The following is a 72,089-nucleotide window of genomic DNA, read 5'->3' on the forward strand; positions in this document are numbered from 1 at the left end:
CAAATGCTTTCACAACAATCTTCAGTAACAGTTCCTACAAAGCCTTGTGACACGAAATTAGAAGACGTCTGAGGCCAATGGCAGCTTTAAAGTGATCTCCATCTCGATTTAAGCGAGCCCGCAATAGGTGTTCTACACACACACACACACACACACACTGTCTGAACGCCGTGGACCGACATGTTCACCCAGACTGAAATCAGGAGACGACGAGAGCGATATTGGTTTTGAATCTCATATCCTGTTTTATTGTACAAATATGGCAGAACAAGATATACAACACGGTACAGTAATCACACCCACGCGGTCAGACGTACACATGGAAAGACAAAGAAAAGAGACGCACACACACACACACCACACACACACACACACACACACACACACACACACACACACACACACACACACACACACACACACACACACACACACACACAGCCAATTTGTGTATTAAAGGGGATTTTAACGGGATTAAGGTTCCGGTGACAATAAAAGATCAAAACAGAAACGATCAAAGTCCACCGTGAGACAGAAGTCACCTGTTATTGACGTTTCAATGAGCCCAGAGCGATGGGACTTAAGTGGATTTCACAGGGATGAGGCCACATTTTCCAGCTCGCATCCGTTCGCACTAGAAGGAAATAAACCTCACGCGGCTGGAAATCTGAGCCGGTGAAGTGACTCTGTTTCTCAGGGATTTATTTTATAACACAATTTACATGAATTGTGTTTCATGGTGGACAATCTTTCACATTTAACTCAATAATCCAACTCTTTAGCCACAGATTTATATTTAGAGACTTTGACAAATCTCACAGCAAAGCTAGCCATCATCACCCAAACATTGGCTTAAAACAAAGCTATGTTATGCATTGTTGTCACCTTAAGCACTTACAGACAAATATATTTGTTTTTGTGACTTAAGGCCACTTTGAACAGAGGTGATTTGATTTAACTGCTCTTTAAAAAGTGAAATCAAAGACGATAAAAAAAAAGAAGCAAATCTATCAAATCATTGTGCTTTTGCCACCTTTGAATGCAAATGAAGCGCTTTTTCAAATTTTTCCTCAAATAAGATATATTTTCACATGAAATTCATTTCTTTACGAGGGACAGCAATGCATTATAAATAATAGTTAGAAAGGATAAAATAACAGAGTAAAACAAGCGATTTCATCACAGCTGGATCATCATCTATCTTAAAACAATTCAGATAATCCCCCTTAAATTCACACTGTACGCCTGTGTGTTTCTGAATGGATGTCATGAGCTCTGGGGTCAAATGCAGTTGAACAAAAACAAAAGGATGCAAAACACTGAAATCAAGAGCCGGAGGGCTTTCAGCTGACATCAGCAATATTCTGAGTTAACCTCCCCGACTTCAGCGCCCCCATCTGAAGAACTCGCTCGGCTGTAAATGCTCGTACATGTACAGTACTACAAAATAAAAGCTCCTCAGATCAGCATGAGTGAACACTGAGCCTCAAACAGCGAGGCTTCAGTCTGTCATCTGTGCATGTTGCTGCTGCCTCAAATTCATTTCACGGACCAAAAATGAAAATATAGTATGTAAACAAAAATCAACTTCATTTATAAATGACCAGGCAGGAAGGAGGAGTTATGGAAGTAATGCCTGTGTGTGCTAGTAGTAATAATAGCCTGTCAGATAGTTTTCATTGAGACAAGCATGCAGGTCATCGATGGAGGTTTTGGCATTAATGGAGTGAAAATGCTTTCATGGCAACTTGTAGTGTATTGTTGGAGTGTTATTTTATCATTAGCGTCAACAATGAAGTATCTCCAAGTCATTCTTCGTAAAGTTAGTGCTATTAGTGGAGATACGTTAAAGTGACAGAGGGATTGCAGTTTGTGGACCAACATCAAGTTTAAAAAAAAAAAAAAAAGTGAAGTCCCACAGAATTCATAACTGATCTCAAGTTGATGATTGTCTCAATGCTGCCCGGCAGGACACACTTTTAGGCTAATTAAACAATAATGTATAATAATTAAAGCACAGCTGAGGCCAGATCACTTTCTATAAACAGCGGAGGATAAAGACAAAGATGCAGCGTGGTTTGCAGTCAGACACCTTATGAAAAAAGTGAATGTAAATGCTGGAAGTTTAAAGGTTTCTGAAACTGAACTGAAGGGGCTTTAAACCCAGACTTGCCGCAAAATACGACAAAAACGGTCACAGACCAAGTCCAACATCTCATCCTGAAGTTTGAAGAATCCAGTCACAACACAGTCATACCAGCTCTCTTCACAAAGCCCATTCAACCAAAAAGATGAGCAGATGTGTAATCTTTTGTCAATCAAGACAGCACTGATTATTTTCACGAGAAACCGATGCAGAAGGAAAAGTTAAATATTTTCTTCCCCGTAACAATAAAGTTAAGGAAAGGTTTCTTTTTTTCTTTTTTAAGATGATCAGGTCCCATTTTAAGTGCAAGTGATGATAAAACCAAACAATCGACAAGGAATGATTCATCTTATTCTAAAAAGGGCAGTTTGTGAGTGGCAGGTCAAAGTGAACCCGACATGCGTGTCTCTGGACGAGTGCTTCACATGTTTTCTGGGTCTGATGTGCAAACGCAGACCGACAGCCGAGTGACGATCGAGGGGACAATGTCCTTGCTGTTAGATGTAGTGAGCTAACCAACAAGTCTTGGCTAGCTGGCTTGTTGGGATGTTTACCTGAACTCAAGCTACATTATCTATTTAAATAGCATCGTGTCAAGCTAGGTCAGTTGGGCAGGTAGCTAGCATGACTGGCTAGCCATTGTAGTTGGCTCGCTGGGTTAGCTAGTCAGCAAACTGGGCCGACTGGTTGGTTGGTTCAGGCTTTGAGCCCAGGGACTACTGATCCTTCTCCCTGTTCGGCCAGTACTGGCTGATGTTTTCTGGGCGGCTGGTTCGTCAGTCTCTGTACCTCAGTCCGATGATGTCACTTCCTGTTGTCTGTGTTGGCGTTAGCTGTAGTGTCCGTCTTTGTTGCAGTGTCCTCAGTGTTTCCTGGAGGCTGCGGTGCCGTGGCATTAGGCCCACCCCCATTCTGAAGAGTTTCTTGTTTGTACTGTTGCAAGGCGCGGTTGACGGCATCCTCGACCAATCGCCTGCTCACCCTCAGGAGCTCCGCCTCTTCGGGCTCAGACCGTCGACGCCCACCTGGGTTGAACAAGCACAATAGAAAATATATTTTCATAATCGTTCACAAGAACACATCATTCAACTGGACCCCTGATGAATAAAAGTCTACCTTTCAACATCTTTTAGCTCTGTGTTTGGTCACCACCACCAAATGGGCGATATATCCAGCTCTATAGCTGCTAAATGTTCCACTATGTTCACAAGCTAGTGGCTAACTTGATCCGTCTGCTGTCTGGTGCTGGACAGGTAGCGTACAGTTGGTTTATCTGAACTTTTCTACACCGTTGATGTGTTGAAGGCCACAAAACCAAAACAATGAGCTGCAAGACACTAAAACATTCAGTAGAGCGGAGTGGTGTTCTTTGTGGATTAATCACCACAAGCAACATCTTTCATACTACTCAATTTTCCATTAATAATATAAACATTGATGAATGTCGATTTATAATAAATCAAGTTCAATATTCCACTTGAAAAGAATTCCAAGAAATGAATATGTAAATATATATATATATTTGAGTCAACAGAGCAGAAACTCAATATCCAATAATATAAACAATAATGTAAAACTGGATTTCCCACCGTGTAAACGCCACTGAGGGTCTACTCCACTATATGTCATATATAAACTACAATTGACATTTAAAGCCATGAACTCCCCAATGAATGATTGTAACAGTAAGCCTCCCGTAGTGGGATGATTGTATTCTTATTCCAGTATGTTCAGAATGAAAATAACTATTAATCTGACAGTGATAAACGAGTCTACACTCACTCTCTCATAGACTGAATCCAGCAACAGCAGATTGATGTGACAAGTAGAGTTAATAATACCACCATTCAGCTCCTCTATATGCAGTTTGGGTTTAATCAACCACCTGGAGTGAAACTCTTTAACACAGACCAAATTAACACAGTGAGAAAGAAGAGGAGTCAGACAAACGTAAAGCCTCTTTGGAAAAAAGCAAGATAGCCAGAAAGTCAATGATCCATATAGAACAGGGGTGTCAAACTCAAATACAGTGGGCCAAAATAAAAAAAATTGTACAAGTCGAGGGCCGGACTGGTTCAATGTTCATTGCAAAAGTTATTGAAATTAACTTATTGCAGATATTGAACCTGGAACTAACAAAGCTTAAGTTATTGCCTATAAAAACAACATTAAACATTAAATAAATGAAAAATCTGTTACATTAATTTCTTATGGCTCTATCTGCAGCTTTTCCAGAGTAATTTCTAATGAAGACATTTTTCCACAGCCGAAACATAATTTCCTCCAAAGAAAAACCAAACATGGCCCGTGGTTCAAGAAAATAAGTGCAAAAAGGAAACATACACTAAAGCTCAGTTTGCTGCTCTGTGATGCTCACTAGTCTAAGCCAGATACTTGGCATCTCATCTTGTATGCAAGTTCAACAATGTTTGGGGTCAGACTCTGAGATGAAGAAATCCTCAGGATTGAGTCAGTAAGACGACGACTCCTGTGAGATGTTTTGTTTATCTTCATCAAGGAGAACAGTTTCGCAGTATTTTTTTTCGAGTAAACACATTGATTCATTGACGGCGGCGTCGTCAGCGAGCCGTGCATAGCCGTTACAACGGCAGGCAGCGAGATTTATTTTTCACAGCTCAACGCTGACAGGGCAGCAGTCGGAGCTACTTAAGTGTCATGATTATAAGTTTAGTCATGGTTATAACTTTAGTTGTGATTTTAACTTCATAACAACAATTGATAAGCCACAACTAACGCTCTTTAACAGGGTAAAACATCACGACGCAACACGTTGTGACACAAACAATTTGTAACACTAATAATTGTACATTTATAAAATGACACAGCCGGAACTGCTGGGTAAAGCTTGCACACAATAAACAGGAAGAGACAGACCGGAAGACACGCCAGACAAACAGCTGTTCACCAGCCAACTTCTTGCAACTGTCCCAGCATGCAGCATGCCTTTTCATAGCTTTAGCTTAAGGCGAAGCAGACGGAGCTACTTATGTGTCAGGGGTAAGCGCTTCAGTCAAGATTTCACATTTATAAATGTACATCGCCGAATTGCATGCTGGGGCGTCCCATCAAACTTCATGATAAGTGGGCGAGCTTTACCCAGCATGCAATTCAGCGATGTAATTTTATAAATGTGCAACCCTGACTAAAGCTTCTACCCTGTCATGTAAGTAGCGCCCGCTGCGTCCTGAGCTGTATCCTGTGAAAATTAAATGGTGCCGCCTCCCAAAGTGCTTGGCGTTGCGGCTGTGCACCACAGGTATGATGTGGGTGAAAACAAAAAAGTGCCCCCCCCTAAAGCAACGCAAGGCCCCCCTCAGTGCTTTGTGCTGGGCCTGCCGTAAGGATACCAGCGGGCCAGCTCTAATAGTAATTAGATATTGTCCTGCGGGCCAAAGATAATTCCTTGGCCTTGAGTTTGACATGTATGATATAGAAAGACAGTTTAGGCAGGCAGGCTTAAGATTGACAGCCTGCACTAAGCAGCCATTCCGAAAGAGAGCAATAAAGAATAACTCAACCATGCATTCTGCCTCACTCACACACTCACACCACTGCACCTCAACATTTGATTACCAAGGCCAAGAGCAACATCCCCCAAATGAAATGCACAAAATCTCACTGGCCTACAAGCTTGTTTCCATGTGAAAACAGTGTATTGCTCCAGTTGCTCAAGGAGACGGTTCATACAGTTGGAGTGAGACAGCGAATGAGGAGGATTTCCCTAAAGTGTAATACATATTTTTCTACATTGTGCAGTAGTTTTCTTACCAATCTAGTCACATAGCCTTTTTTTTCTAAATCAGTCTATTGTTATTATTCTTCATCCTTAAAGGTGCCCGGTTGAGTTTTTAAACCACTAGTAGCGCTATAAAGATTTAAAGGCCCAAACCAAAGAGATAAATGACACCACTCATTTGACGTGTGTGATTTGATTCTCCTGTGACGCACTGCAGGCATCAGATTAGAAAAGGCCAACACCACAGAACCAGCAGTATATATACAGCAGGAAAAGGTCACCATTTAGGCAACATTTCTGTATTTTACAGTGAAGCTTTTTTAGTTTATCATCACACGATCCGCTAGTTGGAAGCTGTATCCCTCTGTTGGGGTTCTTGGGACGACAAAAACCCTCTCCGAATGTACAACGGTGGTGTTGCAGAGTGAAGCTCGTCTCGTGTCATAAACCATCTTTGGCTGAGTTAAACACACCGTCCTGCAAACCGGCCAGCGGGTTACAAATGGAAATTACATTAAGTAGTGACAGCTGCTGCGAGGTTCGTCATTTTAAGCAATCAAATCAACAGTGGTAATATTATAAATTCAGAATATATTTCTTTAAATCAAATATATCGTCATCTGGGACACAACCCGTGGCTTTTTTTCTCCTTTCGCTCTCTCTAAACAGAGAGAGGTGTTCACGTGTTTGGCCTTTTAAGACAACTGATGCTTTCAGTTCATTTGCGCCTTTAGACACAAAGTGTCATTAACATTTATGGCAAATTGACTCTTAAAATCAGCGTACCCATAGTTATTAAATATGACAAGGTGCAGCTCAGCTTTGGTGTATTCTCTGTTTACTGTATGGAGTGGTGGTGGTGGAACCCACCTGCCAGCTGCTATACATGACACGTCCAACCAGAATGAATTGTATAACGGGTGCACATGCTCTGCCGTTAGCTGTGGATATTTTATTCATCACCCCATCGTCTCCTCCAGATTTTCTGCTCGGTCAATATACATTCCAGTCACTGTCACGGCAGAATTTGACCATTACTACCAGCTTACTATTGACACATGCATTATGCATCCATGGATTTGTGTTATTCAGGCCAAATATTCAGCCTGCGTACAGCATGCCAAACAGAAAGCAGGATTCATCACACCAGCCAGCATATGAACACTACTCATCCAATTATGGTCACTGTGGGCTCAAATCAGCTTCACTTTCTTATTCTCCTGCTGAATTGAACCCAACGTGGTGTTCTGTTGTCGTAAAACTACATCTAATTTATGGTTTATTGAGTTGTGCTTTTCTGAGAAGCACGGCTGCTAGCACTGAGATGCTTTTATATATCGCCTGCGGACTTCCCGTCAGTTTGAATGACTCACACCTCTGATTACTGTTTGATGAGGTAGTTTTGCCCTCAGGTCTGCACCCGACTGACTTTATTCTAAATCTGGCTTGCTTATCAACCCGCACACGCTAGTATGTGGACATCCACATGTTGACTATTTCCAATTAAGCCGAGTCAACTGAAACTGGTGCTTCAGGCACTATCGAACCATTTCAGAGACATTTAAATGATATACACCTGGGTGTTGTGGATTTGTGTTCCAGGGAAGCAATAAAAGGCATTTATTTTCACATTACTTTTTGCAACGGAAGGCTTGCGTTTTTTTCCGACACTTGTATTTCGCAGGAAGAGGCGGTGTGAGGTGACCTTGCAAAAGGCTGGACTTTTTGTGTGTGGTGACGCTGCACAGATTGGATTTACACCTGGCTGAGATCTGATCACAATGCAACCCAACCACATCCAAATGTGGTCCGGCCAATCTGATGGGCTTTGCATTAACGTGTGTTTCTCCTTATCGAGATAGGACATCTAGATACAGATTGCATGTTAATCACAAGGCGTACATGGAGTCTATGTGACCCCAACATATTTAGGGCCTTGTAGGGGTTTTGAAACCGGTCTTCCTGGTGTTGCACAAAAATTGTCAGTTGAGCAACTTGCAATCATCATTTATGATTGGTTTCTTGTATGAGTAACCAAACAGTTATTTTCTTTCATCTAGAGAAGCTAATTTTGTTGTTGATTCATCTGCTTTCTAGTGAGGGGGCAATTGGAAGATCCACTCTCTGCAATATTAAAAACATACATCAAGAGGTTTGCTGGTTAAACTGTGGTCTCCTTGTTCCATCTCTGTACGTGTAGCATAAACACACTGTGCTGAACCCAGAGCTTATTAATTAGACAGAACCAAAGAACGAGCTGCGGCTTTAAATGGTTTCATATTGCCATGCATAACAAAAGACTTTCTTATGAGGGAGTTGGCCCGGACCACAAAGTGTCTGAGTGCAATGGGAACTCCCATAAAGATGAGAGCACAGCAGTGTTTGCACATACTGAACTCCAGAGATTGGTAAATGGATGAACCCTGTTTGCACGATTTATACTTTATTTACACTTAATTCCTTGTGTGGTGGAGGAAGTTATTAAGGGGGTGGGGGTGTGTTGGGGGGGAAATGAATGCAAACACGTTAAAGGCAAATATCAGAAAGTAAAGCTGTTGCATTCAAAATGTTTCAGGCTGCAGACACAAGCTTATGGATACAATTTTGTATCGACGTAGAAATAATGTGATACTGTATTGATCTCTGAAAGAAGATCCTCGTTTTTGTCCCTAAGGGTCTTCTTCGTTGAAAGAAGCTACAGCGGTGGGGGTGGGGCCGCTTGCTAACACAAGGCCATAGTGGACAGTCTCCTCTATCACTTCCTGTCCTGCTTCCTCAAACCGGATAAGACCGCTGTTGAAACTAATGATAATTCATCATAATAATTCTGGAAAATAGTCCTGTGATTACATCTCATCATTTGGATTATTGCTTGTAATCAATATAATCACGGTAAATCAAAAGGTTGCTGAAAGAAATCACATCATTAATCATCCGGAATTTCCTTCTTTGAGGATCTGAGCGATTTAAAATAATTATGCAATTTTAGTCTACAATCAGATTTAGATCGGGTTTTAATTGGACCCGGCCATATAATGTGAGGAAGGACACATACTTAACCGTTTGGCATGAAGAGGGTTCAAATCTGCAACACAAACGTCAAATATTAGATAAATACACACATAAAAAAGAAGAGATATTTCGCTGTCTTGTAGATTTCATACACTCAGTACAGCTATGAAAGTCTCTTTGTCTGTTCACACAAAGGAGGTACTTCTTAGTGCTAGATAGCAGTGATTTCTTTTCAAGATTAGGTTTGGACCCCTCGGTTACACAAGGATTAAAATGGACGCACAAATATTCTGAAGGAATGTTGTTATCCAAGTCCACTGGCTGTTATCCTGCCAAAAGCTGGAAGACAGCAGTTTATAAATAGTGTAGGTGTTCACTTTTTGGGGCTGGATGCGAGGTACACAGTAGACACAAGAGCATAATTTATTACACAAGTCTGCATTTTTTTATTTATTACTTAGTACAGTGAAAAAACTCACTGGCACACGTGAACAAACGTCTGAATGCGTTTCAGATGAGGTAACACTTCAGAAAATGAACGGCTGGCTGATTTTATAGCCCTCCTTTCATCTCCGCTCTCTTATTCAGATATAATACAATATTATCAGGTTATTTAGACCCGATATCAACAGACGTCTGCACGACTCAAAAGGTCTGTTCTGTGTCTGTATCTTTTAAAGGGGTGTGTGTATGTCAGAATGAGTTTCATCTATCTGCCTGTTCAATGTTGGCATGGCAAAATTAGAGCCTTTATGATGGCAGTAAAGCTGCCCTCTGAACCGGTTACACACACGCCTTTCTCCTGTGGATAGACTGATTCAACGTCAACATGGCTGACAGGGACATGGATATCTGTCTCTCACACACAAATACACTTGTTCAACAGTATCTCAGAGCTTATATCCTTGCTTTCACACTCTTTTTTCTGTATCTTTAGTCTTTCATACTTTTTTATACCGGCAGTGTTGTCATGGTGATTCTCTCTCTCTCTCTCTCTCTCTCTCTCTCTCTATATCTCTCTCTCTCTCTCTCTCTCTCTCTCTCTCTCTCTCTCTCTCTCTCTCTCTCTCTCTCTCTCTCTCTCTCTCTCTCTCTCTCTCTCTCTCTCTCTCTCTCTCTCTCTCTCTCTCTCTCTCTCTCTCTCTCTCTCTCTCTCTATATTAAACATCTACGAAGATGCCTCTTTCACATAGACCATATGGTGCAAGCCAAGCCACTTAGAAGATTCTGGTTGAACCTATATGGGAAATGAGATTAGTCCAGGATATGCTGTCTTCTGTCCAACAGCAATTAGCGTGCCAGGTTGTGTTTGCATTAGTCTTAGCTTGGCTCACCTTAAAAAAAAAGATTTGTGACTAAATGCTGCAAACCTCATGTCCTCTTAGCTGTACTTTATGTTTAGAGGTAATTAACAAATATTAACACGCTAAACTAAGATTGTAAACACGGTAAATGTTATACCTGCCATTATGTTAGCATGCTAACGTTAGCGCTTGGCTCAATGTAATGCCGAAAGAGATGCTAGCAGGGCTGTGTTTCTATTTTAAATAGTGAAACAACGTGAAATTGTATTTATTAATTAATAATTCTATATAATTAAAAACCCTTTTATCACATTGGTAACGGAACATGTTGCTAATATTAGCATTTAGCTCCTCCACCAGAGCTGCTAGCATGGCTGTGAACTTGGTTCCTCTTTTCACACCCTTGCCTCCTCTGTCTTTTTTCTATGGGTTTGTAGTCGCTCAGACGTTGCAACGTTCGTCGGTGTGCAGGCGCTGTATTAGGGAATACGACTGTTCTGTCAGCAAACAGCGGGACTGTGCAATGTTAAGTGACAACTATTTAGTGTCTGCTTTGTTTTTATTTCATTCCCAGCGTCAGTGCTCTGCTTCACTCGGCCGTCTTCTCCTGAGATTTATGCTCCGCTATGCGAGAACCTTTTAACATCATTACTTCAAACTCCCGTAGGCACTAATTTATCTTTCTTTCTGCCGATAACTAATAGAGTCCACTTCCTGGTTGGAGCAGAGGCGACATTCTGCTGAAGTCTGGCAAAAAATTGTTTAGCCTGCCGCTTTCAGTACTTTGCACTTGTACCATGATGGAGGATGCACTTTATATTGTTCGGTGATGCTACACAAGCACTTCACATCTGTATGCAGTATCAAAAATGACTCAATAATCCCATTAAAGACTTGAACCACCTGATTTATGTTTACATTCATCCTAATAATCTGCTGCTTATGGCTCTAAAATGAACACATTTCCTTAAAACTCTATAGCCGCGGTCTGGGCAGATAATTAATGCAGCATATCTGGTAAGAGGACGGGGATAGAACATGAGAGGAAAATGGGCAGATGAAGAAGAGGAGAAGAAGAATCCACAGAAAAGGGGGGTGGCAAAGAGGAGGAGATTTACTATGTATGTGTTGTGAGGAAGAGGAAGGTATGTGCACAACATAGAGATCTCCTTAATGGAGGCTGGACGCAGCAAAAATGAGGACTTTTTGAGGACAGAGAGGGAGCGCTGATGAGAAGGAGGAATGGGAAAGAACACGTCTGGGAAAATAAGTCAAAGAAAAGGACAGTGGGGTTTGTGGGGGGAGGCTGATGGTGAAGTTGTTTCCTGAGGAAATACCAGAGACTCTCAGTCACGAGCTACAGACTGCAGCCCAGCTCAACCCATTCATATTCACACTGTATATAGATAGCTCATATTCAGGTTACAGGGTGACTAAGGGATAGCTCTTTATGAATTATTACTGAAGGAACCAACCTCATGGAGATCAGGAAAACAGATGTGCACATCACTGAATGCCTGGAAGACTAGTTTGGGTTCGTCAGATAAATAAGTGCTGTTTGAAAGCAGACACAGATGACGCCTGAATGCCAAACAACATCAGGACAATATTGTGCTCAGAAGTAATTTTAATGGAGATTAATCCGGTTAATTAAACGATTGACTTGAGGGAGGAAGTCAGATCAATAAACCTGAGTGGAATCCTTTGACTGGAGAGTAGCTCATTCTGCAACTCTAATCGACTTATTTTTCTTCATTATTCGCGAAACTTTTGGCCTAATAAGTCCACGGTACATTCTTTTTAAATTACAACAGACTAAAATAATTACATTTCTGACATCTCTTCTTTGTGCCAGAACAATGGCATTCTGGGTGTTGGTGCCTAGAAGTGTGTGAGTCGGTTCCTCTTTCCCAGCGCTCTGATCCGCCAATTTCACGGCCGCGATATTCCTCAATCGAGACAAACATAATCAAAGCTTTATTCTCCCCTCAGGATATTTCACATAAAGCCTTCGTCCCTCCTCACATCTTCATCATCCCCATCAAATGACTTTGAAGGCTTAAGAGGGTGATGAGCCACCTGATAGTGTGCCTTCGTATCACACTGACACAGAACAGAGTAAATGGATTTGGCAATAATTATAATTTCTGGTTGAATCAGTCTTTCTGACAGACACATGGAAATCCACCAATCAATTTGGGCAAAAAGACACAGCAACATACCAAATGTAATAAGACAGCAAAATCATGTGTCAGACTTAATACATATAATGTACTACTACTACTTCTTACTGGCCTCTCCAATGAGACCATTAGAGAACTCATTCAAAATACCGCCGCTGATACTGACAAACACCAAGACAAGAGAACACATTTCTCCTTAGCCATGAAGCTAAAATGGCGAAAAAAAAAAATAGTTTCAGCACTGCTTCTTTTAATTCAAAAAAATAAAAAAAAGAGTGTGGCACTGGCTCTCTTAGAATCAGAGGTGCGAGAGTGGATGCAGACATTAAAGATGTGCAGCGTGGACAGGGGGTTCGCTGGCATTTCATCTCTTGTAATCATTTCAGAAAATAAAGCCACACATGGAATCACACGCCTCTCCCTCTTAGCATCGATCCCGTGTCCACGCCTTGTCTCAGATGCCAAACAGGCTTATTTTTCTGACTTAAAAAACACAAATGCTACCTACTGCAGCTTAATCATGTGCTGGATATCTTCATAAAGAGCGCTGGCTGTGTCCGGCCTCATTCTGAAACACGTCTCGCTTGATCAGTGACCGGTCAAACAGAGACAGCGGCTGTGAGCTAGTCGGATCAAACAGCGGGGTGACGAAGCATTGAAGAAGTCGCTTATTGATTGGACCTTTAAAAAAGCAGCCACAGAGCTGTTTCTATTTGTCTTAGCACAACAAAACCAGAGTCCATTATTCCCCCTGAACAAGCTTCAAGGCATGAGTGCCGTGATTTAAACCCAGCTGTGGCTCCCCTCCTCCGAGCCAGGACCTGACATTAAGTCAGCTTTGGCCTTTTTCTGCTCAGCGCTCCGGCTCACTGAGCTCTATTCTGTCACACTCACGCGTATACAGCCTAAGAATATTTATTTTTCCTTTTTATTAACATTTCTTAGAAAAAGAGACAGCGTGGTGAAGGTAAACGAGAAATAATCAGCACAGCAGGCACCGGAATGAAAGGACTGTACGGGTAAGAAAAAAGGATGGATTAAGCTGCATGCATCTCTTCCCCTCACTCTGCTGCTGCTCCTCCTCCTCCTCCTCCTTGTTCTGTTCTCATCTTTCTCCCTCTCTTCCTCACATGTGGCCTCTGCTGTCTTCACCAGCACTCTTTCTTTGTGCATCGCTTGCTCTCTCTCTGAATTAATCCAAATTTCCAAAACAGCTTCTATTTTTTCCCCCACAAACCTCAACAGCTAAAAGAAGAAAAGAAAGAAAAAAAAGATTCCTGTCTGGTCAAGGTCAATTCTGTTCTGTTGCTGCATACTGTTGGTGCAGCTCATGTCCTGGCCAACCAGAGGCTGAGCCCCCCCTTCCTTCATTGGCTTATTGCAAGCTGTGTCACTCGGCGAGGGGTAAAGCTGCCTTTATCTGACTTGTTATAAGAAGGGCAAAATACACAAGGATGAGAGGGTGAATAGAAGTTACAAACCAAACCAACGGTTTGAAAAGGAGCGGTGTACATTTGTTTAAAAAGATCCCAAAGAGCAACAGAGCAAACTATCCACGTGCATTAGCACAAAGTCATAGGAATACTACTTCAAAGCAAAATGTGTGAAATCTGAACCCACTGGAAAAGAGAGGTGGCATAACAAATTAAATATCTAAATCTCTGAAAGAGCTACAGCGTAACTTTATACTAGGCAGTAAACATATTTCAATTCAATTAAGTGCAAACTGATTCGATTTTGATGCAGATCTCACCCCCATGGAGTCATGTAAGACACGCTCCATGTTTTTTTGTCAAGTGAAAAAGAGCAGGGCCCCTCGACTTTGGAACGACCTACCGGAGGAGATAAGGCTCGCAGAATGAATCAACAACTTCTGTAAAATCACTTCTTAAAACCCATTATTTTTATATTTTAGTCCTGTTATATACTTTTATGATCTATTATGCAGTTATTTTGTTCCCCTGTTTTTGTTTGTATATTTTATTTATTTGTTTGTTTTCTATTCCATTTGCTCTTTTTGGTTATTTGTTTGGTTTTGCTGTATTCATTGCCTTTATGGTATGGTCCTTTTTGTTTACTGGTATTTAAGTTATGTCTATTCTTTGATTCTCTGTAGAGCACTTTGTAAACTTATATAAATAAAGTTATTATTATTATAATTAGTGAACCAATTGGCTATTTACTTTTAAACAGATGAATCATTAAAATTGTTCAAACAAGCAAAAAAGGCAAATATTCTAGTTTCAGGTCATATAATGGAAAGATATGTTGCTTTTAATGTTTTCAGTTTTAAGATGGAGATATTTTCCCTTTTTTTGGACATTTTATAGACTTACCAATAATAAAATATATATATCAACAGATTAATAAATAATAAAAGTCATTGTTAGCTGCAGCTCTACACGAGAAGCATAATATCTTGGCCCAACACACCACCTACACACTGCCTCCTAGCAAACACCTTTCTACCGTTTTCCTACAACTGTCCACAAAGTTGTTAAACTTATAGTAAATTGTAAAAAAAAAAAATGCACACAGTGCAGTTGCAACCTGATCTAAAGAACACGTGAACATAAAACACATCATCTGTGTGAATATGTGGTGCGATAGCAGAGGGAAAAATTCAAACCTTTTAGTAGTCATGAGTCGTATACACTTCAGAATGTGCACAATTCGTCTTTACACACAGCTCTTAAATTCACAGTTTACATATTTCCTTCGATGCTTTTCACTTTCACAGTAAACGTTTGACGATTACGGAGAAAACGACAAAGGGATAGAACAAAAAAAAATCATTATATGTTTGCAATGCAAGAAAGAATCTGGGTAATCAATTGTGTGATTGCCTGCGTTTCTTGGAACGCAAGTGAAAGGCGTTTCATATGAAGACATTCACTGAAGTGGCCATTTATGTGTGTTTGCGTGCATGTCAAGTGCTCGGCTGTGACAGGTCGTGTGCGCGAGTGGGTTTCTCTGCAGTGACTGCAAACACCACTGTGTGACACCGTGTCATATTGGTCATGGTTGAATTCACACACCCACACGCTGCGCACACGCACACACAGATCTTGCTGTGCTCACGAGGGAGCCTGCCACCACATCAAGAGGTAGCAGCTGACCCACACACGCACAAACACACACTCTTTGTCCACCTCCCTTTCCTCTGTCTTTGACTCAATATCACCATTTCCCTTAAAGTTCATTCCCTCCTTTTCCCCTCATTAGTCTTCTTGCCCTGCATCACTCTTTCCCCCTTCTCCCTCTCCGCTTAGAAGTAGGGCACAGTGGCTTGACTGTTTATAGCAATGCAGCTGCAAGCGGCGAGAGAGGGAGAGAGAGGGAGAGGGGGAACACAGGAGGGAGGAAGTGAAGCAGGAAGAGAGTGCACACAGCAATGTGTCTTTTCTGTCTTCGCCACCTATTCTCAGAATCGCCATGACAGCCAGTGTCAAAGTCTGTGTTTATGACAGGATGATCAGCCCGATCCCGATCGTATTGACAGCACGTACACACACACACACACACACACACACACACACACACACACACACACACACACACACACACACACACACACACACACACACACACACACACACACACACACAGTACTTTGCCTCACTGTTTAATCATTAATCCAACCAACAGGTTAGCTGCAGTGATAATATAAAGAAACTGTAGTTTTCTACTTTTAATTACTGGAAAATCGATTAGACAACGACAAAAGTGCATTTAGTTTATTTGATTAAAACAAAAACAGCGTCCTGGCAGTTGCATTGGGGTGCAGATTTATTACATTTTTGGGTTTGAGTTTCTTAATAAGATACATTTCTTGCACTAGAATGAAAACTGGGACACACAACTAATCCAATTTACTCGGCCAGATATAACAAGGGAGACTGAATTCTAGCCCAATCAACCGAAGCCTTTCCTTTTACCGAAGACAATCTATTCCACAAGCTAAAAAAAAAACTTCACCAACGGTCAACATGTCCACCCGATACTGTAATAACAGGATAAGTAATGATCATTATCTAAATGTTACAAGCATTGATGGAAAGAAAAATAGTCTACATCTATAAAGAAATTGTATATCTTTCAATTATTTCCTTCACTATTCTTCCTTCATTAAAGTAGTAATAAGTAAATAATAACAGCCGTGAGATTAGTTCCCACAACGTTGTATAATCGTTCAATCAACAAAATCAATCCAGACTTTAGCTGCTCCCGAACAATGAGATAGAAATGGCTTCTAAAAGCCGTATTTAAACCCAGAGCTGTGTCGGTAATTATCCTCTCGAGCTCATTTCATCACGTGTGAGCTGAAGCAGAGCAGCAAGTTGTCGCTCTCGCCGTCATCTTGTGGAAGACTTACTTCGCCCTTACTTTGATCTTTTATTTAGCCAATTTAATTTCTCTTTCACCGACCACCGATATAGTGGAACAAGAGTGCAATTAGTGCTCAGACAACACTCATCCAAAACATGTACTGTGGTTGCAAGGATGTGCTGATATCTGGCTAATCTGTGCCACAGGGTCGTGAACCAAAGCAGAGTGGTGAGACAACCCGTGAGTGGCCGTTTACAAGTCCCTTTAAAGTCCCCCTCCACTCAAATATGTGCTTTGCTTTGAGCGTCACAGTGTTTGACACTAGAAGGTTGGTTTTCACAGTCATCTGTTGGAGGAGGAACGTTTCTCGGTGCTCACATTAAATAGCAGTATGAGACTTGTTCTCATAAACAGGATTTCTTTGACACAGAGTAGTAGCAAACACGGACAAAAAGGCCTTTTAAGTAAAAGTAGGAGATATCTTTTAAAGGAAAAAATAATCAGCTAATTCACAGATTTTAGATTTTAGATGTCATGTCTTAACATTTTGAACAAAGCAATCGACCAAACCATGACATGCTTATTATTGGAAGCTGATAATTTGCCTAAAACCACTATTTTCTAGCAGAGAATAAAGTTGCCTTCCCCTTGTGTTGCCATCTCCTAGCTTTGCTTAATTAGCCGGGCGGGCCCCAAGTGACTTTAAGTGCATGTGAACGTGGCCCATAACGCGTAGAGCGCACCCTCGCGTTATCACTGTTAGTTCAGTCAGCGTTGTTGCCAATGTTTGCGCTGTTAGAAATTAAAGCTCCAAGCCACCTGCTCAGCCATTGCCATGTTGAGAGCCATGTGGACGCAACAGATATGCTCTGAATTTAGCACCTGTAAAAGCCACCGAGGTTTTAAAGTTCCCCTGTGAAGTTCTTTACCACTAGTGTATAATGGTATAATGTTTTAACAGCTTCATGTGTGCGTGTACATGGGAATGCAATTCACAACCTGTCAGCGGTTTCACACTGCTCTGCTGATCAGTGCCAAGGACACACAAATCAAAATACATCAACAAAAGGAGGCAAAAAAGAAAAGCTAGCAAACATGATAAATGGTTGGAAATATCTAGAGAAATTGGCTTTACAGGCAATTTATGTTAAATGTATTCAACTGTTGTACCTCAAGGAGACTAATTTTGGTGAGAAACACTAAATGCAAACATAATGTTTGTTTGTTTTAAAGTAAACTCCAAAAAAACCCTTTAAGTGTGTGAAGGCAAGGCTCAAGAACTTGTTTTAAGTTTAGTGTTGACAGCTGACATTTTCCATTAAATGACAAAGTTGACAAGGCAACTAATCCATCTTGTTGCAGAAGCTCATGATTCATAAGCCTCAACCGAGCAACTCAGAAATGAGAGGTGAATTAGACAGCTGACCTATGACCGCCACTTCACAAATACACACATATACAACACGAGACTGCACACAAAGGGAACTGCGTGGTCATCCTCTCTCACACGAACACTCCTTGTCAGTCTGTAGGTCACAGGCAATCATGGATGTGCACACACACACACACACACACACACACACACACACACACGCACACACACACACACACACACACACACACACACACAGTGTTCGGTGTATTCCCACGCTACATGCATGCAGTCCCTCTCCACAGACAGCGGAGTACATCAATCCAATTGGTTTCTCCAACAACGCACACCCACGCATGGTGACAGGAGAAGGAGACACTTACTGATTTTCTCTTCCGCCTGGGAGAATGGGAAGCAGCACAGTTGACCCATGGCGCCTCCTTCCCTCACCTCCTCTCCCCTGTTTCCTTTTCCCCTTAGAGAGGCTGATGGAGCGAGGATCCTGCTTCCTCCCTCTCTTTATCTCCCCTTTTGTGTCACTCTCTTTCTCCCCACCCCCCACCCCCCCACCCTCGAAGGACAAACGGACCTGGTGAGGATGGAGGCAACAAAAAAAAGCCAAAAAAAAGCCTCCCTTTCCCTCCGTGTAGCCTGAAGAAGACCGTGCAAGTCAGCAGACGAGGAAAAAATTAAACGAGTGGCTCCTTGCTCTCGCTCTACTTTGCACTGGCACAGGGAGGAGGGGTATGTGTGTGTGTGTGTGTGTGTGTCTCAGAGAGATAGGGAGAGATAGGGAGAGAGAGGGAGGGGGAGGGGGAGAGGGGGAGCAAGCGCTTGTGTGTGTAGAAGACAAAAAGAGCGTAATTTGTACGTGTGTGAAGTAGGTAAAGCGGAGGAGGGGTATGTATAAAATAGAACATGTGTGAGCATTTTGTGTGTGTGTGGCTGAAAGGAGACAGAGTAGGAGGGGCATGTTGTGCGAGCAAGCTTCAGTAAATGTACAATCAAGACCTAGACAGAGTGAGCATGCTTGCCAGTGTGGGTGGAAGAGAGAAAAAGAAAGAAAGGGAGCAGTATACTGTATATGAAGAGACACGTGTGTGTGTGTGTGTGTGTGTGTGTGTGTGTGTGTGTTTTCCAGGCTCCACCTTCCCCTCGTTATGGCAGCTTGAATAACGGTTGTAGAATATAGCCAGCAGCTGCTGAATGTGTCTTATCTATTTATGAGACCTGTAATGTTCTTTAGTGGCGGCCAATAATTCCCAAAATATTACAATTTTATATAAAGAAACGGGTACATTTTAAGATTGAGTATGGTTAAGATGATGGAAGGTCAGGGGGAAAGAAAGACATCCCAAGGTGAGTGTCGAGGGAATATGGAGACACTGTCATTTAGTATGTGTCAGTATTATTTTGTTATCTTGTGTGTTGCAGTCATTCCAAAAAAAATGCTGCAAATGTAATGAATAATAGATACTCCAGTGTGGTATTCACATCCTGAACCTCACTGAGCCTGACCCCACACCTGCCTTGAACGAGCTCTGGTTCTTTTTGTACTCTTCTTACCACATGAGAGTGCTTTTGGACTTCTTGGTTCTCTGTCAAAGCCAATTATAGTGAAAAACAATTATATTTTGATATATCTGTAGAGGTTAATTCTAGTGGACAAATAATGTTCAGCAACACTAATTGAATAGTCATTGAATTCATTTATCAAAACAAAATATTAGCTTTCTTTGTTTTTTAATAAGGTGAGAATGGCGCTCTTTTTTTTAATGCATCTCATCGTAGACTACATTATATATCTTTATGGATTTTCACTTTTGTACGCACAAAGCCTCGACTATCATAATAACATTCATAAGAACGTTAACTTGATAGATTTGTCTATTATCTGTTGATAGCCAATCTAGTTAGCTCAATCTTTCACACCCAAAAAATAAGGGATTCCCAAGCCTCACATCAGGATCAGAGTAAGGCTGATGCTATTCATTCATAAATCCTTGTTTGTTCTAATAATTTCACACTTTGTTAAAACACAGGAGCAGCAAAGTGTTCCGAGTAACCGGTGAATAATTCAGTGTTTCGGTGCAGCCATACACTCCAAAACCCAGCCAGAACTGACGAGTCAGCAGCAGCTTTTCTCTCATCCTTATCACCATACGTCAATCGAGGCTTTATCCCGCTGCGCAACGTTGGCAGTATCGCTTGGTTGTTTGCTTAAGGAAAGCAGCTGACCAATTTCCATGCAATATATGTTGTGGTGCCGACAAGTCTCTCTCACTGATGTAGTGGCCTCGAACGAGCGTTCACAGTCAGAACCCGGTTGAGTCTGGCAGCAGGAGTTGATCAAGCTGATTGAAAGCTTCATTGACAGAAGGAGAGCAACAGTAACATTATGCTGAGCGTCATCCATTTTTCTGCTCTCGCTGAAATGGAGTTATTATGAGAGTCAAAACAGACAGTCAGTCTGTGAGTTTGACTTGATTTACATAAAAGGTAGCAAGGAGTATAGCGGTTTGGTTTGTGTGTGAAAAGTATGCTGCATTAAGATACTTCATTTAAGTTACATTAATTAAATTACGTCACTAAAGTTACTGTACAAAGCAGCTTGTTACAACTTTTCTTCAACACCATTCACATTCTGGAGAAGATGCACGCACAATTTCTTTTGTGACGATTATAGGATTTATAAAAGAAGAATGCATTCATCTATAAGCTCATTGCAGATATATTTATATCGCCATCAGCTGATACATGTAGTACAGAAATGCCCCATAGGTGTGTTTTGAACCAACCAGTCACCATTCTTTTCCCCCCCCATCTATAGAATGTCCTGCACTGTATATTTCTTGGTTGCCATAATAAAAATAAAATAAAAATGTAATTCAAGGGAACCATATAAAAAATAAATAAGTATGCTGTGGTTCAAGTAAAGAAAATTGCACAACATATAACACCAAAATGTATTATTATTAGATTACTTTAAAACTCTCAAATCAAATCAATTAAGATCGATACTGGCTTCAAGCACTCTATGTGTATGGCAATAATTCCAATGTGAAATCAATATGAAGAAAAAAAACATCGAACACGTATACTTTTTAAAGTCTTTCAAAATCTGTTATTTACAGTCATTCGTTTCAAAGTGTAGCACTATACGCAACGACGAGGATGCGGGTAGAACGGTGATGAGCGACACATATTCTCGGCTCACGCCCTATCGACCTCGACCTTCACCAGCTCTGCTGACGACTCCTTGATTGGAATCAGCACCAACTTCAGGGAGGCTTCTCTGCAGCTGCATGTGCACCGAAGAAGAGAAAAAAAAAAAGCCTCACACTCTCCAGGGCTAATGAGGGATAACTAAGGGAGGATGACGAGGAAGATGAGGGGGAGGAGATGAGTGTGAAGAGTGAGGGACACGTCAACGCAAACAAACACCACACAATGCTGCGCGCTAAGTGCCGAGCTCAGCTGTGCGGCGGCCCGTCTCCTGCGGCAGCATTCAGCTCGCAGCTGCCACTTTTCACACGCACGAGCACGCAGCTGCATCGAGCTGAGTGTTGTCATCGACAAGGCCGGATTGCTATCGAGCGTCAATTATACTATTCCCATATGTGTACATGAACATAGAATTTGGGGATATTTTAACTTATGTGCACATTTTCTTTTTCTGCTCGTTTAACTCTAAAACACTAATCGACCCAGTAGAATAGACAAATGAGTACATGCTTAAGAGCCACATTCATGCATCACACTTTTATAAAAGACCTTACAATGCATGGGGGAGGGGAGAGAGAGAGAAAGACTGCAACAATGTTGACTTTGTTTGGTGAAGGTCAGCTCATAGTGCCTCAGTACATAGTCACAAGGCAGGTTATGCACACAAAGAGAACAAGGCAGCTGACTGTATGTTGCAGATAACGGGGACTTCAGTCTGCTCTGGTGATTTGCATCACTGTTTATTGTAACATTTGTGTTCACATACAAAAACAAAAGCAAAGGGAGGCACACGCCATGACGTGGCCCCCAGGCGTGGCATCGGAAACGACCACAATCAGACGGGTGCAGCCACACAGACCTGCATGCCAAACAGTCACCGTATGTTTTTACGACATTAAATATGTATTTAGTGCTGGTATCCATACCTGGTCATGTATTCCACATGTACACAAATCAAACCACAGCTTGTCTATCCATCCGTCGCCATCACCACACAGACACTGAAAGTCATTCTGATTGCTGGGAATATGTGACAAACCACACTTGCGTGAGAAATCTCCCAACGCAATCGTTCAAACGTTCACCTTTGAGCAACAATTAATCGTCACGAGGTGCAAATCTTCAACGGTCTTATTTTAGTTCTAGCTGTAACTTTATCATCAAAAAGCTTGTTTTCTTAAATTCTCACACACACACGGTTTGTTGCGTTGAATCGATTTGGTGAACATGCATTTATTCCCCGCCGGCGTTGTCTCACACACTCCGGTGAACAAACCATCCATTCAGTCGGCTGTGGGGTTGACTGCGACGGCTCTGTGGTATTTCTATTTCGCTCATCCCGGCTGTTTTGGTTGTTAAAGCATCTCTGAATCAATCATAAAGTTTACGGGCCGTGGGTTTGTATTTCTACCACATCTCAAGGTGGTTTGCATTATTTACACAGCCTCCAATTGGATTGGAATCAGAAAACCGGAAACAATGATCATTTTGGGGATTGGTTTTTATACTTCTAGTTTTCACATCTTCATATTAGAAGATGCAGGTCTGAGTTTCGAGAACAAGTTTCCTAACACAGCTGTATTTTTGTTTAAGTTGCAGTTACCATGTCCCGCAGCAAAACAAGCTAGTGACTCAGGTAATTAATTTCTATCAAAATGTTTGACAGAACTAATCAAAATACATTTTCTAAATGATCAACACTGGAATACAATGTTTAGACTGACAGAGAAACAGATGGAGGAAATATATTGTGGTGGGTTTATTCTCATCACAATTCTAAACCTTTACCCAATCTCCCTCAGTCTGCCGTGACCCTCGTCAGCTTCCTCGGCCCTTCCTTTAATATCCGACCTTCGAGCTGCTCGTCTGCTTAATGTCACCTCCACTCAGACTCTCAATGTTCTATCGCCGCTCGTCTGGCGATCCTATCTGCTTGTCTCATCTCCTCGATCGGTTTAATTCTACCACTTCTATTCTGCTCTCCTTTGTCTCCCCCGTACTCATTCGTCATTTGCGTTTAATCTCACTTATTCCGCGCTCTATCCTCTATGATCTCTCTCACTTGTCCTTCCATCCTCCCCGCTGCTAAGTCACTGCTGCTTTATTGTGTCCTCCTTCTCGAGCCTTTTCCCTTTTGGTCCTTTCCTCGCTCAGCTACTTATCGTCGTCAGGTGCTTATTGTTTGCTGCACTGAATGCAGATGTAGATACCGCAGCATGACATAACAGGCTTTTGCTTTACGAATATATAAAAATCGAGACGTCTTCAGTCATACAGATGCTGATGGCAGCGGTGTGACTCTGAAGACGAAATGATGTGTAATGACGAAATCATCCCATCTTTGCTTCCCAGATGTGCCGGCTTGTCTTCACTGCGACACAAAGACAAAACAATGTCACACCTGTGACTGTTGGGCTGATGATTTTGCGAGCTCCGGCTGCAGTGCTGTGTGACGCAGCTGGCCCGATGCCGCTGAGGTCGGAGAAGTTCAAATTCAATGCCACATTGACTCAACGTCGTCAGAATTGGAGACAGGAAAAGGCTTTTTCCGACTTGGGATTGGTGGATGAATAGCCCCATTGTAACCTTGTAATCACATAATTAAAAAAAATAAACAGGCCGTGTATAGATTTTTTTAATTAGCTAAATTAATTGCATTAAATGTAACAGATGGAGGCTTTGCAAACTGATTCCAATGTTTGTTGACATTTAGGTTCTTTTCACAGTGGGAAACATGTCTGACTCTTAATCACAGTCTAAATGATTTGACTGAACCCTAAAACAGGCCAACCGACGACACAGGTGAAACTTCTAATTGTTGCAATGAACATTTAATCAAGCCTCTGTAATGTTTATTTAAGAATAGCTATATGCCTGTTAAATTGCCGTTAATATTTCTTCCCAGCGAGGAGCACTTTCTTTTGAAGCTATGAAATTATGTCAAGCTCAAGCGTGTTAAGAAGTTGGTTCACTTTCTGCGGAAAGAGGAAACAGATCACTGCCGTTTACGATGAAAGAGGTCTTAATATAACAATGACACGCTGTTAATGCAAAGTGAAGAGAAAAGGGGGAGAAAATGAGCTGCAGAGCTCCAATAAATAATTAACAGTTGCTCACTTGCACTAGAAATCACATTTTAAAGTCCATTTTTCATGCAGATTTCTATTAATTAAATTAATTTATTCCAATTCCCCTCAGCCATGTTTCTTTGAATATTGAGAGTATAATTGTATATCGTAAAAATAGAGTAAATGTATATTTAATTGTGTTCTCCATACCCCGTCCATACAGGTTTATAGTTCATGGTTGAAATCGGGAAACCAGTATTTTCATCATTATTACTTTAAGATCATGACTGGGAAACGAGCTCTGCCAAGGATTCGTCGTATAGGAAGCAGCCGAGCAGCACAGCCTGCACAGAAGTGAGTGACCTTATCTCAATAAAATACCAAAAGGTCACAGAGCAACAAACCACCTCCATCTGTGGACGACGCCGTTTGAGTGGTCGCTGTTTTTGTTGGTGTGCGTCTGTGTGAATATATTTATGCATGCATTAATGTTGCACTTTGCACAGGAGCTACACGTACCGGTCTACCTGAAAATAATTATCTCCACTTTACAGCTGGAAATGTCACACTGACTGTGTGCGTGCATGTGTGCGTGCGTGCACACAAACAACGTAAGGATGAGTTACTAATGCCACGGCATTTGGGAATTTCTCCCTTAACATTTTATTATTTATTTTTTGGTCTTTCAACTACCCACCGGCTTTTCAGAGAAAACCTTTTCCCTCTAACTGAATGGAGTTTAAACATTACACAGAATTCCTTTTGAAGTGACATGACAAGCGAGGAGAACTTGTCATCACGGCACGGACCCATTATCTATCTCATAAACACACACTTAAATTACCTCCATTCTTTTGCTTAGAGCCAACAGAGTAGCGTGTGGGATCAGAAAGAGACAAGACTTTAGAGTGTGTTTTTGTTCTGAGAGATAAACTTTCATCTATCTGTCTAAACAGAAGTGGCACCGCAATATTTCACGCTATTTCTTTCTTAAGCACTTAGAGCAGAGGAGAGAGAGAAAAAGGAGACATGAGAGCACGGAGGATGTGACGACAATCGTAATCTTAATTCACAACCAGTGTGGCTTTACAGTTTAGATTTCAGCACATTGGTGAGCTATTCAGCGTCGGGGGTTTTGGTTCACCGGAATCACAACTCTCACGGCACCAATTTCAGATGCAGCAGGACGCTATAATTGCATTTAACTTATTTACTGCCAAATCCTTTGGTGTTTGTTTTTGTTGGCTGAGCTGTAAAAGCAGATCACCAGTTGCTCTTCTGTTGTTGTTTATGGTTTTCCGTCCCCAGAACTCTGGGACCTATAGCATTGGACCGCACTTGCTGTTACCAAGGTTAGCCACAGGTGTCGCCAAATCCACTTGTATCAACATTTTAAGGATTATCATTTTGATGAGAAAATCCAATACACACAACGAAAAATTCCTGTCTTTTTTTATTTCCACAGTTTTTCCCACTCTCACCATCCATATATATTCTGACACCTCCCCCCATCCCCACACACAGAGATACCCTAGATTGTGTATCACAGGCTCTGTTGTGGATTATGTTGTCCAGTGGATTAAAGGATTAACATATACACACACACATAATCAGACACTGACCAGTGTGCACCACCAGAAAAAGTAGTCTTAACCTCATTGTGAGGAACAAGGACGTAGAGGAGAATAAACCCGGCCATAACTAACCAAGAGAAATTATCTTCTTTACACAGTTTGATAAATAGTTATTACCCACTGCATCAACGTCTACATTTCAAAAGAAGTCGATTGTCAGGGAAGCTAAAGTAGCGCTCATCATGACTTTATTATATGTACATTTACAGCTCTATCATTCTTCAAACATAGGTTTTGTGATTGATTGTGTTTTATACCTTCCATGCAGTCGCTGTTTTCCAGTCAAGAAAAACATCTTCATTAGTCTAAAAACTGCTGAATGCTTTGAAAGCCGTCTCTACTAGTTTGAGGACATATTCAGTTTAATATCTATGGAAGGTAGCCTAACTTGTGCAGTACATCTGGCTAAACAAGCTCTGCCAGTTTTTTCTTCATGTTGTCACCCAGCGCTGTAATTATTAGATCAGTTAATCGAGTTAGAAATACATTTTGTTCTATGAGATTGGGATTTTCCATCTTTAGGCACATGTGACATGTGCAAAAGTTACTAATAAGGGTGCAAAAAGTTACTTTTTAATTTAGAAAGTTTCACTTTGTGTTGACTTTGGCGGCCCCTGTGGACAAAGGCGGTAGTGTTTTGTGTCCTAAAGATCTGCAGCTGCTAGACTCCCTTTAGAAAACCTCTAATTGTACCACAGCAGGGTCTACAAGGTTTTCAAACTGACTGTAAAACACAACAATGTCTGTCTAAGGACCCGGTCACACCAGACTCGACTCTCAAAAACGCGTCGCTAGCAAAACCATTGTTTCTTTCATGCGCGAGTTTTAAATGCCGCGCTTTTCGAGCGTTTTTTCGGCGAGCTTAAAAGTTGAAATATTCTCAACCTTTAAGCGCCTTGCGCGGAGTCGCATAGCTCATCAATGTCACTACGGTTGCGCACGCAGGCCCGCTCCACAGGCGCATCGGGCTGTCTTGCCCGACGCATTTTTTACAAGGCGTGGCTGCGCTTTTAAGATATACTAAATATATTTTGCGTCTGGTGTGAACGGCACCTAAGGTTGCAAACATTAGCATTCATCAACAATAGCAGAACAAACGGTTGAAGTTCTTTTTCAAGAATAATTTTGTTATTTCCTCGTCTAAAATGTACAAAGTCTCTGTATAAAAAGGTACTGAACAGTACAACTAAATATATTTTGTTATTTAACAGTAAAAAGAGAAGCCCTACAAAGTAACAAAACTTCACATTACATTTGTAACAATTTGAGGTTTGTTGAAAGGGTCTTTAAATATACATCAGTTACTTCTTGTCCAAATATTTACTAAGAACACCAGAAGCAAATAGTTGGTAATTCATTCAAACTAAATCATGACTGGTGTGTTGACTGCACGGCAAATTAACCAGCGCACACAAGGCCAAATTGTCTCCTAGGTTACCATATGGCCGGTTGCAGATGATGTTCCCCACACACACACTCTCTCTCTCTTTGTCTCCCACAGAGAGCTCAGTGATCCACAAAACATTGTGACAGCCGAGTTCCACCCATGCTGACAGCCTCTGTCGCTCTCTTACACTCGCACGGCAATCAGTGGAGCTGCTCCCCAGTGGGATTTTAGGGGTCCCTGTCAAGTGGCCTACGTGTACTCGGAGGTGTACGCTGATCCTTTTAACTCCATGGTAACCCACGCTCACAGTGTTATAATGTAGTACTCATGCATTTGTGGATATTGGTGGTGATCCTGAGACACAAAATGCACATGAACCCGTTTTCCCCAACAAGATTAAAAAGGGCTCACTCAGCATGATTTTTGTTAATGTGTTTGTTTCATTTGATACAGCTGCTTTTAAAAAAAAGGTGCAATATGGCTACAGATTGGCCACATGCTTAAAACAAATAGGTGTCAGAATGTTTCACCTCTATAATGGCAACATATAATCTAAATTTACAGTCACCAAATACAAGTAAAGCCAACTATTTACTAACAGCAGGACAAGAATACGCAAAATTAAATCAAATAGCTGAAACTTTGAGAGCCCTCCACCCTGATGGGCTCCATCAGCGTGATTCACAAGCCCTCGGGGCAGCAAACAGAACGCTATCGTCTTGTTTTGTGTTTCAAACTGAAATTCTGGTTAGCTTTCTCACATTGCACCTTTTAAAACAAAAAATATAAAAAAGGTACTCTGATTTGAGCTCATAATAGCACAACATCGCCATTATTTTGGCTAAAGGTAGCATAAGAGTCGTATTTGTTTTGGTTTGTGTGTCGGTACGTAGGGTTTTCATCATCAGAAGACCGGTTTGAATTTAACCCAAAGACTGAACAAAGACCAGCTGGCTAGCAGTTCAAAGCATGGTTCCTGTCTTCCAACATTTTTACAAAAAGCCAAAACTATTTCCTCCAATCTATGTGCACCATGTTACACACACTACATGTCAGTTATTTCAGCAGGAACATGCTATTTAACTGTGAGCAGAGCATCTTTAGGTTTCAATACATTATGTATATACTGTGCAGCCTCAGAGAAGCGACAATGCTTCCTTCATCATCATCATCATCATACCAAAAGCAGTTTACTGATTTAATTGTTATTACCAACAATACTATTTGCATCTCTTCCAGACACTTAGGAAACAGTAAACATTGCAACAACATCTCGGCTTACAAGAGCCACAAAGCGCCAGCACTTGTTGCATCTCACATCCCTGTGAGAGCCTTCGATATCGCCTTGGCCAAACTGGATGAGATGCTGATTAAAATCAGATACTGACTGATACGTTCATGATCTTTCTTTTAGAGATACAAATGCTCTCTTAGCAACAGCATGCCACACAGGGGCTACACAGTAACAATATCTACCGGGTCAACATCAAATTGTGACAAAAAGTTAACAATTATTTCCACGCTCCACGACTTCAGGAAATACAACACACAACAATTATAGCAACAAATGAGCCCAAAATATGCTTATTCTGCACCACTGCAACAGAAAACAAGAGAGACTCATTGTTCTGTATGTGAGCAGAAAGCTCCCTCTGGTGGCTCAATAGTGCACCTGATATATTATATTACTTATTATTATATTACTGTATATATATATATATATATATATATATATATATATATATATATATATATATATATATATATATATATATATATATATATATATATATATATATATATATATATATATATGTGTGTGTGTGTGTGTACTAACCAAGTTGTAGTGACGTCTCAGTGTGATAATATCCATCTTGTTGCTTCTTTTTCAACATGGAACAAAGATCCACCCGCTCAACTGTCTGGTCTCCAAAACACCTTGGTGTGGCAGAGAGAAAGTGTCAGAGAGAGAGAGAGAGAGAGAGAGAGAGAGTGTTGAGACTAAGAGACGATAGTGAAGGCCACAAAATGTTGTTATTGCAATAAAAATTCAGCATGGACCATTTTGTTACAATTTTGTTGCAGCAGTGGGGCATGAACATTTGTCTTCTTCCAAAGTGGGGCGTGACAGAAAAAGTGTGAGAACCACTGGGCTAAAACACAAACAGTGTAGTAGGTCTTTCCTTTTGTCGTTCTTACATCGTAAGGAGTGAATTGTAACACGACAGAACCAGCACCTACTTGTTTGTATAGTTGGAGTAGAGGGCTGGGTCCACACGCTTTATACCCTGAGAGACACAAAGAGGAAATACTCCTAATGTCATGTTTATCACACTTTTTGGGACATGCGCATTCATTCTTGACACACACGTACAAACACAAAACACACACATGGCCCGGGGAGGACAAGACGCCGCCCAGCAGACGCCAGTCAGGATACAATCAGTCATCAGGCGTCAAAAGGACAACAAAAAAAGAGAAAAAGATAGATGATCTCCTTCCTCTGTCTCTCCCCTCCTGACCACTGCTTGTTTGTGCTTATCTTTCCGTCTTTCCTCTCCCTCTAATTTATATATTTATCCATTTCATACCCATTATCTCAATCCCTTCACCATTTTCCATTTCTCTTCTTCAAATACCGTTCTCCCATACTTTTGTGTAACTTCTCCCCCTAGTCCATCCCAATACAACGGTTCAGAAACTATAAAAACATATACAGTCAGTGTATTTTAAAGTGCCACAGCAGCTGTGTTATTCCCTGTAATAGTTTTGGCTGGGACAATAATTTTGCTCTGTGACTGCGTATGAACACCTAATTGGAATAATACAATGCAAATCTATGTTGCCATTATCCATTAAAAACAAAACTGTGCTGTGCTAGTGCAACCTTCTGCTTTTATTAGTTCATTAGAATGAATGTATTATTTATTATGCTTTGTTTTGTTTGCACCACGTAGTTCATAGTATAATCAATTAACTGCTTTCAAGTGCGCACACTGTAAGAAGTGAGGTTAGTTGATGCTTTTGACATCCCAGTGGGGAGCGATGCACTGTATTTCTCTTCCACTAGAAAGCATAATGTGTTGGGCTTCTCCGACATGGCTACACTAAAGACATATAACCATTTAAAAGAAATAGCTTGATACTATAACTAAGCTGCCACTTTGGCAAACATGCAGAAGATAACCAGACTAATATTGCCAGTAAAATGCATGTTGGACTGATAATCACTTCAATATTGGCTCACAAATATAACTAGAAATTGCATTTCCTGCTGGAAATGCGTTGGAATGCTAAAAGCTGAAAGCTGAAATATTTGAAAAGATAGCTGAATATAGTTGAAAATAGCTGAATATATTATTGAAAATTGCTGGAAAAAAACGGTTTCAAATTGAACCGGCATACCGCACAGCCCTATGTGTAATGTTCTGGTCAAAAAATCATATTGGTTCAAATAAATTGATTGCATATGTGTTCATACAAACATTACAAATAAGTTTAAATAATTAATATGTTTTAAGTTCAATACAAATAATGGAGTTAGTACTATTCATTTACTTAAGTATACCTAACAATAATTAGGTAATGAGGTATTTAACTTAAATAGTTGAAGGCAATCGGTTTCCTTAAACTATTTGAGTTGACTTTACTCATAAGGTTTTACAGTGTGTTTTTTGTGTTTTTATACGTGTGTGTGTGTGTCAGAGGTGTCAAAAGTATTCACATTCAGTACTCAAGTAGAAGTATAGATATTAGGGTTTAAAAATACTTCTGTAAAAGTTTAAGTACCAACTCAAGCTTTTTACTTAAGTAAAAGTGTAAAAGTACTGGTTTAAAAACTACTTAAAAGTATAAAAGTAAAAGTAATGTAAGGGGAATGTTTTTTTTTCCATTAAGGACAAACTCTTAAGCCGCGTCTCAGGGGCCTATCGTGCACTACCCCACCTCCCCCCAAAACAATCATTTTTATGAAGGCCATAATGACTATAATGTTTTAAAATGTTATGTTGAAAAATGTGGGATGCACTAGGCTACCCATTTCAGCTGCATATATGCCCATTTAAAATGATCACATTGTATTACAATGCAAATACATTAAAGTACCATATGTGTACTGAGCATTAACATGCGTTTCATGGAGCGGAAGACATGATAACTAGTTGCCTATAAGTATTGTAATAGTGCAAAATAGGCAGCGGTGGCGGCGACTCCGACACAAACACTTAAAGCTGTGGTTCTCAAACTTTTTCTGTAAATAACATAATTGTGTGACTCATCTGTGCTTTTATAAATAACAGAATAAAGAAAATTGCAATCACTTTCAAGTAAATCAGATTGTCCCATCAGACAATGTTTTGTGTAAGTTCTATCTGTGCAAAAAATTACTACTAAATAGCTCATTGTGGAAAACAATAAGCTTTTAATTTATTTTTGCCAAACAAAACAGAATGAGTGCAGATATGTGAGCCATCAGGTTGTATCAGTATTAGTGGCTGCAGTGACCTGCTTTCCTCGACACATATGTTATAAACGGGGTTGTAGATTTGATACGGCCTCTCTCAATTCATGCTCAATATTGAGCTTAGATCTGTTTTTTTATTTTGAGAAACGCAACAGCAGGAAAATGCGAGCTCACGGAGCTCACTGCATCGCGTCAAATCGCGCATGCGCAAGCGTAACCTGTTAACGGCGTACCGTAACCATTTACCCGAAAGTACAGGCATTTGTCCATGTATTTATTAATGACTTAGTTTTACATCCGTGTACTTTGTAATTTTGTAATATGTGAAGCCAGTAGCTCATTGTTGGTAGAAGACACGAGCACTTTGGCTCGTTTCACCTCCTGCTCCGGGTTCAGAGAGCTGCTCCGGTGCGAGGAGAACTCCGATTGCTCCTCACAGGAGAGCTGCTGTTGCATCTTTACCCTGGGAGTGTTTAAAACGCATATATAGTGGTCTACTTTTCACGCGACATATTTTTCGACGCTCTCTGTCCGCTGCTGTATGTGCTCAGCGCTCAACTGTGTGCGCGCGCACGTATCTATGGGCAACGGGGCGGAGAGGTTTTGTGTGTGTTTTTGAACGATGACAAGCCGGAGTGAAAACAAACCAAAATGAAATAGTAACGAGGCTATTTTTAAAATGTAGGGAGTAGAAAGTACAGATATTTGCATGAAAATGTAAGGAGTAGAAGTAAAAAGTCATCTGAAAAATAAATACTCCAGTAAAGTATACATACCCAAAATTTCTACTTAAGTAAGGCAACAAAGTATTTGTACTTCGTTACTTGACACCTCTGGTGTGTGTGTGTGTCTGTCTCTGTATGTACATACTGTATGTATGTGTCTGGCATCAAATTCACTTTTCTTCCTCTCCACTAGGAGCACACAGTTGCTCTGTGTGTCCTCTCTTTGTATGCTATAGCAGTGTGTGAAGCTGCACTGATTAGTTAACTTGAAGCACCTGTGTGATGAATGACAGACTGCGAATTTGCTTTGAAGATGACCTCCATACACTACAATGCATTTTTTTTCCTCATAAAAAGCTTAATATTTCAAGAACGTCAAAGGCAAGACACCAAAATAATGATACTTCCTGAGAGATAAGACTCTTGCGAACGCCTAGAGGTTGTTTGTGGGTCTGTAGGTTACACAATGCGTCTCTAGTTGCAATTTCGAAATCAGGTACGATCGTCAGGGGGAGACAGAATTGGAGTGAGAATTAACATGGCGGCGTATAGAGGTTGACTTGCTCTGACAATCAGTTGGATTTAAACACGCCTGAATCTGCTGGATTCAAATCGACCCAAGTTTACGACATAAGACAATATTACCTACGTTTTGATATATCAATTATGCCCAAAGACTTAGTATTGTGGAGTAGATGGCAAAAAGCAAATATTTCTTCTACAAAATCTTTCTGCACTCTAGCTATGACATCACCAAAAATCTGAAATTATAGAATAATAGCTAAAGGTTTTGTCAACATTTGAAAAGTGTAAATAGTGTCTTTAGCTGAACGTATGCTGAATCTGTAAGCTTTTGAAGTTGAAGAGGATTTGAAGATTTTCTCCATTCGATCCCATTCATAAAAATAAAAAAAATCATAAAAAGCTTAATAATTCAAAAACTTGAATAGTTAGACATATGAAAAGAGATAGCCATCGTGTCCTTAAGTAGCTGAATATTTTTCAGAGAAGAGTTCCAAAATATGTACGGAAGAAATAGCGGAAAAAGTTTAATAAAGATTTACAGAACAATAGTTGGACTGCTGAAGCATTCCAACTAATAAATACTCAATTTGAGAGTGAGAGTCTCAATACCTGGGATCGTAGTTTTGATGCTCTGGACAGCTTCATAATGGTGAGGTGGGGTTCAAACCCACGATTGGCTTCTTGCAGAAGACCCTGCTCCTCAAAATGGCTGCGCAACAACTCTGCAACACCAAAAGTTATGCAAGCAACCATTATTTTTATTGATAAGGCCAAAGAGGAATGCCAGTTACCATAAACAGACATGAGATGCGTGACAGTGGTCATGAGATTGAATGAAGCTCACATCCACCTTCTCCTTCCTCCCAATGAACCAACTCAAAACTCTGTCATGGACTTTCGTAACAGAATGTGTGTCAGAAGATGGAGAAAAAGAAGCTTTTTACTCGCATATCATTTGAACATATCCCATAAACAAGGGCATGAACACATACACTAGACAACCTGCAAGGACAAACGCACACAAACAAAGACACACCAACTGATGAGGTTTCGAGGGAAACCATAGAGGTATTTTTAGTCGAGCAGCTCTACAGGGAGAGAAAGGTTAGCATATAATCAATAAGAGTGGTGGAGGGAGCAGACGAGAGGACGGGAGAGTCGGATTTCATGCCATATCCTCATATTGCTTTTCCAAGGGTAACAATGTGGACTTTTATCTTCTGTTGTTGCCGTTTCCTTTTTCATGGTCAGGAATATTAATGAAACTTTGAGAAAAATTGTACCGTTCAAAAACTGGAACTACATCACACCATTCTTTATGGGCGCTCTTTTTTGTTTGACGAGTGTTTTAACAGGTCGTGCAGGTGTTTAGAAGGAGACTATACAGAGTTGTTTGCTGTCGTTTTGGGCTGTTTTAAAGCCATAGGCAGCGAAGGCAAAAATGGTCACCGTCAACGTCAAGATGAAATCAGAAAAACTGTTCCTATTAATAGTTGTTCAACACACTTCACGTTTGTTGCATCTCGCACTCAATCACTCAAGGGTCAGGGTTGACTGTGTTTGATTGCGTTTGTCTGTGTTTACGTGAGCCAAGAGGCCCAGTTTGATGGGATGGATCCAGATTTGAACACTTTTGATGCTGCATCTTCCTTTTCTGAGAAGGAAGACACACACCCTCCATCACCACCACACCCTTCTCATGTTGTTTGGTATAAAATTTCATCACTACTGCCTCTTCTAATGACTGACAAAAAAACAAATTAAAACAAATTAAATTAAACTTAATATCTGTGGTAATTATGTACAACCTCAGCCATTGTAGCCCTCTCTCTCTTTACAAGATTAATTTACTGCATTTTCTATTTTGATCAAGCCCCGAGATGAAATGTCTTTTGGGATTTGTCTCGGCCATCACTAAAATGCCAAATGTAATATTGCTCTGCTCTGAGCAGTCAAGACACTGGATGAGCGGCTGTTGAGCCTCTGCACAGAAATGCATGCGTCTACTTTTACAAATCCCTGGCTGCATATTTCTTATTAAGCAATTATGAGTGTGTGTGTGTGTTGGTGTTGCAAGAGCAGAGAATCCTCTTAGAAATGTTAGATTAGTGTTTTTGCCAAAGGCACAACACAAAAACACACGTAAATGCTTCTGCATACACACCCCTCACTTGTACAGATGCAAAATGACAGATGAAGGCATGTCACATGCACAACCCCAGATGCGCACACATAGAAAACAACACAAGTACCATATAGTTTGACAAGATCCACTTACACAACTTGAAGAAAGAGGATGTCGTGACACTCAATATCAAATGGAGTGCAAGTGGTTGACTATTCAAGAACTAGAGCTCACATCCATCAACATCCATTATGTTCTTACTGCGTTATATTATAGTGCAAGACCCAACTGAAGGCCCAGAATATACCCTACGCTCTCCTAAAGCAGTAATCTGTAACCTCCCATAGCAAATCCCCCACGACAGCAAGCATCCACCCCATTAAAAAGTGTCTACAACAAAGACTACAAATCCTCCGACCAGCTGCAGCGCTCCTCAGATGACCCCAAGTTCAGACCTCCCTCCACAGGGACACAAAAGAGAAACTACTGTATCACATTCACAATTCATCCCCAGTGGGAAATTTGTTTGTGGCAGCAGCAAGCGCATTACATAGTAAACACACAAATATTAAGTATGGGAAATACTCAATATATACAATACAATAGCAGAGTAGAAATATTAATATAAGAAAATTGAATAAAGAAGATGCAAGTATATTATATACAGTGAAAGCGGTGCTAGGGTTATTGATTCAATTGAGGGAGGATCAAGAAAGACAAAATGACAAAGAGAGTGATAAGTTCAACACCGACCTGCCACACTGTCCAGTGTGTGTCTGTGTTGTCCAGGGGCCAGCCCAACAAACACCACCTCCTTCCTGAAGTGGCCGATCCCCGAGAAGGGCAGCACCAGGTCTCGCCCACCCAGGAGCTCAGCCAATGACAGCTCGAACTGAGCCAGCACGGTTGCCGCCCTATAAGGAAATATACACATGAATCATCACACACACACAAACACACACACACACACACACACACACCCCGCCGCCACCCCCCCACACACACACACTCACCAAATCACAACTTAATCCTCTCTCGCGCTCCCTCTCATATTACATAACAAGTGAATCTAGTGATTACTAATGACACAATCTTCTGCATGATGCAGATTAAGCATCAGTATCGCCATATAACACGGCTGACACGTCCCAGAGCTGCATTGAGTTGCGCCATTAAACTCTGGTCATGAAATGTCTTCCAAATATGAAATATACTTCCTTTTTTAGTATTTCACAGTTCTTTTTTAGTTTACCGAAAATACTAGAAATTGATCACATTTTTCCTAAACGATGACACTACTTGGTTGGTAATTTCTGTCTTCATATGCGCGATTATACCATTACAAATATAAGCATCGAGATGATTAACTTAAGTGGGACAATATGACTATTCACTCTTATTCCGATTATTAATTGGAATAAAAGCCTCGACTTCATTATATCCTCAGGCACTGTCCTCATTCAGCAGCGTTTCATTCTAGGTATCTAAACCAAAAACATTTCCAGGCATATCACAAGGCTTTCCTGAAAGTACTGAGAGGAAGGGATAAGATAGAAGTGACATGCTGGTAATTAGTCACTGCAGAACCCTGAATCCCCGTTTTCAAGCAGTTACTAAAGTCTGCACATTCATTATGACGACAAACGTGAAACCTTGTTTGTCTATGTGGTGTTGTGATAATGTGCATGGTCACAGACACTGAATGGGATATCCGGCTGTGGCAGTGAGCTAATTTGCAGGGTACTCTGTCTGAATGAAGTTCAGTATTTTAGCTGCAGTGTGTTATATTCTTGGGGAGCAATAAGCAAAATCGAGAGAAAATATAATGTATTCTACTCTACTATTCTACTATCGTACATCAGGGAATAGACATAAAGTCACTGAAGAAATGTAATGTGCAGCTCAGAAAAATATCTTAAACTGATTATCTTATCTTACTTTACATTTCAAAAGCGAGAAAAAATAAAAATCTTCCTCAACTCAGCAATTCCTAAACTCATGACCGGTTCCTATCCAGTATTCGTACAGTTTAAGGCGCAAGACTTCTTTCATGCCATTTGGAATAAAATGTAAGACTGTTCAAAATCCAAAACTCAGACGTCTTATCTTTCCTTTATTTAAGAAAACCTAACTCTAACTGTAAATGTAATTCTTCAATCGGCACTCCCCTTATGCCTGTATCCAATTAGAATGTACGAGTAGGCACTGTGAGTAGTCGGAGGAACTAATAATATTGACGGAGGAGAGGAAAACTTTTTCATTTAATATATATTTTCAGTGTTATTTTGAATTTAGAACAGTCTCTATGTCATCCTAATTTAGCTTTTCCAATTTGGGATTCCCTTAATTAGGACGGTTCTGTAAAAGCTAAATTCCTATCCTAAAATAAGAGGATTCTTTCCCCCCTAGATGCAATTACAAAAATGTTGTAATACCGACAATCCTAAAAGTCCTCATAAACTGGGATAAGATAGGATTTCAGACTGAAGGATTTTCTGTCAGGAGGTCTGTGTCTCTGTGTGTGTGTGTGTGTGTGTGTGTGTGTGTGTGTGTGTGTGTGTGTGTGTGTGTGTGTGTGTGTGTGTGTGTGTGTGTGTCCGCCAAAAAGATTAGTTAAATTCATATGCATGTGTGTTTACATAAAAAGGGGGACAAATCGATAATGCAATAATTCTGCAATCACATTGATTGATCCACTAGCACCAGTATCGGAAATACATTTTTTGTTTGAATATTTTAACTTTACCAGTTCACGGACTGTTTGGCGTACAATTAATGACACGCGCGTTCGTGTTGTTGTGTTTGTGGATGATGATGATGATGATGATGATGATAATAATAATAATAATAATAATAATAATAATAATAATAATAAGCTGATGTGGTGCACGCCGTTTCCTCTCAGCTGACCTGAAAAAGAAATCCGTCATAACTAGGGATGGGTATCGTTTGGGTTTTTTCCGATACCGGTGCTAAACCGATACTTTTATGCCGTGTTCACACCGGACGCGACGCGAATTTGCGGCGCCGCGTCCACCGCGGATGTTTACTTGCACGAGTAGAAAGAGGGTGTTCACACCAAACGCGAATTCGCGGCGCGACCAAAGGGGCGTGGCTTAGCTCTGTTGCTTGCCTCTGAGAGAGACAAGCGACGAAGCTTTCATTTCCGCTATCGACCATGGAATAAATAACCACTAGTTCTGCTTTATACTTGTTGTGGAAGTCCTAAACATGTCGGAACATGAAACGCCCTCGTATTTGGGTTCATAACATCATCCGTAGCCGCACACAGCTCGGTGAATTTCACCGACTCCTCCAGGAACAGCGTCTCGCGTATCTCCGTAAAACGATACCGATTATGCCATCCACCATGGAAATAACCACCAGTTCTGCTTTATACTTTTTGTGTAAACTCCACATACGTCGGAACATCAAACTCCATGGTGTCTGGGTTCATAATATTATCCGTAGTCCCACAACAGCGTCTCAATGAAGCCGCTGTCAGCGCTGGTTCAGGCGGAGCAGCAGCAGTTTCATTCAGAAACGGGGAGACGGCGGCGGTGACGGGCGGAGCTTCTCAACGCTGATTCTCAACGCTGATTGGCTGCCGCAACTTTGCGTCACGCGATTTCTCCGCCAGAGTTGGGATAATTCAACTCACGCGAATTCGCGCCGCGTCCTTCGCTTTGTTCGCCCCAGGTCAAACGTTCTGTTCGCGCCGCCTCCAACGCGTCTAGGCAATTTTTTTTCTTCAAATTGAACAATATTATTAACTGTTTAAAGTATACTATATATATACATAAATAAGTACATACAAAACTTCAAACTACAGCTTCAAACTATAAAAATATATATTTAAAAAAAGAACAGAACTCAGACACTGTTGGATCCTAAAACTGCTGCTTTACTGGACTACACGTCATCATTAATATCAACTGGAGAGATTTGTTCCATCAAGCCAAGGACGGACGTTCAAAAGCTCGTGTCTCCAGCGATCTCTGTGTGCGCGCACTGTGTGTAGGGTTGGGTACCGAGACAAACAAGTCCAACAAGACCAACACGTCCGGTACCTACCGGACCGAAAAGCAACGCAGATTTCGGTGCTTCCTTCCGGTGCCTGAGCCGATTTAAATACTTTTTTTTTTACACTACTCTGTAAAGTTGCACGGTATATAGATACTAAAAAGGTAGCGCGGTACCCGCACGCTAAAAACGATTATTAAAATAGCGCGGATCAGAGCGCATAAGCTGCTCTGCTCTCTGTCTGCCTGCATGCAGAGCGGGGCTTGAGGGGGCGGGGCTTCCAGCGCTCACACACACAGCGCGCGTACACAGAGATCGCTGGAGACACGAGCACGAGCTTTTGAACGTCCGTCCTCGGCTTGATGGAACAAATCTCTCCAGTTGATATTAATGATGACGTGTAGTCCAGTAAAGCAGCAGTTTGTAGAATCCAACAGTGTCTGAGTTCTGTTGCACACGGTCCCATCAGGCCACCTGATGCTTGTGTCTGTTCTTTTTTTAAATATATATTTTCATAGTTTGAAGTTAAAAGGTTTGAAGCTGTAGTTTGAAGTCAAGTGTTTTGTATGTACTTATTTATTTATATCTATAGTATACTTTAAACAGTTAATATATTGTTCAATTTGAAGAAAAAAAATTGCCTTGGCAATAAAAAAAGTATCGGTTCAGGCACCGGTATCGTTTTAAAAGTATCGGTTTAGCACCGGTATCGGAAAAAAACAAACGATACCCATCCCTAACTATGTGTGTGTGAGCGCTGGAAGCCCCGCCCCCTCGAGCCCCGCTCTCTGCATGCAGGCGGACAGAGAGCAGAGCAGCGAGTGTGCTCTGATCCGCGCTATTTTAATAATAGTTTTTAGCGTGCGGGCACAGCGCTACCTTTTTAGTATCTATACACCATGCAACTTTACAGAGTAGTGTAAAAAAAAAAAAAGTATTTAAATCGGCTCAGGCACCGGAAGGAAGCACTGAAATCTGCGTTGCTTTTCGGTCCGGTAGGTACCGGACGTGTTGGAACCGGTGCCATATTGGCACCGGTTCGCGGTACCCAACCCTAGTTATAACACAGGATTTCCGCAAATTACAGGCTACATTTTTCTCTTTAAATAGTCGGTTTAATACGCTGTGTGTGTGTGTGCCGCGTTTGTTTGTTTGTTTGTTTGTTTGTTTGTTTGTATGTTTGTGTGCGTGCGCATCCACTCACAGGTCTACTTGCTCCTGACTTGCGAGATGAGTGACTAACAGCGTGATGTGGAGAGTTGGGACCGGGATCATGGCTCTGGCCAATCGGGGCTCCTGCTGAAGCACCGCCTCTTGGACCTCGTGCACAGCTGAACTGATCTGTCATTGGATGAATTTTATTAGCAGCAACAGCAGCCGGCAGATACGTCACATACATAAACTGTCTGTTCTCTCTCTCACCCCACAGCTCCTTTTGGTATGGACGGGGGAGGACTGAACGAAAGAGAAACTGGGGCAACTTCTGCAGTTCAACATCCCAGATGATGAGTCAATAAAAGATGACTGTCGAGGGAATCAAGGAGCTTTTGCATTTTACTGCCTACTGTTCAAAGCATATCATAGTGTTAGACTTTTCATTGCCGTTTCACAACCTCCCGTGCAGCTGCACATTTCCATGTATTCTAGTAGTCAAGAGATTAACTTGAAAGACTTGAATGTGCTTATGATACATATAATTCATTACAATGATGTTAGCTTGACTTTTATTTATTTTTTAATTATGCTACATATATAGAAGCACACCTTTTACATAAAGTCTTTTGATCAGGTGGTTGAGTTGCAAACAGGAATGATATTGTGAATTTGGTAGCTACGTATTTATAAATGAACTGGCAAAGCTCAGATAGAGAAGTATCTGCAATAATGTAATAAATGGGACACAATGTGCACAAACCTCAGCACGCTCTTTAAACCCCAGTAAAGTGAACGGTCCAGCAATTCATCACCTGTGTGTTTGTGATGGGGATGGAGACAAAGTAGTTGGGTCGTTGGCTCTCTTTCTTTTTTTTCTTTATCTCAGCATCCTCTTCACTGTCCACTCGCCCTCCAGTGTCTCCTCTCTTCCTCTTCCTCTCCTTCTGGGTTGACTTTGAGCTGGAGACTACAGAAAAGGGGAGAGCAATCTTTACATTCATTTTTTTTTTGAGGGAATTCTAAGCTTCATCAAAACATAATATTAAGAATATACATACATCCGAGCTCTTTCCATGTCGTGGGGCTGGTCAGAGAAAACGGAAGCTCCGACATTAAAGTATCCAAAGTATCAGCCGACTTGAGCTGTTTCTTCATCAGTTTCTTCTTCGCTCTCCTCATCTTTGTCCTCGTCTTCCTCTCACTTGATCCCACACATATTGTGTATGTATGAACCTGAATAGGAAAGCACAAGCATAATAAACTTTTTAAACTGAAGCGACATACAAAGATCAAAGCTTCAAGCGTCCCTGGAGCGTCAGAAGGCATTTTATTGGTTCATTGAATTATGAAGGTTTTGCAGCTAAACTATGCGACAGGCACATTAATGGGGATAAAAAAAGAGGGAATAAATGAGAAATACATATGGAAGTATCGGAACATTTACACATAACGCCTTAATAATAAAGTCATAAAGTAATTTAATCTCCATCACATCGCAACGCATATTAAATGTCCACTGAGGAAACTGGGCTTAAAACTACACCAATGAGAAACATTAATATATTTTAAGTAGACTTTTTTTGGGACAATGCATTTATTTTTGCATTTATTATAGCATCTATATATGTACTAATAACACAGTCTCATTGGACTTTTATTGCACAACAATTGTTATAACCAGCTAGGTGTTGTAGCGTCTCGACAGGCTGCTCAACGTTCTGATCCCACCAGATGTCATTGTTTTTCTTTCAAATCTTCTTTCAGCACAATTAGAAAGAAAGCGCCGAAGCTTCACGAGGCTCCATCACTAGTTTAACCTCCATCCATCCATCCATCCGGTGCAAAGCAGCACTGTGTATGTTGGGTTCTTCCGAGCGTACCTTGGTCAAACAGTTCAGCCGGTGCTGAACTAGTCAGCTGTACTCACCTGGCACTGTGAAGGCTCCGGGGACTTGTTGGACCTCCATGGTGGCTGCATCCACATGACCTGGTCTCGTCTTCTTCCACTCCTTATCTTTTGTCCCACTCTCCTTTCTAATCACACCTTCACGACCACCCTCCTCCTCCTCTTCCTCCTTTTCTTCACCATCTAAAACAAGTGTGCTCTCTTTGCCATGGGAGACACTGGCCGGCTGCATATCACACACGTTCTGCTGATGCAGACAGAACTGAGCATAAAACAGAGCGGAAGAGTGTAACCTAGAACACAACCATCATCATCATCATCATCATCATCATCATCATATTGCACTTTTAGTTAGCAGAGGTTCGGGCAGCATGAGTTTATTTTCTTTCATTTAATTACCTTCAGTCGGACCCGGTGTGCAGACAGCTCCAGTCACAACGGTGACGGGTAGAAATGGGACGCAGCCGAGGAGCGAGACACACACAGATGCGACAAACTTTCGCTCACGTTCATCTGACGTGAACAGACATAACTGCTAACTTAACTGCAGCTAATACGGCCACAAAAAAAAGATACTAGTCGCCTCAAACTCTCTTCGGGAAGGTTACCGGCGAGAAACCTCGAGAGGCTCACCTTTTTTGCCTCCCTGTAGGTAACACCAGCTGAAAGAAAGCAAACCAATAACGGAAAATAACGTTGAACTCCACCGCACGCGCTAACTTGGAACTCCGACTGGAAGCAGTTTGTAAACAATGTCCAACTTCCTGCCTGGGTTTTCAGAGCAAAATAGCTTTTTCTCTTTTTTTTCAAAATAAAAGCATCGGGCGCTTGACCCGAGTGAACATTTTAGCATATAAATGATTTTTGACTTTAGGTTTTGATGACTAAAAATGTAAACCATTTGGTTTTTAATTCATTCAACACAAAACATTAATCTGTAATAGCCATATGAAATATTGTCCATCAAAACTATACTTTGACCACATTGAGTAAGAAACCGCATTGTGCAGTTTTACAGTTATACAGAAAAACAGTGTTGTTTTTCCTAATTTGAAATCGATTGATCTGAATGCGACTGTAAAAATACACTAGTGATGAGGTGAAATGTGCAACATTTTGAGTAATTCACTATGAAATCATGTCTAGACTATTACACTATGTATGTCCAAAAGATGAGCCAAGCTCATGTTTTTTAATCATAATTACAATGCAATTTAAAAAAAGGACCCCAGACTATATGATTACACACTTAATTGCATTTATTTGAGAGTATAAGGAATATGAATCATTCCACCTTACATACACATTCTACAACACAATTATATATAGTAAGGGACAGCACAATTGCACACTCATGCTTTGAAGCAAACATGTTTGTATTTACACTTTTTTTTGGATTAATTGTTGATTATGGTGTTGAGACAAAAGTCCTCCTTTGGCCAGTTACTGAGCTTTGTGGCACTCTTTAATCACTTAAATTAAGTCATAATATATACAGAAACAGTAGCAACTGGAGAACTGATTCTTTGACATTTGATTAAAGGAAATTAATGTCTATACTATAAGACTATAAGTCTAATGATCAATAGCAGCTCAAGCAAGCAGCAAGATGTTGGAGATGTTCTACCAGTCGGTTGAGGCCAGTGCCCTGTACTTTGCCATTGTCTGCTGGGGGAGCAGCATTGGAGCTGGTGACACCAACAAACTTAACAAACTGGTTAAGAAGGCCGGCTCCATCATTGGCTGCAAGCAGGAGTTTCTGGAACCGGTGGTGCAGAGGAGGACACTGAAGAAATTATTGTCCATATTGGACAACCCGGACCACCCTTTCCACCACCTACTGCAGGGTCAGCGGAGCATTTTCTCCAAAAGATTCATTCAGCTCCGCTGTCTTAAGGACAGCCACAGGAAAACATTCCTGCCTACAGCATTAAGACTGTACAACAAGTCACCTCTTGCCAGATCCTCTGTTGATTGATTAATCACTGTACACATTTATGTTTACCTAAACTTCACGCCCTTTATACACTTAGACATACATACTTTGTATTTTTGTACTTCTCTATTGTTTGTTTATTTACACTTCACTTCACATACACTACACATACAAACTTTGCATGTTTGCACTTTTAAGTTTAATTTAATTTATTTCCTAAATAATATTCTGTACATATCTTTCATCCCAGCTATTTTTTATTTTATTTTTGTATATATATCTCATCACTGTTTTTGTTTTTGTTTTTAATGTTGATTTTAGTCTGTAAATTGCTTCTACTCTGACAACAAATTTCCCCTTGGGGATTAATAAAGTATATATTCATTCATTCAAATATTCAATTCAACATATTTCCTTAAATCTATGAAAAAAACAAGGATTTACAAAATGCAAGTCACATGATGAATAAAGCTTTTGAATCTAAAAAATAGCAGAAAATGTGCAGAGAACTCTTTGTTTAGCTATTTAAACCTGTCAGAAAACAATCATTAGACTATATTCAGTAGCCGAAAAAGATTTTACCAAGGAGGGTAAAATAATGTTTTCTGCAATACGTTTTATTTTTTTGCTGTTGATGCAATCCATTACATTAACTGATTGAATACCGTTCTAAACAATGTTTAAGGCCATAAAGACCATTTCTTGTTAACCTCAGCAACCACACCCTGGGCATTTCCACCGGTATAGTTACTCCCCTGGATGTAACGTGCCAGTAATGTGTTTTTTATCTCAGTGACAGCAGCATCATTTTCTTCACACTTCAGTAATCCTGTTGTCTCATGGTAGAAAACGTTGACACGCAACTCAACATTAGCGTCATTAGACCATGTTTTCATAGATGTCACGGCTTTGACCTCGCGTGTGTGGTGCATCAACACCAGAATGACAGGTTTATTATCTGAGGACACCAAAAGAAAGAAGGGAGAATGAGCGTTAGCAAAATATTCTCTTTGACCAGAACATCAATATGTTGATAACTAAAATGTGATTATTTAAGTCAGAAAGAACTTTCTAATTCAAAATTCAATTAAAAGTAAAAAAGCCAAATTGTAAACAAAAATGAAATTTGTATTTCAATATGAACAGGCTGAAAAATCCTTCCCTTACCTTTGATATCAGCCATGGCTGCCTCAACATCTGCCCCAATGCGTGAACTGATCGGACAGAAGACAAAAGTGAGCTTGTAGTCCTGCTTGTCATCACAAAGCCGGATCCGGTTCGAAACTTGTTTCTCCACTTTCGCCATCAGCTTCAGGTGGTTATCAAAGGTTTTACCACCGACAACCATCTTGTACAACAATTTGGCTACAGAAAGAAAAATAGTTATGCATGTGACACAGATTTATACATTTACAAGAACAGTAGGATCAAATTATTCTCAAAATATTTTGGATTGTAGCTTAGAAAGTCATGACAAAAACGAAAAGATAACACTCTCAAATCATCTCTTTAAATGAATTGAGTCAGATCATTGATACAACAATGTCTCATGAGAACAATTGACGTTGACAATAAACAAAGTACAGTTTTGCTATAAGGAAGGCCATTAGTTAACCCTTCTCTTTAGGTTTTTTTTTTTGCTCATTAAAAAGGCTCCAGAAGAGACAACCTATATTTGAACTGTGTCTAATTATCATACACTTGACTTACATTCCACACAGTCCAGTAAAGACAAATGGGTGAAGGACTCTGCTAATACGAAACACAGCATTATCAATCAGACAGATGTATTTACACAACCAGTCAAAAGTTGTAAATCTCCTGCCACAAAAGCGTGATTGGGTACAGAGGACTGCTCTATATTTTTCAATTGTCTTTCATTCTTTTTAAAATGTGAGAGAGAAGACTTTCTTTTCGAAAGTCCTCTTAACAGATGTTATTGTTAAAAAAAATACATTATTGAAGGAAAGAAGAAAAACAATCAGTATAACAAGTGATTCCTCAACAGCAGTGTATATTTATCAAAAGCTTGGAATTAGATTTCAGAATCAGATATCCCCAACACACAACTTTACCCAACTGTGGGCTTTGTGTATGATTCAATTCACTGTATTAAAAAGGTATTTCAGTATCATAAGGCTAATAATGCATTTTTTAATTTTTGTAGACATGAACAAACATGAGCGTGCGTTTCACGAGAAAACTCTTATACGGCATGAAAGTGGGAAGAGGAAGAAAGATGTACCTTCAGCTCCTTTTGGATAGCCACCAGAGAGATTTTCACCTTGTGCTCTTTGTGAATAGCCAACACTTTGGAGCCTATGGAGCTCAACTTGACCACCGGTGTACTGGTGCGGATCACCTGTGGCTGAAGCACTTTGACCTGAATAAAGCTCTGCTGGGAAAACGGCATAGTGGAATTACTGACTTATTATAATACTATATTAAATTAACCATACTAACTTCACACCTATATATAGTAGGGTGGACATATGTTTACCCTGCAGTATTTAAACTTCAAAACATAAATAGAAGGTTAGTCTAGTTCAGAGGTCAACAACCTTTCCTTTCCAAAGAGCCGTTTTGCTCTTTTTTCCACCCAAAAAGATTTGTCTGGAGCCGCAAAAGCTATTTGATATCACAGCTTATAAAGTTTTATATATAGTAATATTATATATACAAAAACTAGAGGTTGTTCTATTTATGAAATTATAGAACAAGTATAAAGACAATTCTTGAAATTGTATTGCTATTTTACCTGTTAGAACTATCAAACTCTTATGAAGAGGAGAACAAAAATACAGTCATTTGTCAATTAAAAAAACAACTATGCGGTTCTTAAGTCCTATCTATATTTGTGGCTCATGTGGTAGAGTCTTCATCTAGTAACCACAAGGTAGCAGGTTCGATCCCTCTTCTCCTCATGTGGGGTTTCCATTTTAAAACACATATCTTTTGCTACGTTTACACTGAGCAACCTCACACTGCCGGAGTTTTAGAGCACTGCAAACCGAGTAGGACGGATCCGTTTTTACTAATGGACGCCTCACTGTCTCATGAGCTGCCACAGAACCAGCAGCAGTAGTTCAGTTTGGAGACTGGATCCACTTCCTGAAAGTATATCTACTTTGCTCAGTTTGCTGCAGCAGTTGAGAAATCGCTCTTCTTCGCTCATCTGCAGCTTGATACTTTTCAGCAAATGCTGTGTGCTTGTTCTGGAAGAGTCTTTCAACATTAAATGATTTGTTGTTTGCTAATTTCTCGCCACATATCAAGCATACAGGTCAGCCAGCATCGTTGGCAGTGAAAGCAAATTTTTTCTTTATCCGTTGACAGTTTACCGAGGGCGGGGCTCTGCAAATCACGATTAGCCACCTGCAGGGAAAGGTGCTTGACAGCGACCTAATAGGATGTGTTGCACATTTTAGTTTTTTCTTTTCAAAGCCTCAGGGAGCCGCAACAGAGGGGCTAAAGAGCCACATGCGGCTCCGGAGCTGCGGGTTGCCGACCCTTGGTCTAGGGCTAGCACTACTGGAGTAGGATCAGGGAATATCAGATCAACATACGATGGACTGACGGATCCCAGTTTAAATCCATTTAATCCAGGGCCACAAACAGAAAAATATACGAAAGTCTGTGCCACTCAGGTGAAGTATATCACAAAATGAATCACATGAGGTCAATTATGCTTTTATATATATATATAATATAAAAAAAGGAATATGTATATATATATATATATAAATATATATATATATATATATATATATATATATATTCATATATGTATATATGTATATATATATATATATATATATATATATATATATATATATATATATATATATATATATATATATATATATATATAAAAGGCACATATTTTTATTTTTATATTTTCTAATATTTTATGTATTATATTTATTATTACAAAAATCACATCAGAGGAAACTTGGCCTTTTCCAAGCTCCGGTAGAAGTCAGGTAGGGAGAGAAGCTGATGCTGATTCAGTTCATCAGTTCTAGTTGCAGGCTCTCTTCCACTTCTTCTGCATCCATGAGGAAGGGAGTCGAGAGGAGCTTGATTTCTTTCTCAATGCAGGAAGATCTTGGAAGCGCTGAGTTCTGTCATGAGATGTGATGACAGACACATATTTCCCAATTTTAGCAGAAAGGTTGACATCTGGAAAAACTAATTTGATTTCAGACAGCGTGAGGAAGAGCGCAGCGTTGACGTTGGTTGTGTCTCAGAGAGACGGAGCTTCACACAGCATGCTTTCATGTGTATGTGAAGTTTGGTACCTGCTCTTTGCCTTGCAGGCTCTTATTGAGTGTGAGATGTTGATAAGAGCAACTAGAGACCAGGTCTGCCGACCATCGAGGGTCACTCAGCTCATAACTCAGATTGTAAAGCCCTTCGAGGCAAATTTGTATTTGTGATTTTGGGCTATACAAAATAAACTGAATTGAATTGAATGAAGAGGTCGGTCCTTCTCTTTCAAAAACTGGTCAATTTCTGACTCGGGGAATAAAACCGCTGCAGCGCAGAGGTGCGCCTGAGCAGCGCACCTCCGAGTGAGAGAGGAAGTCCATGTTCAGTTTCGCTTTAAGTTAGTTGACAAGTCTCCGTCCTCTGTGTTATGAAGTCTCGTCTGAGAGGTTTCAGTGTCACGCTGTGAGCTGAGCGACCTCGTAGCTGTTATGCCGTGTTTACACCAGACGAAATTTTTTCGCGCCGCGTCCGATGTGAACACGGCATTAGTGGGGCATTTTCTTGTGTTTTGTTCGGGTGGCAAAGATATGATTGTTGAGCTAGCAGGCTAGCTGCTGTTTGCTTGACTTTCTCCCCATTAGAAACTAATGCCGCAGTTGGCCCGCGGGCCGTAGTTTGGACACCCCTGATTTAATCTAACCACTGAGTAGACTACAGAAGGCACTAATAAAAATATACCAACATATTTAGTGCCCAAATGCACTGTAGCGGTTCAACAACTATCCAAGGTCACTGTCAGCGTTTTTATTTTTTTAAATGGGTAATTTGGGGGAAAACATGGATCCAACATTCAAAAAATACATTGTTGAAGGAAAGAAGAAAAACAATCAGTATAACAAGCGATTCCCCAACAGCAGCATATGTCAATCAAAAGTAAAAAAAAACTTGGAATTAGATTTCAAGCAGCTGTCGTGCAAAGGCCTGAAGTCAGATATCCCCAACACACAACTTTACCCCACTGTGGGCTTTGTGTATGATTCAATTCACTGTATTAAAAAGGTATTTCAGTATCATAAGGCTAATAATGCATTTTAAAGTCTTTTGTAGACATGAACAAACATGAGAAATGAGATTCACAAGAAAACTCTTATGCGGCTTGAAAGTGGGAAGAGGAAGAAAGATGTACCTAGAGCTCCTTGTGGATAGCCACCAATCGAACCAGCAGGGAGCTTCATTTGACCACCGATTGGATCACCTGTGGCTGAAGCACTTGGACCTGAACAAAGCCCTGTTATGAAAACGGCATAATGCAATTACTGACTGCAAAAATGTAAATTAACCACATTAACTTTACATCTGAGGTACTTGAACCTAGCAAAGAGTCCGTCACATAAAATGGCATTATTACTTAATAACTCCAAATCTTTTAGTATATATATTTCTTTAAATCAACTCCATGTTTGTGTCTACATTGGAAATCTCAAATCTCAATCTTAAATACTAATATAAAACAGATTAAAACAGAGAGAGGAAGATATACCTCCTCCTTCTTGTGAATGGTCAGTTTGGCGACTGTCCGGCTGATCGGTGCTAAATTCTTCCAGAAGGCCGATGTGAGCATTAATGAAACTCATTTGGCCATTCATTTGGGTCTTCATGTCCTTCAGGAGTTGGAGGTAATCAACCAGGACCCCGTTGTTAGTTAGAGCAGCTGGAGAGAGGGAATCAGGTTGTGCGTGTTAGAATCTGGATGACCATATCAAATCCATACCGTTCATGCATGCTCCCTTTGCGTCTGGATCGGGGACAATTATTTCAGCACTGGCAGATTCTGTCAGAAAGCAACAGCCTTGACAACACAATGATTGATTTGACCTACATACGGACAAATCAGTGTTGAGTGAGTATTGCGATATATTGCGATGTATTCCCTTTTTTCCACCGCAAATTGTCCCCAAAGGAAAACTTTGTCAACATATTGTATCTAAGAAGATAAAGTTTTCAGTCTGTTCATCTCACTTCAATCATTTGTATTGCAGCAAAATGGGACAAACTGACCAACACTGTCATAAATGTTGCACCTGACAAACTGAACTGTTTGCATTACAGTCTACAGCAGAGGTGGGCAAACTACGGCCCGCCGAGTATTATAATTAATATAACATAAAAAAAAAAAAAAAAAAGTTATAGTAAAGACCGCTGTAGCGCTTCTCCGTTCCCAAGTTCAGTTTCCCGAAGCACGATGACCACAACAGACCAGCGTTGACGTTTCTTCATGCTTATTTATTGCACTGCGCTCTTTTAGGCTTTTCGTGTGTGTGTTCTGCTGCAGCAGAAAGACCGCTGTAATGCCTTCTGCTGCGCACACGGCTCTGCTGCAGAAGAACACACACACGAAAAGCCTAAAAGAGCGCTGTGCAATAAATAAGCCTGAAGAAACATCAACGCTGGTCTGTTGTGGTCATTGTGCTTTGGGAAAATCAAGTCGGGAACAGAGAGGCGTTACAGCAGTTGTTACGTGCCGCGCGGACCGCTGCCTGCCGTGTTCTGCTGAACTACAGCGCACACACAACACTTGCTGTGCTGCGCTGGTCAATTCCACCCCTACCCCACTGATCCCACAGACAAGGGCGACACTTTTTTATTTGTTTTATTACCGTAATATACCGCAAAACACTGAAAAGCTACACTTCTTAGCGGTCAGAATCCTTTTTAATTATGTCGTAAAGCGTTAACTTTAGAAGAATTACGGTAATATGAATCACTTTCTGTCGCCGGAGACAGGGTTTGTACTACAACAGTTTCAGAGTTGTAAAATGAACTGACAGCTGCATGCAGAGTATTTTTCCTCAGTATAACTAACATAACTAACCACATCCGACCCACGGAACTGCGCCACCCTGCGCGCTCATGTCATGTGACATATAGGGTTCTGTCTGTCAGCCTCCTGCCATCCTCCTGCATTGATCCCTTCTGTCGCAATGAGTGGACCCAAGAAAAGAAAAGTCGACAGTGAGTGCAGAGTCTTTAATGAGTGGACTGCTAAGTATTTTTTCACCGAAGTACGATCAGAGGCAGTATGTCTTATTTGCCAAGGAACCATTGCAGTATTCAAAGAATACAATATTAGCCGCCACTTTTCCGCCAAGCATGCTAACTATGCTAGCCAACAGTCAACGACAGAACGGGCGGCTACTGCTAAGAGGTTGGCAGCCAATTTAAAGAGTCAGCAAAATAAATTTCTCCGCCAAACTGCTATACAAGAATCAAGCACCAAGGCAAGTTTTTTGCTAGCATTCAAATTAGCAAAAGTCAGCAAGCCTTTCTCTGAAGGGGAGTTTTTGAAAGCATGTATGGTAGAAACAGCAGGTCTCTTATGTCCAGAGAACAAAAACAAATTTGAAAAATTTAGTTCATCACGCAGAACAGTGACTCGGCATGTAGAACAAATTGATGAAGATTTAACCAGCGAGTTGAACAAAAAAGCTGAGTCATTTACGTTATATTCTCACACCGCCCCCTGCCGGCCTCGCCGTCGTCCAGTGTAGAGCCACGGGTCTCACACCGCCCAGCACCCCCTGTGGCGGACCACAGGCTCCCCACCTTCCCTTTGGCTCCAATAATCTGTTTTACCAGATACTCATACTCTCATGTGGTCTGCATTTGGGTCCGCAACATTGTCCTCCCGTGACAGGTTCACACAAACACTCTCCATCCATCTGATACTGGCCCGGCCCGTCTGTCAATTTTTTTTTTTCAATGTGGCCCCTGAGCCAAAAAGTTTGCCCACCCCTGGTCTACAGAGTCGAGTCATTCGAGCTGGAAGCGCCGTAGAAGGGGCGGGGCTTAATTATGAGATCGTAAGTGTGCATGCGCTTCAGTGGCATTGGCTTTTTTTTTCACCAGATAACAATAAATCATTTTGACTTTCTATATCATAATTATGACTTCATCTCATATTTTTTGGGGGGCTTCTATAGGCTCCACTATCACGTTCCAGACAAACAAAATAGCTGTCAAATGTGAAAGTGAAAGTAACCGTACATACCCCTGAGGGAGTCACTTGGGATGAACCCCTTCAGTTTTGTTAGGAGCTGTTCAGCAATCGGCTGAAACGAAAAATATACTACATTTAATCTTTTTGTAAATCCGAGAGACTAGTTTCTATCCATGCCATTAATCTTTATTTAAATCCCTTTCTTACCACACTTGTTGGCTCACCTGTTTGTGGATTTTGTCAAAGAGGGTCCTTCTTAGTTGAAAATCCTTAGGTTCGGGAAACAGATCACGCAGATCCTCTCGAGTCAGAGCCAGGATCGCGGAGTCAGTGCGTAAGTTTGCCTCTGTGACAACGAGATGAGAAGTTGGGTAAGAACATTACGCAGGGTTCCCACTCTTTTCTATGGATCCTTTCCCAGGACACTTTCAGCACTAACATGCATGTGTTGAATGTTCAAATAACCGTGAACCCCGACTTAAGTTTAAATTCAGATACCCTCATTTTAACAAAAACACAGGTGCATTAAAACCCTTTCACATCTGTAATTATGACAGTTAGCCTGGTCTTTTCTATCAATAAATGTGTCAGAAAATGTCCTTTGGCTAAATTATTTTGCTCCTTTTTTCAGAAGAAATGTAACTTTTCATATCTGGCAAGTATTTGTCATTATTATAGATTATATATGTTTAAAACAGTGTGTAATTGCAAAAAAGGAAAGAAACGTATTTGAATTTTCATTAGGTTTCTCTTCATAAACAATTGCAAATGAACATGAAGAAAACGTTTGAGATTACAGAAAGAAAATTTAACCTATTTGACATCTTCTCAAACAGTTGTGTTTGCCCTAGATCAGTCAGTGTCCGTGGTACAGGCTGTTATATGTGTGTTACGACGGTGACACGCTAAATACAACGGGACCTTAATTGATTTGATCAATTAGCTACACCCGTTATGACAAGGCAAAATGGCTGCTGTTAAAAGGGCCTGTGTGACAGCTTTTATAACAGTGGAGCCACATGGTTTAACTAGGTTTATTGTTTCATTTGATGTAATTATCCTCTATAAAAATAAAGAAAAAAAGGTACTTACGTTCCAGCACAGCCGCTGTGTGTCTGTCGACGTGCTTTATCTCCTTCAGTAAAAGTGACATGATTTCACCTGAAAGAAAGCAGGATAAAACACGTTTAACTTTATATATACGGCACCGCGTCTCTTCGGTCTTTGTGAAAGATCGGGACAGGACACAAACCTGGTGGCGTAGACGAAATAAACCGAAAGCGAAAGAGACCTTCAAACTGATCGTATCACACGAAAGATGACTGACTACGATAATTTAGTAAATTAGTATTGACCGTTCGTGGTTAGCTGTTATTTAACCAACGAAAAACTAAAGTTTGTGGAGTATTTCCTCTCCGACGTCATGCACGTAATACTCTCCGTTTACAGTGAAAAGAAAGTGAAACTTGCAGAAAGGGAGTGATTCTTCTTCTTCTTCTCCTTCTTCTTTTGAAATGTTATATTACCGCCATCTACTGGACTTAAGCTGAAATAACCATTCACTGAGTGAAACAACTTCTCAACATGTTTATACAGCTCGGCCAGCAGGGGGCAGCACTCTACCGCTATAGGAACCTGCTCAGGTGATTCCGCTCCATTTATTTTCATTTTATGTAAACTGTTCCTCAATGTTCTGTGTGGGTGGGTCAATAATTGTGGATGACATGGGTATAAATATGTTGGGGTCATTTTCACATCTACTCTTGGCTCATTAACCTTTCTGCCGCTTTTAAAGGGTTGAAGAGGATGATGGGTATTATTGAAGCTCACCAACAATATGATTATGATTTTAAATACAGATATGTCTACAGATATATATATATATATATATATATATATATATATATATATATATATATACGTATATATATATACATATATATATATATGTATATATATATATACATATATATATATATATATATATGTATATATATATATATATATATATATATATATATATATATATATATATAAGATAGATAGATAGATAGATAGATGGATAGATAGATAGATAGATAGAAGTTAAATGAATAAAACATTACATCTGTTGTTGCTTGTTTGCAGGTTACATTCCCACCAGAAGCCTTGGGCCTCTCAGAGGGAGTGACACTAACAACATGGCAGTTCAGTGTTGTGGCCTCAGACGAGCTCTCTTTTTTCCGTCACCCATAGTGTAGAAAGCTGAAAAAATAACAGAAAGCAAAGACACAGAAGCCGATGTGTGTTTGTCTGTTGTGTCCAGTGTCTGTCATCAGTTTGTTGGAAGATGAGCCTCGGAGCAGACACTGTTGGTAGACACTGGCAGTAGGTGAAGTGTGTGCCTCTCTGCAGGGTGGCTCTGCTTTGTCTCCTTCATGTACGACAGTAGAAGACAGTTTTCTGCGGTTCTGAATGTGTATACCACAGCGCTATCCGTGTAATGGCATGCAAGTCAAAGCGTGACCACTACAGATGGTGTGGATATGCGGGCCAGGGGTATCTTTGAACAGAACACAAACATGAGTCGGTTAAAGGTTCATCTGCAGCGTGTGCAGCTGAAACGTTGTGACATTATTCACTCTTTTAGGCTTCGATAAATGAATAGATAAAAAGTTGTAGAACCAACTGTTGGTTCAGTGGCATTCACGTGACAAGCAGTGGCCAGAAGATGGAAATCAGAAATCAGAGGTCCATCTGTGTGATTCAGAAAATGAAGGAATCTCAATAGAGAAGTTTCCGGGCATGATTTGGCCTCCAGCCTGATTTTTAGATTAAGCCAGCTCAGCAGTGCGTCGGCAGATTTAAGGACGGAGCCAACAGTTAACACAAACAGATGTCTCGGTCCTACTTTCTGATCTCATTTACGACTATCAAGATTATATCAAACATGTTTCATTCTGAGTAAGAGGCTAAGGATCTATTTATGGTGCATTTTTCACAATAAAAGCATCCAGAATATAATATCTGGTTCGTTCATGCGAGTAATACAATTTAACAAAAGAGAAATTACATCAATTGAAAAATCTTGAATTTTTGGTATTTTTATTAAATAAATTTGAATAAAATTATCTAATAGTAAGAGAAACACATTCATGATGATAGCGTGCTTTTGCAAACCAAAGTTTCAAATTGCTTCACACAAGACAACAAATTAAAAATCAACAAATAATAATATCACAAGACACAGATACCAGATTTTTCTCTCTTTTTTTGGCAGAGCATTTTATTGCTGTAAAAATGTAATGAGAATTTCAAAATAATAACAATATATAATAATAATAACATAAATATAAAGTTTTTGAAGATTATTGCCCATCCTGCCTTCAAAGTGAATTATAAAAACCTGCTAAAAAAAGACAGCAATTTTACTCTTATTGGGTCAAGTCCTCCATGAGTCCTGCGAGGTGACATAAACAGGGAGAACTGGTGAGAGCAGGTCCACAGGAAAAACCCATCTTCTATTTGGATCACTCTTTTATTTGTCGAGTAAATATAAAATCCTCCGCCCGCTCCATCTTCTGTTCTACTGCGCCGAGTTGTGAATGCTGCAACACAAAAGTAAATTGACACCGGCGGAAGTGTTTGTGGATGAGCTTAGAATTTCGACAGTGTGATCGAAAGACATCAGACTGTTGTTTAGTTTGGATTGAGACGTGATAACAGGATTATGTTATACATTGTGAAGTCCGTTGTGTGCACTTTTAGACAGCAGCGTGGAGGCAAATAATGTAACAGGTATGGGGGTTGTCTGAGATACAGTCGTTTGAAAACACCATCTGAGATGACAAAGTGGTGGAGACAAATGTTTATCTGATAATATTCCTTCAGGGAGGTGGAATCGAGTGGCAGGGAAGTAAAACAATAGGAACTAAAGGAAGATAAAATCCAGACCATCTGAGGAATCCTGTTTTTATTGCCATTTATTGCAAAAACTCCATATAATTAGGTTTAAAAAAAACAACTGTCACAGTCAATGAAATCCAAAAGAGAATACAAAAATGTGTCTGGTGAATAACTTTTCCATTCTCTACAGTTATTCAAATGAGGGATTACCTAGGCAATTTCCTCCCACAGCTGGCAAAAAGAGACAAAATACTATCGAGCAACAATGACAGAAAACAATGCGCCTCGTTGGGCATCCAAAGCATCAAATGTTGACCATTGGATGATTTACTCAAGGAATAGGAAGCTAAAGTCAAGTGAGGAAGAAGAAGAAGAAGAAGAAGAAGAAGAAGAAGAAGAAGAAGAAGAAGAAGAAGAAGAAGAAGAAGAAGAAGAAGAAGAAGAAGTTCCCATGCAACTAGGATACTTTGATATGAACCGCAGCGAGATAAGGAAAGATGAGACGCTGCTGTAAAACAGGGAAGCAATGATGCAACTCGCGCTCCTTCACACCAGGAGTCTCATCTTTCCCTCTTAACACGCTCAATTATTGCAAAATGTGATTTTCCCTCATCGAGGCACAGGCAACATGTTAGATTAAAAGTCAGGGCTTTGTAGACTCAAACTCACACACACACACACACACACACACACACACACACACACACACACACACACACACACACACACACACACACACACAGTTCCTCATTCCTCACTCTTGCTCACAGTCACAGACATTGCCCTCAGTTATTATGCATTCATAAATCAAAAGGTTGTGACGGGAATTAATCTAAAACGATGGTGAGTGTAAGTCACCGGATGCAAATATGACAGCTTTATTAGAAAACTAGATTGCTTGAATTTGTCAGAATTAATGTGACACTTTTTTGATTAAATATCAAGCCCCTCCCCTCGCTTTACTGAGTGGAGGCTGGACGGGGAGGTGGATTAGGCAACAGCAGAGAAACACTGGTGGCTCATTGTCACTCTGCTTTTTCTTTTCTTTTTTCTGTTGTCATCTGTTCACATGCCGATACACAACACAGTAATGCTTTTTAATTATGTTAAATTATTCATTCAGTCTCTGATCCAAAGAACCAGAGACATATTTGTTGAGTGCTTTGAGTTAAATGCCAGCATCACGAATCAGAGGATCACTAATAGATTTCCGACATGATTTCTTGGAAGATAAAATATTTGCAACATAAATTGCTGAAACTTTAAATAATTCATGGTGTTTACATTTCACAATAAAAGCCTGCTGACAATTAATGGACGCTTTGTGATTTTTACAATGTATTTTCTTCGATTTAAACTGCATCAAACTGTAGCTCTGCCTGCAGTATTAATCATACTTATCATCTCTTCTGTCTCAATTTGGCTCTTTAATGCTTTTCCTCATTCCGTCTGATGCTCGCTCATCTTGCAACTTGCGCTCACCTGCTTCTCTTTGTTTCCTCTTGATTGAGGTCACCAGGAGAGGAAGGAGAGGAGGAAGAGTTAAATGACTTCAGTCTTACCTGTCAGTGCCGTGTTCTGTCTTTTACAAGTAACACATTCCCCTCATCTATATATATATATATATATATATATATATATATATATATATATATATATATATATATATATATATATGTATATAGAGATGTTCTGAGGTTATGATGGAAAGGGAGTGTCGCTGCTCATCTGACTGTAGTAAAGTTATTCCACCTTTCAGAGAGGAGGAGGAGGAGGAGGAAGAGGGGGGCAGTGGAGGGTGAGCGATAACCAGCCTGCTGCAGGGAGAGTGAAGCTAAGTGGCAGCTAACGACAGAATGCAGATCACAGGCCGACGTGCACGACTAGACTGCGGCCTGGAGGTTTGAGCAGAAGAGTTTTGTATTCGATACAAACAGCCCAGTGCAGGGACTGTGGGACGTGTGTGTGTGTGTGTGTGTGTGTGTGTGTGTGCGTATGTGAGGGAGAATTCTGGATGTAAGGGCTAAAGAGTGCTTTGGGAGTCGAGCCAGGAGGGATGTTGCAGCAGCCTAGGCGGGATGACTAAAGCATGAAAGGAGGGTTGGGTAGAGTCCCTTGCGAGGGATGGAGGGGGTGGGGGTCTGATACAGTGGATGGTGTTGACTGCAAACCTGCAGCAGCACATCTACGATTAACTGTGGTACATCTTTAGAACAAAAAATCGGCCTCGTAGCTGGCAGAAAACATCCACGAAACCACCGGCAACATACAACCACCTCCTGTATTCAGCTCATATTTTCTGCGGCTCAGCTGCCGACTTCAGATCATTGGAAATGCTTCTTCGGTGAATAAAGTCCTCTTGCCTTAAAAAAAACCTCTGAATATACTGTATATTTCAGGCTGTCAACCGTACACATTTTGAAAACATATTGGAGCCACATCTTCATTTATTTCAAGTAAAGGAGAATTAAAAGAAGCATCAGAGATATACGTCTTCATGTGGCTGCCTCCACATGTCTATTCGTACTGTATTAGATGTGGGATGGCTATGAAAAACATGTACGAAAATGAAACAATTTTGCTCTCAATGCCGTTTCAAATGGCGTGGGAGCTTCGACTGATCATTCACTCTCTTGTTGGAATCTGCTGTGCAGCTGCCTTGAGTATTGGTGCGCGAGAGTGTGCTCAAATGTGTGTTCTTGACTGGTGTGTGGTATGTGTGTGTGTGTGTGTGTGTATGTGTGTGTGTGTGTGTGTGTGTGTGTGTGCGTGTGTGTATGGCCATTTTCCCAGCATCAGCCAAGCTCCTTAAAGAAAACACACAACATCAAGCGGCAGTGAGATCTGCTTTGTATGTGTGTGAATGTAAGCACGGTGGTTGTGTTCAAAGTCCATGTCTGTTCGGAGTGTGTACGCCTCTAGGTGTGCATGTCGGTGCGTGCACACACGTGCATCCATGTGTCTGTGTGTGTTGTTGTGTGTGATAGTCATGGGAGTGTGATCCCTTTGATCACGACAGCAGCATGGAGAAACAGATTACCTTTCGCAGCTCGTGTGACAGAAAAAGCTCTCTCAAGTTGACAAACCCCACGAGGAAATGTAATATCCCTCTCATTTCTCCGACAAACACTGGGTTACATGGAGTTGTATGGGGAGCTGAATTGAATTTGTTTGTGAGTATAATGCTAAATAGTTTGACAGTATCTGTCTTATTATTCCGTTTTCGGGAGAGTAGAGAATACCGTGCTGTGCTGCATGTTGTGCTTTTAAAAAGATTGGACCATGACATTAAATTCAGAGTAGGAAATTAAATGAATCCCCAAACTATGGATATAGCACAAGAATTGTAGGCAGGGAAATTGCAATTCACTACAAGGATGCAGGTTATACAGTAAGATGCTACCAAAGCAGTGGCAATCCCATCAAATTAGAAAAACATTGGGAAAGAGACTTGTTTTTGTTTAAAAGGGCTAGTTTCTCTTCATGTATGTGCAGCAAAGTATGGGTTCTGCTTGTCTGCGCTTTGATAAATTGTTGTATTGAGCAATATTCAGTTTAGCTCATTTAATTCAGTTTATTCAGAGTATTCAATATTTTCCTATGCGGTGCTGCGTTTGACTAAAAAGTCATTGTATGTGGTGAAACCATGACCCTTTCTTACACACACACACACACACACACACACACGCGCACGCACACACACACACACACACACACACACACACACACACACATAAACACACTCATTGTCCGCCCTAATAATAGTATACTCTGTGTCACCTCACATCACCTCTCAAGGTTCCCTATAAAACGTTGGTATTTATACACAAAGAAAGAGTTTGACATTTCGAGTAAATACCTTTGGAGTGAGATGAAGATTGAAAACTCTCTCACCCTAGGAGCCAGCAGACAGTTAGCTTAGCTTAGGATATAGGGGGAAGCAGCTAGCCTGGCTCTAGATCGCAAAGTCCACTTACTAGCGCCACTACTGTTTAGTATTTAACACAATTGTACGTGGATTAAAGAAAAGCCATACAATCTGTTTATCAGTGAGCTTTCGAGGAGCTGGCAGGTAAATTGTGCTACCTTGGGACACAAAGCAGGCCAGCTAAGCTAACCACCTGTTAGCTCATGTTCTATATTAATTAAGCATACAGACGTGAGGGGAATATCGGTTTTCTCATCTAACTCTCTGCAATAGAGCAAATAAACATATTTCCCAAAATGTTAAACTGTTTAAAAAAATCTCCCAAATTCCTACTGGGACAGTAATAACAATAGCAGCAGTGTGCTACTGTAACACCGGCCAGTAGGCTCCTGAAAAACTCATTATCCAACCAAATGTTGGCTTTTGTGCTTAGTGTTTTATTCCTATTCCGGTTCAATAATTATTAATGTTGGGGATCTGATGAGGCATGTACAGTAAACAGCTTATTGTGATTATGATCATTACTCAGCGGGATCATAGACGGGTGCTGGAAACACACTTTGGACTTTTGGCAACTTGAAACTCATCATGGGGTGAGTGTAATCAAAGGTTGGTGGCACTGCTAATCCTGAAATCTGTTTTGGAATTCCGGATGGAAGATATTAAAAAGGCTGCTGTCTGAAATCAAAACATAACTAGAAAACGTGGGGTTTCATGATATATGTCCTGGATGTTAAATAGTTATTTTCTGCTCATGCAATGAGGAAACATCGTGAATCTTGATAGTGTTGTTGGGCGTCTGTCAGAGCAAACACACACACACACACACACACACACACACACACACACACACACACACACACACACACACACACACACACACATACATTTCCTGATACATAAAACGGAAACTGAACATATGTTCCACTGCTGTAGCGACAGTTTGGACCTGGCATCCCAACCAAGCCTCCACAGCTGCTGCTGTCTAATCTTGTCAGCACGGGCGACGGGTTAAGAACTAAATCTGGCAACCCAGAAGAAGAAGAAGAAAAAGAAGGGGAGGAAGGATGCTGGATCATTAGTACAGCTTCCTTCAGAGTTTTGTAACTTGTTATTTGCTCTTCACCTGTCAAGTATAATCCTGTCATACATACTTTTCCTGGCGGCATTCTACAGCAGGTATTAACAAATGTCATCCATTTTTTTTAAAGTTGATATAAAACACTTTTTTTATAGGTTTTTGTCAAACTATATATACTCAAAACTGACATTTGCAGTGAAAAAAACCCTAAAAAATACAAGAGCACCTGCCGGTCCAGATAAAATCCTCCTTTTACTGACAAATAGTGACTTTTTTTAAGTGACAGCTTGCATGCTACATACATAGCTAAAATGGCTTTAAGTGGCAGTTTTATTAGCTTGTATGATCTTTTCATCAGAATTTTGCTGGTTAATTTTTTTACATATATCGTGGATCAACTCATGTTGAGGTGTACTTGAGCATTCAAGGTTCAAATATTGTCATTATACAATACAGGGTTGCACAACCAAATGCAAGTCCCTTTACACATCACAAGAAAATAAAAAATAACATCTTTCTTTAGGAGTACGGAGGATGAGTTGAGTATATCATAAAGCCTGAGGAAAGAAGCTGCTCTGTATTCTGATTGTACGACAGCAGACACTTCTGTGTGGCTTGCCAGACAGCAGCAGGGTGAACAGGCTGTTGTTGGGGTGGTTCTGGTCTTTTAATATCCTTTGGGTTCTTCACAGGCACCTCACCTCACTGATATCACTGATGATCAGTCGATGGGTAACAGCGATGTTCTGGCCGGCGTTAACCATCTGCACAAACCATGGCAACTTGTAATGTCTCAGCAACACTTGACTGGAAAAGGAACGACTCAATACTCAACTATCTGTTGAATAAATATTGTGAAAAGTTCTGAAATACATACTGCTTGGAAATAAATGGTTTTGATGGGACGCGATGCAGTGATCTGTTATTGCTGCACCATCGCAAAATGTTGTTTCTTTGTGAATGTGTGAAACCGACAGATTGTCGCTTAGATTGAATTTGCATAAAAGTCGGACAAGATTGTGTGTCATACCTGTTGACGATGTTGAGTCATATTGTGTGTGTGTGTCTGTGTGCGTGTGTGTGTGTGTGTGTGTGTGCGTGTGTGTGTGTGTGTGAGTGTGTGTGTGTGTGTGTGTGTGTGTGGGTGTGTGTGTGGGTGTGTTTGTGTGAACATGTGCCATACCCCTCCCGGGTGGTTTAGTGCTGTGTAATGCACCTACTGTAGCCTGAGGGGCCAGGGTTGCCAGGTTGTGTAAATAAATTAAAGCAACAAATTATGTTTAAAAGCTTCTCCCTCAGGCCAAGAAAAACTAAGATCCATTATTCATTGAGTTTACTGCCGGGAATCTAAAGGCAGGTGTGTGTGTGTGTGTGTGTGTGTGTGTGTGTGTGTGTGTGTGTGTGTGTGTGTGTGTGTGTGTGTGTGTGTGTGTGTGTGTGTGTGCGTCAGTATTTTTGGTCAATTATTCAAATATTAACCGCCTTTATCCCATCACATTATCTCGTTGGTGAAATTGAGTACCATTTACTTTTTGATACCAGTAATGAAAACCACAGCGATGGATGCCGTGTCTCCGTAATCAGAAAGAGAGATTCAAGCGCGAGCAACATTTGAAAGCTGACACAGCAGTTTTCATTTCCATCAACAATCACATTTCAGTAAACAGATGAAGACACAATAGTAAAAAGGTGGAAATGTTTCTAGCAGACGCTTCGGGAGACTATGACACATGATACGCATGTGAGCAATCATTTCTTTTAAATATATTTGTATGCTTTTTTTTGGAGGGTTAAGCTTATTTGAGATGAGTAACAGGAGTAACGCTCTGCAGAGCAGAGCTGCAGCAGTCTTCTCCGTGTCAAAAGAATCCAAAAGGAGTTTTTCTTTGTCACGGTTGCCAAGTGCTTTCCCATGCTGGCAATTCTTGGGTCTCTGTAAATATTAGAAAGAGCCTATTTGAAAACTGACCTGAGATAACTGATAAATAATTGAATTTAAAAAAACTACAATACTCCAGGAAGTCACTAGCTAGCGGTGGCTTTGTCAGCATATAGACATGGGAGTCCCGATGCTACGTCATTTATTTGGTTTGTACAATCAAAATACAGAGTTTAAGTGAAAATAGGAAATCATTTTAACTGTAATTTTGTACTAAATCATTGTCTGCATGCTGCTCAGCCCCCGAAACAAACCATTACCTGAGTGGGGTCTGAACAGATGATGATAATACGTAATGTAATGACATTGACAGAATCAACTCCCCGTAGTCTTTTTCAGCTCGCCTTAAAATCCATTCGAGCTGTAATCAAGTTATAATTTCATTATGATTCAATTTCATTATATTTGACCTGATCATGAGTGATTCATATTTACATTTAGTTGATTTAAATATATGAACAGTCTATAAAATTTAAAGAACAAATAACCTAAGGTAGTAAAATTGAACAATGCTGCCTGTATGTTAATGCATCAATAATAATGAGCCAATGATATATTACGTTGTCTCACGAATATTGTTACTTTTGCTATCTAGCAGATTATTATATTACTACTGCACATCTGTGCTTTTCCCGAGATGTTTTCTTGTAATGCAGTACTTCCCCACTCTCATTATTTCAAGTCTTCATGTTTATTTCATAGTAGATTATATGAGGCTACGGCACACGAGGTATTCATATATCTTGGTGAGCTCATACACAGGCTTACAGCACATTTTTCTTATGTTCTCACCTCCTTTATTCAGTCCTGTTTTCTCTTAACTGCGGGTCACGCTGCCCTCTTAAGTTCAAGAAGAATTATGAATTTGCTGCTGTGTGTTTTTCTCTCTGTCGCCCACCATCTCCTGCTGTTTATGTTCAAGCACGGTGTTGGGGTCACCAGTCCGATGCCACTGCAGGCGAGTTGATCATCATCTCCTCCACGACTGTTTCCTCCTGGCTCAACCTCTCGTCCTGCTCTCAGGGTATCATCACTCACCTGGTATGACATTGTTATTGTATATCTTGTCAGAATATTACTGTTAAGTTCAAAGTTTAATGCAGTTTATGGAGCCCCCAAACTAACAAAATGTAGTCAACAATTTTAAATGAATACAAATATATTTTGCTACTTAAAAATGATTTCTCAGTAGGAAAATGGAAATGAGGCAAGGACAATGTGAAATGGAGCATGGGAAGAATGGATATATAATTAAATGTGTGAAGAAAACAAAGGATTGTAAACAATAAAATCCTCCCCTAAAAAATAATGAGAAGACTGAAATAAATCAGATGAACTTTTTTCTTATCAAGATTGTCTAACAACAGTGTTTACTTGTGTGTTTAATTACAGTTTTGATATTTTTCATTTAATGATCTTTCACAACATTTTACAAGATGCAGCTTTTAAAAGGTTAAGAAGAACTCAGAGAAACATTGAAATGAGTCCATTATCACACTGTTCAGGAAGAAATGTGCAGAATACAGATATGATTAAGCCCATAATGGTGTTTTTATTATACTATTTGATGGTGTCATAATTTAATAAAAACGTTTTAATCATCAAATAACAACAGACAAACAGAAATAAACAACAAACTGTACATCCTCCTCCTCCCTCTGTTTCTTGACTTTCTCTCCTCCACTTCAGGCAGACCTCCTCTTCCTCTCTCCAGCTCTTCACACCTCCTCTTCGTCACTCCTCCTCTTCAGAGATCCTCAGAGTGGAAAGCTGAAGGCCAGAGGAGAAAATGAGGTATTCATCGGTCCCAGTAACTTCATAAATCCCAGTTATTGCAGGTATAAATATTCTTCCCCAAACTGTAGTTTCTTAGCTGATATTACCATACAAATGAATATTAAGATACTTGCATAACATCATTATTTTTATTCATCTGTTATGCTGCGGTTGTTTTGGCCTTGAACCTCTTCCTTTAAAAATCAACTGCTTCTTATGTTCATAACACAATAACTCTGACTAAAATGTAAGTCTGCTCCTCATTTTGAATGAGAGCATCTTCAAGTGTAATTTAAGTTGTCCCACTGACTCTGTTCTCAAGACATATTTTTGGTTCCCTTAAAAATAACAGAATTTTAATTTTCATCTTTGCAAATCCAATTTAAAATCATAAGAAATAAAAGAAAAAAGCGTACTGTGTTTTAACAAGCATGTGATTAAGTAATTAACAATGGGACGCAATATGAAAGTACATAAGCCTAAATTGCTTATAATTACATAAAGTATGGGTGTTGATATTAATGATTCTGGCCCTGTATTACTTGGTATCAAAGGGAAACCAAATGGTGCGGTATCGTCTCCCCTTTTCACACAAAGCAACACTTCCACTTTCACTTCCTTTATTCCACTTTCAGATCATAGTTTCAAGGCTGTGCTGTTTGCTTGTTGCCTGTTTACCACTTGGACTCACTGCCTTAAAGCTATTTACAATAAATCACTGGATTCATCTGCCGCGTCCCACTGTCTGCATTTGGCACCATTCCCAGTTCCAACTGTGACAGAAGTATTTGTAAATATAAAGCCCACTAGATCAAGTTTTCACTGCAGTTAATTAGCGGCATTTTAAACGGGCTGTTGGTTCTGATAATTGAATAAAGAAGACGATGGGAAGTTTATTTTATGCCTGATTTATTTCCACAATTTAGCAGGTTAAAAGGGCGTCATATTCATTATAACTCTGTTAGTCAGTGAGTGATTACGTTCTGACAGCTCCACCATTGCTATTATCTGCACAGCATGGATTATCACACTGAGCATATAGTTTACTTTTCAATACATTTCCATACTGATTAATAGTCTTTCTAGAAACAGAGTATTAAAATGTGTCGTTTATGAGTCGGTGCATGTAAATGCCAGGTCCTGAGTAATGAGATGTCAGTCATGATGTTAGTGATCTTCATCAGTGATAAGTGTTACTCAACATGAGGTGATGTTTTCTTACATGTGAGGGGTTCAGTTAGCTGGTGAATACCTTCCTCCTCCGCATCATCAGGAGCTACCAAACTGGCTGCAAAAGTCCATATCATCTCCAACCAATCAGTGCTCTCCTGAGACATGACATCAGTGGGGCTTGATTGTATTGGACGAAAACCACCTAAATAGAATAAAGAGAATACAATTATAAAAAGATGTAAATCAGAGGACAGTAGGGTATTATGAAATATTTAAGATATTGTAATGCTTACCTACAAACTACAGTACAGTCTCAAAAACTACCATATATTCACACGCAACACGATTTAACTGAATAAATGTACTTAATACAAAGATAGTGCAGTATTTAATAGTGCAGTTTTTAATAGCATGCAGTTCACAATATGGAAACTGAAAGTATGTAAGTTTGGTCACAGCAGGTCTCCGTGAGATAAATATTGATTTATAATATATATTTAACTTGAGTGCTAAAGAGTGAATGTGATATGTACGGTGGCTTCCTGCTTGCCTCTTGCCCTCAAACCTCTCTTGGCGATGGCAGAGGGAGGAGGGATACCTGAGGGGGACAGACACAGCGTTAACAGAGGCCGAGGTCAAAGATAGAACAATGGCTCTTCACATTTCTCAGTCTGTGCATCCTCGATTCCTTTCCTCACCTCCTATCCTCGCGTTGTAGTCCCTCCCTCCTGAGATGCAATTGGAGGAGGCAAGGAAGACACACAAGGAGAGAGAAGTCGAGGCATTAACAAAATGGGACGACTGTGCATGTTAAAGCAATGCCAATTATGATGTGTTGCACAGGAGCATCTTCTGTCGATTGTGTTGCTGTGGGCTATGAGCATTATAGTGTTACGACAACATATATATATATATATATATATATATATATATATATATGTATATATATACGTATATATATATACATATATATATATATATGTATATATATACATATATATATATACATATATATATGTATATATATAAATACTTTTTATTCAATTTACAATGTTTGTATATTCCCGATGTGTGTGACGCCCCTTTTAGACGTCACACGTGCTTCACCGACTAGCTTCCTCTCTCCTCTTGATGCATTTTAGTAATTTTGACATCCTTCAAGAGATCAATTTCCAGGTCAAAGTTTAGAAGGACAGAGGAAACGAGGAGGCACCGAATGAGAAGAGCGGAATGGAAAAGAAGCAGAGAGAGGCAAAGACACATAACAAATGAGAGAATCCATAAAATCCTTCAACAGCCGTCATCAAATCGCATATTTCATGTCATGTCATTCACAGCCACATACAGCTCTAGATATATTGTTTTGCTGCCTACATGGCAAACTTGATACAAATTAAAAAATAAACAAAAACATCACACACATGCTGGCTGAGAACACAGCAAGAAACGGCAACAACTCAACCAAGTTTTAAGCAGCATTTCAACATTCCAGAGACACTTTGATCAGTATTCCCACTGTTGACTGTCTGCCCAAATATAGTACACTATACCATATAAAGTATAGTGTCATCACTAACTCTGGGTTTCCCCTCCAGTAGTCAGAAACTGCAGCAAAAAAATTCCTAATAAGGCAACCTTTGTAACGAATGCCATCATTTATGGTTAATAGATCCTTTAGTAATGCATTATAGATCAGTAATGATGCTAAGTTTGTGTTTATCCTCATACAGCAGCTGTCTGTTTAGCTCTCTAATACATCAGAGAGACCAAGCAGCTTTTCATCAGCTCTTCTGGGAAACATTGGCAGAAAATCCATTTATTAACAATAAAAAAGTGGAGATTTAATGCATAATCATAAAGATATTAAGACATTAACATTACTAATGACTGACTAACTGTCGTTGGCTCATTAGACAGTGAGAAGCCTGTGGTGCTTATTGACGACTTATTAACACCATTAACATCTGGAGAGTTGATGGCCTCCCAGAAAGATATGCTCAACACCATGATTGATGATTTTATTAACAACATGATAACCAATGTCTCACCAGGAGTGGAGATTTTTTTAGCAAACCCTAAAGTTCCTTCTATTTAAGACTAATGACTGATCTAAATAATTAACACATGGTTTAATAGTAATCTAGAAATATTATTAATAGTATGAACAATATTAGCTACAACTTATAAAACATTTATAAATGGCGACGTATAGTGACTGAATCATCATTAATTGATTCCTTATTAGATGTTTTTTGTCTTCCACGGGTTATTTAGCTCACTTATCAGTGAACGCAGACCGGTGACGTCAGGGTTCAACGGTCAACAAAGATGTTAATATAGTTGGTGCCTAATGGTGCAAAGGAGGCCTTTTGAAGCAGAGATAGTCAATGACACCAAAAGGTATAACAGTTACTTTCAGTTATTTTTTTCATTAATAGCAAATGTGTTTCCGTAATCCATTTAGCACAAGCGTTTAAAAAGTTGTATTCAAATGTTTCTGTTTCCATACAGCTTTTTAAATGTGATACTTAAAAAATATGTGAATGGAAACGCAACTAATACAACTTCATTCTATACTCCCTAAATTCCCATATAACATTTTGGGAATGTGAAAAAAAAGACAGGACTCTCACCCAGGAGACCACTGTTCCTGTCTCATGTGAACCAAATACTTTCAAGTAGTTTTATTTCAGAATCATAGTCATTTTGAGCCAAACCATGATGTCTTAAAAAAAACAACCTAACCAAGTACTTTTTTTGTGAAGACCAACCGAAGCAGTTTTCGTGTTTTTTATTTTGTTTCACTTTACAACATCAACCACGTCTTTAAAACTGTGATAAAATAAGTTTCCCATGAAACGTAATTGAGAGTGCATTTTGATTGTACATAATTTTGCTTTATTCCGCAGCTGCTCTCATTAGTTGATCTTTTTGATATTCCGTGTTTGCTGCCAAGTGTGGAGGAGTTGTGTAATGTATCTCCATAAACAGCTGATTAATGCATTGACATTTCTTTGATTGGTACTCCAGACCGAGACACCAGGAATAGAAGGCTAACATTTTCCCCAGCTAACTCTCCCGTCCTTTTATTGCCTTTACTTATTAATTCAGTCTCTCCTCCGTACACCGTTCCTCTCTTTCTTTGGTTCTCTCTCTAACTCACTCCATGTCCATGTTATTTATTCTCTCTTCTTTCTTTTAATTTTTTTTATTTTCTGTCTTCAGTCTTTCCTTCATGTTCTCATCCTGTGACTCTTTTCTTCTGCCTACTTCTCTCTACCTTTTAGTTTTGTGTAGTTTAGCCACCACATCAAAAATGATAAAGCGATACAAAGATTAGAAATACAAATTGTTTAAATAAATAAAGAAACCCTGAGGACTCTGAAAAACCTCTCCGAGGGGAAGAGAATAAAGTAGCGGGAAGAGATGCATCTGAGCTGGATAACAAAAGCAAAAAGGATTCAGAGCTCTGGTTGTTTGTGTTTTATTATATTTCCCTCTTTGCTTCATTGCATCCTCCTTTCTTTCTTTCCCTCCCAGCCGGTGTCACAATGACATGGGAGAACAATAAGGTTTTGCAGTGTAACACCCTCGTCAGCGATGCCTGATCTGAACTAATACACACTGGATGGTTGTAACATTTGCAACCGTCTCAATCTCAGTAAGTTTCCTTTTTTACATACATTAGGAAGTTGCCTCATGCCTCTCTGCCAGATAAAGAAATAAAAAGGGTTTAAATAGTTGACTGATTAAACTGTGCTGTAGCTTTGTCTCTCTCTCTCTCTCTCCCTCTCTCTCTCTCTTTTTCTCTCTCTCTCTCTCTCTGTGCTGTTCATTTTTCTATATATTAAATTTAAAATCTAAGTGTGTGCTCCTCTCTCCCTATTTCTATATCTGTATAAATTTCTGTTGCTATTATGTCTATTCTTTCTCTTTCACACACACACACACACACACACACACACACACACACACACACACACACACACACACACACACACACACACACACACACACACACAACTCTATATCTGCTCTTTCACGACAGGGAGTATTGCATTTCTTCTTTATTGTTCGAGAATGTCTCATTGCTGTTTCATTCACACACGCTGGCCTTTATTGAAATGTCACGATGGGAGAAAAGCTTTGTGATTAAAAATGCAGCCCAGCATTTTGTCGTTGTCAACTTGCAAATATTTACCACAGAAAACGGAAGTTGACTTCTACGTACAGGGCACGATCAGTTTTTTCTCACGAAACCTGGGAGTCATTTTTGTATCATTCAGAGAGAATGAAATATATGAAATCTCATTCTCTGTTTAAATTGTCATGGTAACCACATGAAGTTGAACATATCTTTCAATGTCAGCTGTCACATGTAAATCAATCTGCAAAATTGCACAAATCATTCAATTTAAAATCCCGACAGGCTGACAGATTTAATGCCATCATTAGACACAATAGTCGTAACCCAACACCTAGATGTCTATTTTAAGCATGTGTATCACACAGCTTCTTAGTCATGGCTGGCTACATGCAATTCCACACAGGCACACAATTTGAATTGTCATGCACCTAAAGTGCAGGGACGGAGAATACCAACCGTCTCACGGCGGTTTGTGAAATATTCGGGAAATTGAAATGTAGAAATACACAAACATTCCCTTTTTTGTTGTTGTCCGTAAGCACGAAAACAATGGCAATATAAAGTAAATTAGGATCTTTTTTTTCCGTGGTGGACAACCAAATTAGATGCATCCATGTAACGGTCACAGCTAGTGACGTAGTATTGAATAATAGTGAGGAAGATCATCTATGGTGGGCGGGTCAAACAAATAGGACATTCAATCACAATAACTGTGTTCGAGAACGAGTGTCCCAAAGTGAAGTGAAGCGTTTGTGATGGTTTGTTTGTTGCCTTAACCATAGAAGAAGTAGTTATTTTAATAATAGTTTTTTCCTTAAACCTAAATAAGTGTTGCGTAATGTTGTCCCCACAGAGTGGGGAAAAAAACGTAATGCAGGAACTCAATATTCCAACTTAAATATACATTAGTTTTAAAACCGGGCTGACACACAAAATGAAAACGTATATCCATGGCCACACATCGCTTGATTAAAATTGTGTGGCTATTTCACAAACTGTCGTCAGATTGTCTTGAGAATACACACACTGGTGACAAAGTCAAGACAAAACTAAATATATTAGTTAATTGTAACAAATGCAGATGCTTCCACACAGATGTCAATTTAGTGCACACACGGGTGAAAACAACCCTGAACACTTGAGCTAACAGTCATATTCCCAATGTTAAGAATGATCTTCCATGTTCAAAATAGTGAATTACTATTCATGCTACGCCAATTTTTTTATAAATTTCAACATTGTAGATTTTTGACTTGTGAATGGACAACTGAGCTAACAAGCTAGTTATTTAGCATTTAGACTTATTGTCTTGTTAGCAACTGAGCTAACAAGCTTGTAAACTTACATTTAGTGATGAATAAAGGGACAAAAGGGCAGCAAGTTGACAGCTGGTGGAAAACACTGTAACTTTAAAACCAATAGAGATATTTAAAATACTGGAATCATGTATATGTTGATAGTCTCACAACACTCTAGTATATGCAAGCAGGTGCAGTCAAACTCTTAGTGGTTTTGTTGTTGTTGTTGTTTACCAGAAGATAAACACACGGGGTCGTCACAGTATGATGTGTACTCTTTGGATGGGATGGCAGGTGATTCACAGCATGAGGATGAAGAAGAGGTGAAGAGGTGGGTGTGGGGGGAGGAGAGTGAGCAGAGGAGTTAAAGATGAGCGTG

The 72,089-nt window shown here is 40.1% G+C and overlaps 2 protein-coding genes and 1 long non-coding RNA gene across 7 annotated transcripts in view; all 3 read right to left on the reverse strand.

The window, feature by feature from the left end:
• Positions 1-2,950: 2,950 nt before the first annotated feature.
• On the reverse strand, positions 2,951-42,851 carry akap7 (A-kinase anchoring protein 7; the record flags this gene model as incomplete). The annotated part of the gene is made up of 11 exons (XM_079215724.1): positions 2,951-3,171; positions 8,959-8,988; positions 29,255-29,355; positions 29,659-29,705; positions 33,739-33,851; positions 36,008-36,168; positions 40,482-40,618; positions 41,245-41,399; positions 41,491-41,665; positions 42,367-42,600; positions 42,846-42,851. The coding sequence occupies 11 exons, from the start codon at positions 42,849-42,851 to the stop codon at positions 2,951-2,953; spliced, it is 1,380 nt and encodes a 459-aa protein (XP_079071850.1).
• Positions 42,852-43,599: 748 nt separating this feature from the next.
• On the reverse strand, positions 43,600-46,575 carry LOC306733834. The gene is made up of 3 exons (XR_013770956.1): positions 46,520-46,575; positions 45,442-45,639; positions 43,600-45,232 (listed from the first exon to the last, which is right to left on the reverse strand). It is a non-coding gene; the product is annotated as an uncharacterized lncRNA (long non-coding RNA).
• An 18,268-nt stretch (positions 46,576-64,843) lies between these two features.
• The window catches only part of LOC306734255 (triadin-like), a 14,153-nt gene continuing 6,907 nt past the window's right edge, over positions 64,844-72,089 (reverse strand). For 2 of the 5 annotated variants that reach the window (XM_079215603.1, XM_079215602.1), the window contains exons 3-7: positions 71,945-71,986; positions 66,964-66,993; positions 66,816-66,863; positions 66,315-66,467; positions 64,844-65,086 (exon numbers count right to left, since the gene is read on the reverse strand). In XM_079215603.1, coding sequence (XP_079071729.1) covers positions 65,064-65,086; positions 66,315-66,467; positions 66,816-66,863; positions 66,964-66,993; positions 71,945-71,986 — 296 coding nt within the window. In that variant the 3' untranslated portion in view covers positions 64,844-65,063. The remainder of the gene's footprint in view (positions 65,087-66,314; positions 66,468-66,815; positions 66,864-66,963; positions 66,994-71,944; positions 71,987-72,089) is intronic. The other 3 variants (XM_079215605.1, XM_079215606.1, XM_079215604.1) reach the window with 3 other exon arrangements.

This window comes from Taurulus bubalis (assembly GCF_910589615.1).
Source record: "Taurulus bubalis genome assembly, chromosome: 3".
Taxonomy (NCBI): Eukaryota; Metazoa; Chordata; class Actinopteri; order Perciformes; family Cottidae; genus Taurulus; species Taurulus bubalis.